The 58,615-nt window shown below is 53.4% G+C and overlaps 1 protein-coding gene across 1 annotated transcript; it reads left to right on the top strand.

Annotated features, from left to right (window-relative positions):
• Window positions 1–27,815: 27,815 nt before the first annotated feature.
• LOC133362609 (activin receptor type-2B-like) lies at window positions 27,816–58,097 on the top strand (the record flags this gene model as incomplete). Its single annotated transcript, XM_061581532.1, has 14 exons — window positions 27,816–27,884; window positions 28,009–28,133; window positions 28,345–28,445; window positions 30,781–30,938; window positions 32,876–33,007; window positions 34,281–34,424; window positions 36,831–36,964; window positions 37,529–37,640; window positions 38,013–38,151; window positions 42,505–42,635; window positions 45,934–46,053; window positions 55,153–55,207; window positions 55,985–56,093; window positions 57,965–58,097. Coding segments are annotated over exons 1-14 (1,662 nt in total), but the record flags the coding sequence as incomplete, so codon positions are not given.
• Between the last annotated feature and the right edge of the window lie 518 nt (window positions 58,098–58,615).

The following is a 58,615-nucleotide window of genomic DNA, read 5'->3' as shown; positions in this document are numbered from 1 at the left end:
GTGGCCCATAGGTCAAGACTGAATGGGTTATCTTATTTTAACAATTTTCAAACTGACTTCCATTAACATGAATGTACACATGAATTCTCTGTAGAAGTTATTTTTGGACTTTTTTTAGATTCACGTGTAATCTTTGACCATTCCTAAATTACGTTTTGTCTAAATTCATTCAGGGTTCTTGGTCGAATTTTGTAAACAACGGGATTGTGGTGAACCCACAGGAAGAATACAAATATATATGAATAATGATAATAGATAAATATTAACTTAAAGAATAAACTGTTTAAATGTTTTAATGCCAGTGCTAAAATAAATGAAATAACCCTATTTGTCCAGACTTTTTTGTCACCCTGTATAAAAAATGCCTTCCAGGTGGTTACATCAGGCAACAATACAAGATATATATGTTCCTGTGGTGATAATTAGTTCCAATCTACTCTACCGTTTTTCTCACCCTGTTGACAGCCCTGTTGCCACTTTTCACCGATGCTCACCCTAACCTAAGAAACACGGTCATAAACCTGTGCGAGTCTTGGTGGGAGAGACCTACCTGGGAAAGAGGAGCTTGGAAAGAATATGATCCTCACAATTCTGCGGTGCAATTTAATACAGCAGAGCAAAGCCTTGGTATGTAGCAATGCCTTAAATTGCAATTTATAATTTGTTGTTTTTCATGACAGTGACTTTCATTCTTGTGAATTTTTTTTACTGCAATCAGTGTGTTTCTAAAGATTATTACCTGCGCTGGTTAGGCATTGCCTCACCAACACTTATTTTACCTGGAATAGCACCTTCTACAAACAGAATGAGGGTACCCCTATGGGCTCCCCCTTGTCACCAGTTATAGCCAACATGTTCATGGAAAAGTTTGAATCAGACGCCATCCAGACAGCCACCCTGCGTCCTTCCTGTGGAAGAGGTATGTGGACGACACGTTTCGTCATCTGCCACAGTGGCCTCCCAGCATTGAACACTTCTTGGACCACATCAATTCTAGTACACCCATCCATCAGATTCACCATGGAAGTGGAGAAAGACGGTAAACTACCATTCTTGGATATTCTGTTTGAGAGGAGGCCCTGACGGATCCTTGGGACATTCTGTCTACAGGAAAGCCACCCACACAGATTCCTACTTGAAACCGGATTCCCACCTACCAACCATCTCAAAAGAATCTCTCATCAAAAACGCTATACCACAGAGCCCATGGCATTTCTGACCAACACCACCTGCCGGTGAATTAAGACATGTACATCGGCCCTCAGGATGAACGGATACTCTGATCGCACTATCCGCCAAGCTGTTTCCTCATATCAACGATTTTTGGGTTAGATCGCGTTTATTTATAAATGTGTCGTAACCCTCCACCACCCGACATGGCCAATCAGTAAAAAAATGTGTCACGTTGACAAAGACAAATAGTTCACTGCTTTAGCCCACCGGTGTGTTGAAGCAACAACATTCACAATTTGAGTACGACGTTTCGCTGTAATTACAACCAGCATCATCGGGCATTCGCCAGAATGGTGAGGCTCTCCTGTGTCTCCCGTTCTTATATAGAGCAGCAGCAGGATGACGTCATCATTAACTCATTAACTCATCAGGTGCAAAGATTCAAGGGGGGAGTGATTGTAATTATATACTAGATTAGTAATCAGGCTATTGTTACGATGCGAGTTGTAGATTAGTAATCATTTGGAATGTGTTTTATTGTGATTATGCTACATTAGTAATCAGTTAGTGGTTGTTTCCCTTATAAGTAATTGTAATGTATCTTATTTAATAATATGCTTCCAGGCCGCACTAAGCCTGTAGCTGTCTGAGCGATTAAAGTTATTTCTGTTTCTCTCAATTTCAATCGATTCTCTAATTAGTCTTTGCCAGTAGTAACTAGTTTTACACAACACTTCCACGTTGTCAAAATCAATTGAGTGTCCCTGTTGGCATGCATGTTCTGCTACTGCCGACAGTTGTGTTTGTGATAGTTTAATATTTCTCTGGTGTTCTTTTAGTCTTACACTAACGTTACGCCCTGTCTGTCCAATATAGCATCTGCCACATACACAATTAATCCGATATACACCTTCTGTTGATAATTTAGGTAATTCGTCTTTAGTGCACGTTACTAGTTGTTGAATTTTGTGTACTGTACCAAATCTTACTGTAATGAGAGAGATTAAACATGTTAAAGAAGCACTAAGACAGAATGGCTACAATAATGCTCAAATTAACAGAGCACTAAAAGCCAAATCACGATCGCAAAGCAACACTGCTGAAAGCGATCAGATTATTAAAACAATAAAAATACCATTTATCTCAGGAGTAACTGATAAATTAGCCCGTGTTTTGCAAAAGCAAAACATTACAGTAAGATTTGGTACAGTACACAAATTCAACAACTAGTAACGTGCACTAAAGACGAATTACCTAAATTATCAACAGAAGGTGTATATCGGATTAATTGTGTATGTGGCAGATGCTATATTGGACAGACAGGGCGTAACGTTAGTGTAAGACTAAAAGAACACCAGAGAAATATTAAACTATCACAAACACACTGTCGGCAGTAGCAGAACATGCATGCCAACAGGGACACTCATTGATTTTGACAACGTGGAAGTGTTGTGTAAAACTAGTTACTACTGGCAAAGACTAATTAGAGAATCGATTGAAATTGAGAGAAACAGAAATAACTTTAATCGCTCAGACAGCTACAGGCTTAGTGCGGCCTGGAAGCGTATTATTAAATAAGATACATTACAATTACTTATAAGGGAAACAACCACTAACTGATTACTAATGTAGCATAATCACAATAAAACACATTCCAAATGATTACTAATCTACAACTCGCATCGTAACAATAGCCTGATTACTAATCTAGTATATAATTACAATCACTCCCCCCTTGAATCTTTGCACCTGATGAGTTAATGAGTTAATGTTGACGTCATCCTGCTGCTGCTCTATATAAGAACGGGAGACACAGGAGAGCCTCACCATTCTGGCGAATTGCCCGATGATGCTGGTTGTAATTACCAGCGAAACGTCGTACTCAAATTGTGAATGTTGTTGCTTCAACACACCGGTGGGCTAAAGCAGTGAACTATTTGTCTTGTCAACGTGATACATTTTTTACTGATTGGCCGTGTCGGGTGGTGGAGGGTTACGACACATTTATAAATAAACGCGATCTAACCCAAAAATCGTTGATTATGCTTGTGTGTGTGTCTGCTTGTGTGTGTGTGTCTGCCTGTGTGTGTGTCTGCCTGTGTGGTGTGTCTGCTTGTGTGTCTGCCTGTGTGTGTCTGCCTGTGTGTGTGTGTGTGCCTGTGTGTGTCTGCTTGTGTGTGTGTCTGCCTGTGTGTGTCTGCTTGTGTGTGTGTCTGTGTAAGTGTGTCTGCGTGTGTGTGTCTGCTTGTGTGTGTCTGCCTGTGTGTGTGTGTGTGCGTCTGCTTGTGTGTGTGTGTCTGCCTGTGTGTGTGTCTGCCTGTGTGTGTGCCTGTGTGTGTGTCTGCCTGTGTGTCTGTCTGCGTGTGTGTGTGCCTGTGTGTGTCCTGCTTGTGTGTGTCTGTGTGTGTGTCTGCTTGTGTGTGTCTGTGTGTGTGTCTGCCTGTGTGTCTGCCTGTGTGTGTGTGTCTGCTTGTGTGTGTCTGCGTGTGTGTGTCTGCTTGCGTGTGTGTGTCTGCTTGTGTGTGTGTGTCTGCTTGTGTGTGTGTGTCTGCGTGTGTGTGTCTGCTTGTGTGTCTGTGTGTGTGTGTCTGCCTGTGTGTGTCTGCCTGTGTGTGTCTGCCTGTGTGTGTCTGCTTGCCTGTGTGTGTCTGTGTGAGTGTGTCTGCGTGTGTGTGTCTGCTTGTGTGTCTCTGTGTGTGTGTCTGCCTGTGTGTCTGCTTGTGTGTGTCTGCCTGTGTGTGTCTGCTTGTGTGTGTGTCTGTGTGTGTGTCTGCCTGTGTGTGTCTGCTTGTGTGTGTGTGTCTGCTTGTGTGTGTGTGTCTCTGTGTGTGTCTGTGTGTGCGCCTCTTTGTGTGTGTCTGCCTGTGTGTCTGTGTGTGTCTGCCTGTGTGTGTCTGCTTGTGTGTGTGTCTGCTTGTATGTGCGCCTCTGCTTGTGTGTGTGTCTGCCTGTGTGTGTCTGCTTGTGTGTGTGTCTGCGTGAGTGTGTCTGTGTGTGTGTCTGCCTGTGTGTATCTGCTTGTGTGTGTGTGTCTGCCTGTGTGTGTCTGCTTGTGTGTGTGTCTGGTGTGTGTGTGTCTGCCTGTGTGTGTCTGCGTGTGTGTGTCTGCCTGTGTGTGTCTGCTTGTGTGTGTGTCTGTGTGAGTGTGTCTGCCTGTGTGTGTCTGCTTGTGTGTGTGTCTGTGTGAGTGTGTCTGCCTGTGTGTGTCTGCTTGTGTGTGTGTGTGTGCGCCTATGTGTGTGTCTGCTTGTATGTCTGCTTGTGTGTGTATGCTTGTGTGTGTCTGTGTGTGTGTGTCTGCATGTGTGTGCGCCTCTGTGTGTGTCTCTGCGTGTGTGTGTCTGCTTGTGTGTGTGTGTCTGTGTGTGTGTGTCTGCGTGTGTGTCCGTGTGTGTGTCTGCTTGTGTGCAGTCTCGGCTCGAGTCATGATTCCCGTCGGAGCCCTGACCTCCTCCTTCTCATTGGAGGGTCACCCGGACCTCAAGATCCTTCAGCCCTGGTGGGACGTGTTGTGCGACATGCTCTCCGTGCCCATGTTCATGATCGGCATCTTTGCCGGGATGCTGCAGGTGCTTTGTTCCAACGCACCAGTCCCCACGCACATTCATCAATGTCGCCACCTTGCTATGGATAACATCGCTGAGATGTTGACGACCTCGCCTGGTACGCAGGAGGTCATAGGTTCCATCCCTACCCCTTCTGCATATTTGGACTTCGCGTGTGTCTCATCATCACGGTGGCCGGGAGATGTTAACTACCTTGCCTGGTACGCAGGAGGTCGCAGGTTCCAACTCGACGTGCGAGCTCACTCATAGCGCTGGCTAGAGAGCAAATCTTGGGTCTATGTGGGTTCCATCCCTACCCCTTCTGCATATTTGGACTTCGCGTGTGTCTCATCATCACGGTGGCTGGGAGATGTTAACTATCTCGCCTGGTACGCAGGAGGTCGTGGGTTCCAACGTGCGAGCTCACTCATAGCGCTGGCTAGAGAGCACATCTTGGGTCTATGTGGGTTCCATCCCGACCCCTTCTGCATATTTGTACTTCGCGTGTGTCTCATCATCACGGTGGCCGGGAGATGTTAACTACCTCGCCTGGTACGCAGGAGGTCGTGGGTTCCAACTCGACGTGCGAGCTCACTCATAGCGCTGGCTAGAGAGCACATCTTGGGTCTATGTGGGTTCCATCCCTACCCCTTCTGCATATTTGGACTTCGCGTGTGTCTCATCATCACGGTGGCCGGGAGATGTTAACTATCTCGCCTGGTACAGAGGGGGTCGTGGCTTCCAACTCGACGTGCGAGCTCACTCATAGCGCTGGCTAGAGAGCACATCTTGGGTCTATATGGGTTATCTCCCCCCGTACACCGGGAATCTCGCAAAGTGAACCTGAGTTAAGGAGACCACACGGCGTCACGTCATGGTCACGTGGTACCCACTTGCCCCACCTCCGCCCAGAACATGAACGAGCGCATTCTGTGCGTGCCGGTGCCGAGAGGCTTCGACGTGGATCTGAAGGAGTGGAACGAGACCGTCCTGAGGACGCTCGTGGCCAACCCCAGGGCTCACACGGTGAGGTTCCCCCTCGGGCCGGCTCGGCACCACCGGCAATTGCCCGAGGAATAGTGTAATGTATAGTGTAGTGTAGTGTATAGTGTAGTGTATAGTGTAGTGTATAGTGTAGTGTATAGTGTAGTGTAATTTATAGTGTAGTGTATAGTGTAGTGTATATTGTAATGTACATTATAGTGTAATGTATAGTGTAGTGTATAGTGTAATGTATAGTGTAGTGTATAGTGTAGTGTATAGTGTAATGTACATTATAGTGTAATGTATAGTGTAGTGTATAGTGTATATATTGTAATGTACATTATAGTGTAATGTATAGTGTAGTGTATAGTGTAATGTATAGTGTAATGTATAGTGTAGTGTATAGTGTAGTGTATAGTGTAATGTACATTATAGTGTAATGTATAGTGTAGTGTATAGTGTAGTGTATATTGTAATGTACATTATAGTGTAATGTATAGTGTAGTGTATAGTGTAGTGTATATTGTAATGTACATTATAGTGTAATGTATAGTGTAGTGTATATTGTAATGTACATTATAGTGTAGTGTATAGTGTAGTGTAGAGTGTAATATCCTAGTACAGCACACCGGTGTGTTGAAGAGCAAAGCCACAACGTTGACGATCTTGAGTACGGTGCTGTTCCGCCAGTAACTACAACCGGCATCATCAGGCCAAAGCCACATTTGAGCCAGCTCTGTCACCGCAAGGGAGGGGCATGCGACATCACCGCCACGCCAGTTCATTTTGCCCTTCCCACACTCGCCCAGGTTGGCTTCGACCAGTACCAGTACCGGTTGATCAACTAGTTCTGCTACGACAACGCGGTGCTGTGGATCAGCAAGTACTTCCCCGCATCTCGTGGTGCTGCACACACTCATCCTGACGGCCACCAGGAACTTCTGGTTCAGGTTCCCGGAGACGAGCTCCAAGATCGAGCACTTTGTGTGCGTGCTGGGTAAGTGCATGGACTCGCAGTGGACCACGCACGCCGTGCACGAAGCCGCACTGGACGGGTTGGCGTCAGCGGCGGCGCTGCAGCCGCCAGCGCCGCCCGCCACAGTGGGGAGCTGCAGGTTAGAAGGGGGCTGACTACGAAGAGACGGCCCACGCCTCCTTCCTGCCTTAGTCATCCCTTGCCCCCTTAAGTAACAAAACTAAAAAAGTTCCCCCTTTTGGGGGGAGACCCTGCGTGGGTTTGGGGTAGAGGTTGCAAACGGGTTTTGATTCCTTACCCGTACCCGTACCCGGCCGCACCAGGGTCGCAAATGGGTACCCGTACCCGGCCGGGGACGGGTACCCGTTCCCTACCCGTACCCTACCCGAAATGAGTGACAAACGGTTACTCATCAGTGACTCACGGCCTACCCGTACCCGTACCCGGCCGCACCAGGGTCGCAAACGGCTACCCGGCTACCCGTACCCGACCGGTACGGGTAGCCGGGTATCGGGTAGGGTACGGGTATCGGGTACCCGGTTGCGACCTCTGTTTTGGGACAGCGAGCCCGTTCACGCATCTTGCTATCCCTCTGCTTTTCATAACCAGTTTGGCTTACGGTTGGCGGTGTGTGGGGAGCGGTGGTGAAGCGGTTAGCGCTACGCTGCGCTATGAACCCGGCGACCCAGGTTCGATTTCCGCTCACGGCCAACACCAGCGACGATTATCTGAAACACGTTCCTTCGGAGTGGGCAGGTAGTAACTTGGTTGGACAGCGCATTCGTGCACGACAGACAAACAATCCCTGGTGGGCAGTGTGGAACCTGTTTCTACCTGTACCAGTTCTGGGCCTCCTCTAGGTCTTCTCAGCCTCAAATGAGTACCTGGTGCGGTGTGTAAACATCGCCACTGGGGAGACAAAGGCGGCCAGGCGTGGTACTGGCCACCCACCCCCTCGTGTACCGTTCCAGCACTTGCCCCTATAGTCTGTTAAGGCTATACGGGGGATCTTGGTGTGCGTGTGTATGTGCGTCACGATGTGGGTGTCTGAGTCTGTATGGGTCTCTGGGTCTCTGTGGGTCTCTGCGGGTCTGTGGGTCTCTATGGGTCTCTACGGGTCTCTGTGAGTCCTGATGGGTCTCTGCGGGTCTCTATGAGTCACTATGGGTCTCTGTGGGTCTTCGTGGATCTCTGTGGGTCTGTGGGTCTCAGAATGTCAATGGGTCTCTGCAGGTCTCTGTGAGTCTCTATGGGTTTCTGTGAGTCTCTAAGGGTTTCTGTGAGACTCTTATGTATCTTTGTGGGTCTCTGTAGGTGTCTACGGGTCTCTACGGTTCTCTGTGAGTCTCTGTGAGTCTCTATGGGTCTCTGTGTGTCTCTATGGGTCTCTATGGGTCTATGTGGGTCTCTACATTTCTCTGTGAGTCTCTGTGAGTCTCGATGGGTCTCTGTGGGGTCTCTGTGCGTCTCTGTGGGTCTCTATGGGTCTCTGTGCGTCTGTGCGTCATGACGCGTCGCCAAATGTCCACGCAATCCCACGCGCGCAGCGACCCGAGATCCGACGAACTCCCCGCCGTGGAGAAGCTGCCTTCGGAGTCTCCGCCGCCGCCGGCACCGCCGCGGCCCTCCGTCCGATTCGTCGACCCCGGCGAGGCCGCCACGCCCCCCGACCGGCCCCCCCCGGAGCAGAACGAGGGCCGGCGGACGCCGTCGGATGGTCGTGATGTGGATGGCCTACGCCACCACGATGTGCGTCTACGCGCTCACCTGTGCCCACATCTTCTACTGGGTGGTGACCGGCAGGTGAGATGGGGGGGGGGGGGCGGCGGGCTGCCGCGGAGCGGTGGCGTGGCACCGGATCGCCGTGCGGCTCCCTTCTGGCTTTGGTCTGCGGGCTTTTCGGCGATCGTGGAGATGCGGTTAGCGCGGGCGGCGACACCGCTACGTGTATCGTAACGTTTTACCGGTGGCTTCGTGGGAGATCTTCCGCGTTGGGACGAGGGTCGACGGGCGGGGCGCTGAGTTCTCTGTGCTGGGGGGGGGGGGTGGGGGGGGGCGCTGACACGGCAGGCTCAAGGAGTACAGCTTCGCGGAGGCGCGCCAGGAGACGGGGTGGAGGACATTCCGGACGTGCGCAACGACTTTGCCTTCCTCCTGCACCTGGTGGACAAGTACGACCCCTGCTACGCGTGCAAGTTCTCTGTCTTCCTGTCCGAGGTGAGGAGAAGCCGCTCGCAGAGCGCCGCACGTTCGACGGAGCCGACCGCGCCGATCGGACAAGGACAACAAACTGTGGGTCTCTGTGTGGTGAGCGTGGTGCTGGCCACCCACCCCCTCGTGTGCCGCCCTTCTGGCCTGCATAGAGGTGCTCGCTAACGGCACTTGCCCCAACAGTCCCGTCGAGGCTATACGGGGGATGTTGAGTCTTTGGGTCTCTGTCTGAGTCTATGGGCCGTGTTAGTCTATGTGCAAGTTATGTACTGACTAATTATAAGGGGGCCGTATCGGTGGTGAATGTCAAAGTCTGAGCGAGACCTCAAGCCGCATCATCTCTACATAACAAAAAGGCTCAGTCCCTTTTACACGCACCTTTACATCATCCGCACCTAGTTTACACAACAAAGGCTCATTCCTAACAGCGTGCTTCAGCCGCACCGAACCTCACAAAAACAATATCCAGGGCCTACCTTGGCTCCTCCCACCTTCAACCAGTATATATACAAATACTGTGTTCTTGGAATTTCTCTCACCTGATACAGCTGTCGTGGCTGTGACGGTTCCACCTGAAGACGGAAGCTTGTGTTGCCTCCAAAACGTCGTGATTTTATTTTATTTTAATTTTACTTTTATTAATTTTAATTTTTTACCTACGTGACTTTACCGAAAAAACCTAAGAATATGAGACCTCAAGCTCCGGGAACCTGCTTGAAGATTCTGGAAGGGGGCGTGGGCCACACCGGGGTGTATACAGTGATACCTCGGTTCACGAACGCTTCGGTTCACGAACAACTCGGTTCACGACCAGAAAAATTTCATAAAAATATGCTTCGGTTCACGAACTCCGCTTCGGTTCACGAACAGGAGCCGCGCCCATTTTTATGCTAATTCCAGGCTGTCACATGGTCGTGATTTATTGTAACGGGAGCGAGCAATGCAAAATCAGCCGAGGGAGTACCCGCCTCCTCCTCCTCGGGGGCTCGCGACACGTGGTGCGCCCGCCTATTCTGCCCTTCACGCGCAGGCTACACGCCGCGCGGCGCACGCACGCGCGCGGACGCACGCACGCGCGCGCGCACACACGCGCGCGCGGACGCACGCACGCGCACGCGCATGCACGCGCGCGCACCCCGGAATGAGCGGAGAGGCACACATGCGCCAGCTGTGACAGTCATCCCTCTTCACCTAAAAATAAAAAAAACCCCGAGCGATGGAGAGAGGAAACCCCTGAAGGAGATCCCCCTGATGTCCTTATGGAGGGGGACTCTCCCTCCAAACAATAACCGCCTCCCACCCGCCTCCCACCTGCCTTCCTCCATGCCAGAGGTCATCTCAAGCAAGGTTAGTGTTCTCTCTTTATACATTACTATACTGTACAGTACTACAGTAATGTGTATTGTCATTTGTTTCATATTTTGTGCTTCAAAAACCAAAAAAAAAGGTCAGAACGGATTAACCAAATTTACATTGAACCCTATGGGAAAATGTGCCTCGGTTCACGACCAATTCGGTTCACGACCAGAGTCATTTCACGAATTAAGTTCGTGAACCGAGGTATCACTGTATAAGGGGGACCGAACCAGAGAAGGTTCGCTGCTGTTGCGGGTCCTGGGTCCTGGCTGCGTCGCCGCTCGCCGTCATCTCTCTTCGTCGTGGCCGATCTCCTGCAGGGCGCTCACCGTCGCTGTCGCTGCGCTAGTCAAATAACCGTGCAGTTGGACGCCGGCGATGGGGTTGTGTAGAAGGGTCGGCTATGTGTAGCTACGTGGAGACGCTGATATTTCTGCATCGTCCAGTGTGAGAATAAATAAGAAGGCCTCTACACGATGTGTCTCGGAAGTCGCTCACTACATGCGTATAATGGGTTCCGGAGACACTTGTAGAGGTAACTTCTTTATTACAATACAACACTCCAACAGTCCTGATACTCTGTTACAGCCTAGATACACAGCCTAGGTACACAGCCTAGATACACTACTCTGGCTACGCTCTGGGGTCCTCCGGCTACAACTACCCTAGGGGAGGCTATCTGACCCGACCGAGCCAAGGTGCGGGTCTGGACTCTGGCTTCCTCGGAACTCGCCCTTACAAGGACGTAGAGCCGGGAGTCCCAGAGTCCCACCACTGGCCCGCACAGCGTCCCGGCCCTTACAAGGAGAAGCGGGACGAGGGGGTCCAGGGTCCTAACTGGCTGGCTGGCGGGTCTCGGGTCTTGAGCTGCGACTGGCCTTGATCGGCCAGGGAGCTGCCCTTTTATGACTCGTCCCCAGCGAGGGGTGGGGCTGTGTGCGCCCCCAGATATCCCACAGAGCACACACAGCCCCCCCGTTGGTGGCGCCAAAGGGCTTAGCTGTCTGGGGTGCCTGGGATCCCAGCGCCTGGCGCCAAGGGCTTATTTGCCTAGGATCCCAGAGCCCCCAGCAGCCCCTCCCCTCTTATGTCACTACATATATAAGGGGGACCGAACCAGAGAAGGTTCGCTGCTGTTGCGGGTCTTGGGTCCTGGCTGCGTCGCCGCTCGCCGTCATCTCTCTTCGTCGTGGCCGATCTCCTGCAGGGCTCTCACCGTCGCTGTCGCTGCGCTAGTCAAATAACCGTGCAGTTGGACGCCGACGATGGGGTTGTGTAGAAGGGTAGGCTATGTGTAGCTACGTGGAGACGTTGATATTTCTGCATCGTCCAGTGTGAGAATAAATAAGAAGGCCTCTACACGATGTGTCTCGGAAGTCGCTCACTACATGCGTATAACGTCTTTACCGTCATGGGCCCTCGCTGCTGAAACAAATCAAATCCATCCGCGCTTGGCTGCTGGTGCTGTTCCTGCTGCTGCTGTTGCTGCTGCTGCTGCTGCTGCTCCAGGTGAGTGAAAATAAGCTGAGGCAGGTGAACGTGGACCAAGCGTGGACCCTGTCGCATCTGACGGGGCTGCTGGCGATCAATGCGCAGGGCGAAAGCGAGCTGCATCTCTCCAAGCTGGCAGCGGTGCCAGTGGACACATACCAGCTCACTCAGATACAGGTGCCCGTGGACACAGCCACTCACCCACCCATCCACCCACCAACTCACACAGCCACTCACCCACCTACTCACTCACCCTCATACCCACTGACCCACACACCCACTCACCCACCAGTGGACACATACCGGCTCACTCAGATACAGGTGCCCGTGGACACAGCCACTCACCCACCCATCCACCCACCAACTCACACAGCCACTCACCCACCTACTCACTCACCCTCATACCCACTGACCCACACACCCACTCACCCACCAGTGGACACATACTGGCTCACTCAGATACAGGTGCCCGTGGACACAGCCACTCACCCACCCATCCACCCACCAACTCACACAGCCACTCACCCACCTACTCACTCACCATCATACCCACTGACCCACACACCCACTCACCCACCAGTGGACACATACCGGCTCACTCAGATACAGGTGCCCGTGGACACAGCCACTCACCCACCCATCCACCCACCAACTCACACAGCCACTCACCCACCTACTCACTCACCCTCATACCCACTGACCCACACACCCACTTACCCACCAACTCACCCGCACACCCACTCACCCACCAATTCACCCACCCACTCACCCAGACACCCACTTACCCACCAACTCACCCGCACACCCACCCAACCACTCGCGCACACACACACTCACTCACTGACCAACCCACTCACTCACCAACCCACCCACCCACACACCCATGCACCCACCAACTCACACAGCCACTCAGCCACTAACTCACTCACCCCACTGACCCACACACCCACTCGCCCACCAACTCACTCACCCTCATACCCACTGACTCACACACCCACTCACCCACCAACTCACTCACCCACTGACCCACACACCCACTCACCCACCAACTCACTCACCCACTGACCCACACACCCACTCACCCACCAACTCACTCACCCTCATACCCACTGACCCACACACCCACTCGCCCACCAACTCACTCACCCACTGACCCACACACCCACTCACCCACCAACTCACTCACCCTCATACCCACTGACCCACACACCCACTCACCTACCAACTCACTCACCCACTGACCCACACACCCACCAACTCACTCACCCTCATACCCACTGACCCACACACCCACTCACCCACCAACTCACTCATCCACTGACCCACACACCCACTCACCCACCAACTCACTCACCCACTGACCCACACACCCACTCACCCACCAACTCACTCACCCTCATACCCACTGACCCACACACCCACTCGCCCACCAACTCACTCACCCACTGACCCACACACCCACTCACCCACCAACTCACTCACCCTCATACCCACTGACCCACACACCCACTCACCTACCAACTCACTCACCCACTGACCCACACACCCACCAACTCACTCACCCTCATACCCACTGACCCACACACCCACTCACCCACCAACTCACTCACCCACTGACCCACACACCCACTCACCCACCAACTCACTCACCCACTGACCCACACACCCACTCACCCACCAACTCACTCACCCTCATACCCACTGACCCCACACACCCACTCGCCCACCAACTCACTCACCCACTGACCCACACACCCACTCACCCACCAACTCACTCACCCTCATATCCACTGACCCACACACCCACTCACCTACCAACTCACTCACCCACTGACCCACACACCCACCAACTCACTCACCCTCATACCCACTGACCCATACACCCACTCACCTACCAACTCACTCACCCACTGACCCACACACCCACCAACTCACTCACCCTCATACCCACTGACCCACACACCCACTCACCCACCCACTCACCCTCGTACCCACTGACCCACACACCCACTCGCCCACCAACTCACTCACCCTCATACCCACTGACCCACACACCCACTCACCCACCCACTCACTCACCCTCATACCCACTGACCCACACACCCACTCACGCACCAACTCACTCACCCACTGACCCACACACCCACCAACTCACTCACCCTCATACCCACTGACCCACACACCCACTCACCTACCAACTCATTCACCCACTGACCCACACACCCACCAACTCACTCACCCTCATACCCACTGACCCACACACCCACTCACCCACCCACTCACCCTCGTACCCACTGACCCACACACCCACTCGCCCACCAACTCACTCACCCTCATACCCACTGACCCACACACCCACTCGCCCACCAACTCACTCACGCACTGACCCACACACCCACTCACCCACCCACTCACCCTCGTACCCACTGACCCACACACCCACTCGCCCACCAACTCACTCACCCACTGACCCACACACCCACTCGCCCACCAGTGGACACATACCGGCTCACTCAGATACAGGTGCCCGTGGACACAGCCACTCACCCACCCATCCACCCACCAACTCACACAGCCACTCACCCACCTACTCACTCACCCTCATACCCACTGACCCACACACCCACTTACCCACCAACTCACCCGCACACCCACTCACCCACCAATTCACCCACCCACTCACCCAGACACCCACTTACCCACCAACTCACCCGCACACCCACCCAACCACTCGCGCACACACACACTCACTCACTGACCAACCCACTCACTCACCAACCCACCCACCCACACACCCATGCACCCACCAACTCACACAGCCACTCAGCCACTAACTCACTCACCCCACTGACCCACACACCCACTCGCCCACCAACTCACTCACCCTCATATCCACTGACCCACACACCCACTCACCCACCAACTCACTCACCCACTGACCCACACACCCACTCACCCACCAACTCACTCACCCACTGACCCACACACCCACTCACCCACCAACTCACTCACCCTCATACCCACTAACCCACACACCCACTCGCCCACCAACTCACTCACCCACTGACCCACACACCCACTCACCCACCAACTCACTCACCCTCATACCCACTGACCCACACACCCACTCACCTACCAACTCACTCACCCACTGACCCACACACCCACCAACTCACTCACCCTCATACCCACTGACCCACACACCCACTCACCCACCAACTCACTCATCCACTGACCCACACACCCACTCACCCACCAACTCACTCACCCACTGACCCACACACCCACTCACCCACCAACTCACTCACCCTCATACCCACTGACCCACACACCCACTCGCCCACCAACTCACTCACCCACTGACCCACACACCCACTCACCCACCAACTCACTCACCCTCATACCCACTGACCCACACACCCACTCACCCACCCACTCACTCACCCTCATACCCACTGACCCACACACCCACTCACGCACCAACTCACTCACCCACTGACCCACACACCCACCAACTCACTCACCCTCATACCCACTGACCCACACACCCACTCACCTACCAACTCATTCACCCACTGACCCACACACCCACCAACTCACTCACCCTCATACCCACTGACCCACACACCCACTCACCCACCCACTCACCCTCGTACCCACTGACCCACACACCCACTCGCCCACCAACTCACTCACCCTCATACCCACTGACCCACACACCCACTCGCCCACCAACTCACTCATGCACTGACCCACACACCCACTCACCCACCCACTCACCCTCGTACCCACTGACCCACACACCCACTCGCCCACCAACTCACTCACCCACTGACCCACACACCCACTCGCCCACCAACTCACTCACCCTCGTACCCACTGACCCACACACCCACTCACCCACCCACCCACTCACCCTCATACCCACTGACCCACACACCCACTCACCCACCAACTCACTCACCCTCATACCCACTGACCCACACACCCACTCGCCCACCAACTCACTCACCCTCATACCCACTGACCCACACACCCACTCGCCCACCAACTCACTCACCCTCATACCCACTGACCCACACACCCACTCACCCACCCACTCACTCACCCTCATACCCACTGACCCACACACCCACTCATGCACCAACTCACTCACCCACTGACCCACACACCCACCAACTCACTCACCCTCATACCCACTGACCCACACACCCACTCACCTACCAACTCATTCACCCACTGACCCACACACCAACCAACTCACTCACCCTCATACCCACTGACCCACACACCCACTCACCCACCCACTCACCCTCGTACCCACTGACCCACACACCCACTCGCCCACCAACTCACTCACCCTCATACCCACTGACCCACACACCCACTCGCCCACCAACTCACTCACGCACTGACCCACACACCCACTCACCCACCCACTCACCCTCGTACCCACTGACCCACACACCCACTCGCCCACCAACTCACTCACCCACTGACCCACACACCCACTCGCCCACCAGTGGACACATACCGGCTCACTCAGATACAGGTGCCCGTGGACACAGCCACTCACCCACCCATCCACCCACCAACTCACACAGCCACTCACCCACCTACTCACTCACCCTCATACCCACTGACCCACACACCCACTTACCCACCAACTCACCCGCACACCCACTAACCCACCAATTCACCCACCCACTCACCCAGACACCCACTTACCCACCAACTCACCCGCACACCCACCCAACCACTCGCGCACACACACACTCACTCACTGACCAACCCACTCACTCACCAACCCACCCACCCACACACCCATGCACCCACCAACTCACACAGCCACTCAGCCACTAACTCACTCACCCACTGACCCACACACCCACTCGCCCACCAACTCACTCACCCTCACACCCACTGACTCACACACCCACTCACCCACCAACTCACTCACCCACTGACCCACACACCCACTCACCACCAACTCACTCACCCACTGACCCACACACCCACTCACCCACCAACTCACTCACCCTCATACCCACTGACCCACACACCCCACTCGCCCACCAACTCACTCACCCACTGACCCACACACCCACTCACCCACCAACTCACTCACCCTCATACCCACTGACCCACACCCCCACTCACCTACCAACTCACTCACCCACTGACCCACACACCCACTCACCCACCAACTCACTCACCCACTGACCCACACACCCACTCACCCACCAACTCACTCACCCTCATACCCACTGACCCACACACCCACTCGCCCACCAACTCACTCACCCACTGACCCACACACCCACTCACCCACCAACTCACTCACCCTCATACCCACTGACCCACACACCCACTCACCTACCAACTCACTCACCCACTGACCCACACACCCACCAACTCACTCACCCTCATACCCACTGACCCATACACCCACTCACCTACCAACTCACTCACCCACTGACCCACACACCCACCAACTCACTCACCCTCATACCCACTGACCCACACACCCACTCACCCACCCACTCACCCTCGTACCCACTGACCCACACACCCACTCGCCCACCAACTCACTCACCCTCATACCCACTGACCCACACACCCACTCACCCACCCACTCACTCACCCTCATACCCACTGACCCACACACCCACTCACGCACCAACTCACTCACCCACTGACCCACACACCCACCAACTCACTCACCCTCGTACCCACTGACCCACACACCCACTCGCCCACCAACTCACTCACCCACTGACCCACACACCCACTCGCCCACCAGTGGACACATACCGGCTCACTCAGATACAGGTGCCCGTGGACACAGCCACTCACCCACCCATCCACCCACCAACTCACACAGCCACTCACCCACCTACTCACTCACCCTCATACCCACTGACCCACACACCCACTTACCCACCAACTCACCCGCACACCCACTCACCCACCAATTCACCCACCCACTCACCCAGACACCCACTTACCCACCAACTCACCCGCACACCCACCCAACCACTCGCGCACACACATACTCACTCACTGACCAACCCACTCACTCACCAACTCACCCACCCACACACCCATGCACCCACCAACTCACACAGCCACTCAGCCACTAACTCACTCACCCACTGACCCACACACCCACTCGCCCACCAACTCACTCACCCTCATACCCACTGACCCACACACCCACTCACCCACCAACTCACTCACCCACTGACCCACACACCCACTCACCCACCAACTCACTCACCCACTGACCCACACACCCACTCACCCACCAACTCACTCACCCTCATACCCACTGACCCACACACCCACTCGCCCACCAACTCACTCACCCACTGACCCACACACCCACTCACCCACCAACTCACTCACCCTCATACCCACTGACCCACACACCCACTCACCTACCAACTCACTCACCCACTGACCCACACACCCACCAACTCACTCACCCTCATACCCACTGACCCACACACCCACTCACCCACCAACTCACTCATCCACTGACCCACACACCCACTCACCCACCAACTCACTCACCCACTGACCCACACACCCACTCACCCACCAACTCACTCACCCTCATACCCACTGACCCACACACCCACTCGCCCACCAACTCACTCACCCACTGACCCACACACCCACACACCCACCAACTCACTCACCCTCATACCCACTGACCCATACACCCACTCACCTACCAACTCACTCACCCACTGACCCACACACCCACCAACTCACTCACCCTCGTACCCACTGACCCACACACCCACTCGCCCACCAACTCACTCACCCTCATACCCACTGACCCACACACCCACTCACCCACCCACTCACTCACCCTCATACCCACTGACCCACACACCCACTCACGCACCAACTCACTCACCCACTGACCCACACACCCACCAACTCACTCACCCTCATACCCACTGACCCACACACCCACTCACCTACCAACTCATTCACCCACTGACCCACACACCCACCAACTCACTCACCCTCATACCCACTGACCCACACACCCACTCACCCTCGTACCCACTGACCCACACACCCACTCGCCCACCAACTCACTCACCCTCATACCCACTGACCCACACACCCACTCGCCCACCAACTCACTCACGCACTGACCCACACACCCACTCACCCACCCACTCACCCTCGTACCCACTGACCCACACACCCACTCGCCCACCAACTCACTCACCCACTGACCCACACACCCACTCGCCCACCAACTCACTCACCCTCGTACCCACTGACCCACACACCCACTCACCCACCCACCCACTCACCCTCATACCCACTGACCCACACACCCACTCACCCACCAACTCACTCACCCTCATACCCACTGACCCACACACCCACTCGCCCACCAACTCACTCACCCTCATACCCACTGACCCACACACCCACTCACTCACCAACTCACTCACCCTCATACCCACTGACCCACACACCCACTCGCCCACCAACTCACTCACCCACTGACCCACACACCGACTCGCCCACCAACTCACTCACCCTCGTACCCACTGACCCACACACCCACTCGCCCACCCACCCACTCACCCTCATACCCACTGACCCACACACCCACTCGCCCACCAACTCACTCACCCTCATACCCACTGACCCACACACCCACTCGCCCACCAACTCACTCACCCACTGACCCACACACCGACTCGCCCACCAACTCACTCACCCTCGTACCCACTGACCCACACACCCACTCGCCCACCCACCCACTCACCCTCATACCCACTGACCCACACACCCACTCACCCACCAACTCACTCACCCTCATACCCACTGACCCACACACCCACTCGCCCACCAACTCACTCACCCTCATACCCACTGACCCATACACCCACTCGCCCACCAACTCACTCACCCTCATACCCACTGACCCACACACCCACTCGCCCACCAACTCACTCACCCACTGACCCACACACCGACTCGCCCACCAACTCACTCACCCTCGTACCCAATCCCCCACCGAAGGTGCTGACGCTGGACTCGATGCACGGGGTGACGCTGGGGGCGGCGGTGGTGCAGATGGTGAATCTGCACAAGCTGCGGCTGCTGAACTGCACCGTGGGCGTCGACAATCGCGCACTCGCCTTCCTCAGCGAGGATCTGCACCAGCTGGAGGTGCGTGGGTGGACGGACGGGCGGGCGGGCGCGAGGGTGGGTGGGTGGCTCGGTCTGAGCGGTCCATTCGGCTCCACTGATCCCGGCCGTGACATCGCCAAAAACTCACCTCCCCCACCAAATGTATGAGTCACAATGTCGGGGACCGACATTCACCGTGCGCCCCCCCCCCCTCCGGTCCGGCGCCCGCTCGCAGGTGAAGTTTGCAATCAAGGCGGAGGTCCCGGGCTGGCTGCGTGAAATGCGCCACCTGGAGGAGCTGTCCCTGGAGGGGCCCCTGACGCCGGCGCTCCTCAAGCCGCTGGGCGACCTCAGGCGCCTGCAGGGCCTGCGCCTGACCACCAGCGTCGCCCGCCTCCCGCCCGGCCTGGCCTCCGGCGCCGCCGGCGGCCTGCGCTCGTTCGCCCTCGACAACGGCGGCGCGCGCCTCGAGTCGCTGGCGCCCCTGAGCAAGCTGTGCGGCTTGGAGACGCTGCGGCTGACGCGCTGCGGCCTGGAGCCCGCCGAGCTCGCGCGGCCCCTGCTGGCGCTGGGACGCCTCAGCGAACTCGACCTCTCCCGCAACGGCCTCCGCTCGCCGGGAGACGGCGACGACGACGCGGCGATGTTGCCGGCGGCCGCCTGCAAGCGCCTCGCCATCCTGCGTCTCTCGGACAACGCCCTCGCGAGCGTCCCGCGCTTGGCGGCCGCGGCGGCGCTGCGCTCGCTCTTCCTCGACGGGAACCTCATCGGGGGCGAGCTGCCCGCCGGGCTGTTCCGCCTGCACGGCCTGCAGGTGCTAGACCTGAGCAGCAACACCATCGTCACCCTGCCGCCCGAGGTGCGCCAGCTGACTCGGCTGAGCACCCTCCGCCTGTCGGGCAACGCCCTGCAGAGTCTGCCCGACGAGTTGTTCGGCTGCGAGGGGCTGCGGACGCTGGCGCTCGCCAACAACGAGCTGCGCGAGTTGAGCGGCCTGGTGGGGAGGCTGTCGAGGCTGCGCCGCTTGGAGCTGGCCGGGAACCGGCTGACGGAGCTGCCGGCCGAGCTGGGGGAGTGCGCGGAGCTGAGGCGCGGGGGGCTGCTGGTGGAGGCGGAGCTGTTCGAGTCGCTGCCGGCGCAGGTGAAGGAGGCGATGCGGGGCGAGCACAGCGGCGCGGCGACGCAGAGCCCCCCTGGGAGCCGGGAGAGAAGCACAAGGAACTGAGAGAGAAACCCAAGAAAGTGAGAACCCCCAAGACACCGAGAGACTTTCACCGGTAATTACAACCGGCATTGGCAACTCCAGCTATACAGCAGTAGGCAGCGTCAGGGTCGGGGTCGAAGCCACGGCCTCCTGTATAACAGGTGAGGTAGTTAACATCTGAATCAACAAGGCCTGTATAACAGGTGAGGTAGTTAACATCTCAATTACCAAGGCCTGTATAACAGGTGAGGTAGTTAACATCTGAATTAACAAGGCCTGTATAACAGGTGAGGTAGTCAACATCTGAATTACCAAGGCCTGTGTAACAGGTGAGGTAGTCAACATCTGAATTACCAAGGCCTGTGTAACAGGTGAGGTAGTCAACATCTGAATTACCAAGGCTGTATAACAGGTGAGGTAGTTAACATCTCAATTACTAAGGCGTGGACACCAATGAAGGTGCAGACGATCACCAGACTGAGTTTCACGTGAAGTAGCTTGCCTGATAACAGTGAGTGGAGTTAGTACGATTAGGGGTTGACAGGTCTGGGTGTAGACACTGATAAGGGGTCTAACACCTAAATAAATAAAAACTTGTATTAGGAGAAGCCACCGTTGGACAATTTGGACCCCCGTTTTTGTTTGTTTTTCCCCGTTGGCTCCAAGCACTTGATCATAGCCCCCAGCTTTTAAGGGCGGTCCGTGAATCGCCACTTCTCACCCCTTTCGCCGCGATGCCCGAGAGCGTGAATGCAAACATTAAAACGTTTCCCCGTCTTGACCGGGCCGTCTTTGTTTCTTACGTCCCGTTGATTGCGTTGCCTCGGGCGGTCTGTTTGTCCCTCCTTGAAGAGACACACGCGCGGCCAAAGGAGATGCTGCTTGTACACATTGTCCCAGGGCTGGAAACCCAGGATCTCGGATGTCTCCATCTTAACCATTGTGAATCCCCCGAGAGACACGGCCATTATGAATCCACTGAGAGAGAGACTGCCTTTGTGAACCCTCTGAGAGACACGGCCATTATGAATCCACTGTGTGTGTCAGTGTGTGTCAGAGTTGTGGGGAGCGGTGGTGTAGCGGTTATCGCTACGCTGCGCTACGAACCCGGCGACCCGGGTTCAATTCCCACTCACTGCTAATACCAGTGACGATTATCTGAACCGGTCCTGGGCCTCCCCTAAGTCGACTCGGTCTCAAATAAGTACCTGGTGCGATGTGTGAACATCGCCACTGGGGAGACAAAGGCGGTCGGACGTGGTGTTGGCCGCACACCCCCTCGTGTACCGTTCCAGCCTTTATAGGTTTTGCTGCTACTCGCTAACAGCGCTTGCCCCTACAGTCTGTCAGGGTCGTTTGTCAGCCCACGAACCCATAATGAAGGGGGCCATTTTGGGTTCGAACGCATAACCCAGGAAATAACCTTGATGGATTGGTATAGTGAAAACCTACTTGGTAAACGAAGGGGCCGTCCATAAATGACGTCACGCACCTGGGGGGGGGGTCAGACATTTGTGACTATGTGTGACAAGGGGGGGGGGGGGTTGAGAAATGTGACGTCACATCCAAATGCGCAACTTTGAATTAATATAGACGACACGTTCTACTGAATTAAATAGACTTTTTAATAAATGTTTTCTCCTACGACATCAGAGTGCAGCGCCACATTAAATACGCACTGCAATGACAACACTGGTCAACACACTTTTTCTGGCATGAGGTATTCCAACGGTTTTAATGTAATTGTGGGGTGCTGCTGATTCCAAATCTGGCATCAGTTTTTGTCTATCATGTCAGGTTTTTGAGATATCAAAGATTGCATTTTCAATAAAAACTGCGGAAGAAAAATATTAAATAAATGTGGATATCTACATAAAATGATATTATAAACGCACTATCCTAAAATACAGCACCATACACCATATTTTAACACTAAAGCAGTCACTGACTCGCAACAACTTGCAATCATAAGTGACGGAGTTAATTTCGGGTAAAATCAATGAAAATGGGGTATGCCGATAGCATAAAAATTAGATGTGATAGAGCAAATCTGAGATCAGATTTGGAATCAGCACCCTGAAATTAGTCTAGAACAGCTGCAAAAGTCCAGGCCAGAATTTTAGTTTTTTTGTTGTTGACCAGTGCAATAGAAGACAGATCATATTCTTAGGTTTTTTCCGGTAAAGTCACGTAGGTAAAAAATTAAAATTAATAAAAGTAAATAAAATAAAAGCTTGTGTTGCCTCCGAAACGTCGTGATTTTTATTTTATTTTGCAGAGGCGGCACGGGGGATCTGTCTTCTAGATTTGAAGCATTCGTGACTGCAAGGATTCATATTCTTAGGTTTTTTCGGTAAAGTCACGTAGGTAAAAAAAAAAGTTAAATTAATAAAAGAAAATAAAATAAAAATCACGACGTTTCGGAGGCAACACAAGCTTTTATTTTATTTTTATTAATTTTAATTTTTTACCTACGTGACTTTACCGGAAAAAACCTAAGAATATGAATCCTTGCAGTCACGAAAGCTTCAAATCTAGAAGACAGATCCCCCGTGCCGCCTCTGCAGACTCTAAGGGCAAGTGCCTTGAGCCCTTTTGAAGGGCGGCACTGTGGCACGCGGGGGCGCGGTGTGCCCACAACCACTCCCGGCCGCCTTTGTCTCTCCCACTGCTGATGGTGACTGCCACTGCACCACATGCTCTCTTGAGTGTGCGGGTTGAGAAGCGGGTGAATGTGCGGTTGAATGATTGAGTGTGCGGTTGAGTGAGCGGGTGAGCGGATGAGCGGTGTGAGCGTGCGGGTGAGCGGATGAGTGAGCGGATGAGGAGTGGGTGAGTGTGTGGGTGAGCGGATGAGTGGGTGAGTGTGCGGGTGAGCGGGTGAGTGAGCGGATGAGGAGTGGGTGAGTGTGCGGGTGAGCGGATGAGGAGTGGGTGAGTGTGCGGGTGAGCGGATGAGTGAGCGGATGAGGAGTGGGTGAGTGTGTGGGTGAGCGGATGAGTGGGTGAGTGTGCGGGTGAGCGGGTGAGTGAGCGGATGAGGAGTGAGTGTGCGGGTGAGCGGATGAGTGAGCGGATGAGTGAGTGGGTGAGCGTGCGGGTGAGTGGATTAGGAGTGGGTGAGGAGTGGGTGAGCGTGCGGGTGAGCGGATGAGTGGGTGAGCGTGCGGGTGAGTGGATGAGTGAGCGGATGAGGAGTGGGTGAGCGTGCGGGTGAGTGGATGAGGAGTGGGTGAGCGTGCGGGTGAGTGGATGAGTGGGTGAGCGTGCGGGTGAGCGGATGAGTGAGCGGATGAGTGAGCGGATGAGGAGTGGGTGAGCGTGCGGGTGAGTGGATGAGTGGGTGAGCGTGCGGGTGAGCGGATGAGTGGGTGAGTGTGCGGGTAAGCGGAAGAGTGAGCGGATGAGGAGTGGGTGAGCGTGCGGGTGAGTGGATGAGTGGGTGAGCGTGCGGGTGAGCAGATGAGTGGGTGAGTGTGCGGGTGAGCGGATGAGTGAGCGGGTGAGAAGTGGGTGAGTGTGCGGGTGAGCGGATGAGTGAGCGGGTGAGAAGTGGGTGAGTGTGCGGGTGAGCGGATGAGTGAGCGGATGAGGAGTGGGTGAGCGTGCGGGTGAGCGGATGAAGTGAGCGGATGATTGAGCGGGTGAGCGGATGAGGAGCGGGTGAGCGGATGAGTGAGTGAGCGTGTGGTGAGTGTGACTGAGACCCACTCAGTGAGTCTCTGAGACTCACTCTGAGATTCACTCAGAGACTCAGACTCACTCAGAGACTCAGAGACGCATCCAAAGACCCACAGACGACCACAATCGATTCCCATGTTGTCCCAATGGGATTCGATTCCATCCACTCTAATCACTAGCAAGATCGATTCCCATGTTATCCCAATGGGATTCGATTCCATCCACTCTAATCACTAGCAAGATCGATTCCCATGTTATCCCCATGGGATTCGATTTCATCAACAAATCACCACAGTAGATTCCCATGTTGTCGAAAAGGTATTCGATTCCATTATACTACCGTACTCGCTACCACTGGATTCCAATGCAATTCCAATCGGAATTGATTGACTTCGTCCAATTCTCTGCAAGAATCAATTCTCAACGTCCCAATCGATTTTCTCTCCACGTCACTCGGGAAGCTACAACACGTGGGTCTGTGTGGTCGTTCATGACGATGCACAAACTCTGCACACTTGGCCTACTCTTCCACTTCGTGCTGCCTCTCCACCACCACCTCGTCACATGTAACCACGGTGAGCCGAACCGGTCGATAAATCGGGTACCAGGTTGACTGGGGAGCGGTGGCGCAGTGGTTAGGTCACTGTGTGTGGATGCTCATGCTGCTGTGGAGTGGCTCATGCAGCCAGCTATGGCTGCAAAGTTTTGGTAGTACGTGTTGTTTATGCTATTGTGAAAATTCCGTCACAGTTCCTATGATTGCTTTTTCATTGCTTTCATGGCTTTATTTTGGTGATTTCGAAAAGTGTATTGGTTTAGCCATGTTTGTTTGTTGTAGTACAGAGTTAGACTGATGGCCTTAATCTAAGTTGTCTTGTGGTTGTTGTTTGACTTGCATCCTACTGGGATGTTTGCACACAGCGTTGGGGTACTGTGATTTTTTTCTTGCAATATTTTGCTGTCTTTTCTTGGATTTTCTGTTTGCACTTAGTCACATAGTCACTTTAAGATGTTTTCTTGTTCATGTTTTTTTGTTGTTGCGGTTGCACCCGATTCAAGAGCCGAATGGCTCACAGGGCTACACCTAATACATGAACTTGAAATAAATTAACTTGAACTGTGTGTGGAGTGGTTACAAATACAGGTAAGTCCCCGGCTTACGATGATCCGATATCGATATGGCAAAATGGTTAAATGTTTTACATTTCGCGTTACTGAACGCATCTCCCGCCTTGTGTGGCAATGCCTCTCACTCTCGGCAGCGGTAGACGGAGTTCAGTTGTCTCTGTGTTTGTGTGTTTCATGAATCTTGGTGAGTACAGTAGAATATGATACGTTATGATACGTTCAATGCATGTATACACTACACTATACACTACACTATATACTATATTACACTATACACTACATTATACACTACTATACACTATACACGACACTATACACTACATGATTACTATACACTACTATAAACTACACTATTACACTACACTATACACTACTATACACGACACTATACACTACTATACACTACACTATACACTACACTATACGCTACTACACTATACACTACACTATACACTACACTATACACTACACTATACACTACACTATACACTACACTATGATACGTAGCTTTAGCGATTTCATTTTAGGGTTACCACGATACGTTAAGATACGTTCAATGAATGTTAGAAGTTTTTATAGCAGATAGGATTGTTTCCTGCAAAAACTTTCTATGAAATTGCAGTTCATATAGGTAGACTAAGAATTTAGCTTGTTTTTTTACTTTACATTTTACCGTACAATACAGTATTGTAAGTAATAAGCACACACAGTATATAGTTTATACAGTACGCTACTGTAAATTGCTCTGTTTTGCTAAATTATCACCGTTCTTCGATGGGGTCGTCGTAACACATCTCCATCGTAAGTCGGGGACTGTCTGTACATGCTGTAGTGAGAGTCGTAAGTCGGGGACTGCATGTACATATTGAAGTGGGAGTCGTAAGTCGGGGACTGTCTGTACATGTCGCTGTAGTTAAGAGTCGTAAGTCGGGGACTGTATGTTCATGCTGTAGTTAAGAGTCGTAAGTCGGGGACTGTATGTACATACTGTAGTGAGAGTCGTAAGTCGGGGACTATCTGCATATGGCGTTGTGGTGAGTCGTAAGTCGGGGACTATCTGTACAAGATGTGGTGAGAGTCATAAGTCGGGGACTGCCTGCATATAGTGGTTATTGTCGTAAGTCGGGGACTATCTGTACATGGCGTTGTGGTGAGAGTCGTAAGTCGGGGACTGTCTGTACAATACATTGTGGTGAGGGTCGTAAGTCGGGGACTGTCTGCACAATGCAACACCCGTGGGATAGCAACAAAAATCTAACCAGAAAACTTTAGACAGACATATAAGCAGACAGATATCACCAAGATACATAGAGAGAGAGAGTAACACAGGTACAGAGAGGGAGATCGTCTCTGTGGCGAGGCCTTAAATAGACAGAGGGGGCGGAGAGAGGGAGGGGGTAGAGAAAACATTTACATGTCAATGAGTACGAAGAGACGCGTGGTAAAGTACACACTAAATTAAATAACCTAGCAAAATATCGAAATGTTATGTAATACAACACAGAGAGTCAATCAACACACAACGCATAGCCTGGTCGATTACGTATTTCAAAGATTGCTAAGTTAGAATTTAAGTGTGAAAATTCCAAAGAGAGACAAAACATACAACAAGAGGAACGGAGACACACAGACAGAGCAGAACATAAGAACGACAAAAAACGAGTGGAGACAGAAAAAGGACACTAAATACACAGGGAGAGAGAGAAAACAAAAAACCCAAATTTAAGATCGAACCACTTCTACGGGGAAGTTTCAAGTTTATCTTTTTCTCTCTCTCTGGGTTTTTTGTTTTCTCTCTCTGCCTGTGTATTTAGTGTCCTCCTCCTCCCCCTCCTCCTCCCCCTCCTCCCCTTCCTCCTCCTCGTCGCTGGCGCTCACCTGGCCGCCCGTGGAGATGCAGCGCCGCCACCGCCGCCGCTGCGTCTCTTTCAGCCGCTACGGAGACGCGGAGGAGGAGGAGGCGGTGGGGGGGGGGGGCGGTCGGAGGCCGGAGGCACCGTGCTTTGTGACGCTGCCGGCGGCGGCGGCGGGGAGCAGGAGGGGAGGGAGGAGAAGAGGAAGGAGGAGAAGGGGGGGAGCAGGAGGGGAGGGTGGAGGAGAGGAAGGAGGAGGAGGGGGGGGAGGGTGGCTTCTGCTACGCGGCGTGGCGCAACGTGTCGGGCGACATCTTGCTGGAGCGCCAGGGCTGCTGGGTGCACGACTGCCGTGGGAGGTGAGGAGGCAGACCAGCAGCCCGCCCACCGGATCCCCCCCCACCACCTCCTCCCCCCCCCCCCCCCCCCCACCTCCTCCTCCCCCCACACCTCCTCCCCCTCACGACCTCCTCTCTCTTCCTCCCCCCCACACCACCTCCCCACCTCCTCCCACCTCCCCCCCCCTCCTGCTCCCTCCCCCCCACCCTCTGGGTGTCCCACTGTGATCAGGAGCAAGTGCGTGGAGTCGAGTAGCAACCCGTTTGTCTACTTCTGCTGCTGTGACAGGGACCTCTGTAACGTCGACTTCGCCCGACGGCCCCGGCCACACGGTCAGTCTTGAGCCGCGAGAGACGCCGGAGATGGTTCACGAGGCGGGAAGAATCGATGCCGTTCCAGCTCTCTCTCGTTGTCGTCACGGCCCGGCCAGGCCTGGCTGGTGTTGGCCAACGGCAAAGAAACGATTTTTTTTACGACCGAGAAAGGTGGATCATTTAAAAGGATGATCATAATTAATATTGCAATGTATGAAGAGCTACAATCGTGCTCTGTGGCGCGACGCGTGGTTGATGTCAAATAAATAAAATATTTTATTTTCTACCTACGTGAGTAGAAAATAAAATATATTATTTTATTTTATACCTACGTAACTTTACCGAAATAACCAAAGAGTGTGTATGGGAGCCTTTAACATTAAAGTCTATGGGAGCCTTTAACATTGAAGTCTATGGGAGAATTTAACATTGAAGTCTATGGGAGCCTTTAACATTGAAGTCTAAAGGAGAATTTAACATTGAAGTCTATGGGAGCCTTTAACATTGAAGTCTATAGGGGAATTTAACATTGAAGTCTATGGGAGCCTTTAACATTGAAGTATATGGGCGACTTTAAAATTGAAGTCTATGGCAGCCTTTAACATTGAAGTCTATGGGAGACTTTAACATCTATATATATAAAATCGCAAATTTGTCTGTCTGTCTGTGTGTCGCCGGACCATACGCAGTTTCATTGGACGAAATGTGAGGGATTTGCGAGACACGATTGGTCCGTTTGGTTTTCCACGGCGGTTGCCCCTGGCAACGGGTAGCGACGCATTCGCTGCGGGGTGGACGCCATTTTTAATTCCCGTTAAAAATATGTGCACGCATTAACACGCGACTCTGAGGTAAATTCATCAAAGTTTCACGTCCTCTTCACTCCCCCCCCACCCCAATGTGTGCAATTACTATTATAGGGTCGGTACATAATAAAATTATAGCGATTAGACAGTATTATTGTAGCGCGGGGGGGGGGGGTAACGACCCCAGTACCCAGCCTCAGCCGGGTGGGCAATTTAGGCGAGGCCGGAGGCTCTGCACGGTACTAGGCCTCGACACCCCACCACACTATAGGCCGTACATATTACTGCACAGCGGCCGAGGAGATCGTGGCTGGGGGGGGGTGGGGGGGCAGGGGTAGCAGCCCATCTGTGTATATATGTAAGGTTATTAAGAAATATATTTTTCACCCGGGCAACGCCGGGTACTTCTGCTAGTTGAAGTATATTGGAGCCTTTAACATTGAAGTCTATGGGAGAATTTAACATTGAAGTCTATGGGAGCCTTTAACATTGAAGTCTATGGGAGCCTTTAACGTTGAAGTCTATGGGAGAATTTAACATTGAAGTCTATGGGAGAATTTAACATTGAAGTCTATGGGAACCTTTAACATTGAAGTCTATGGGAGACTTTAACATTGAAGTCTATGGGAGGATTTAACATTGAAGTCTATGGGAGCCTTTAACATTGAAGTCTATGGGAGCCTTTAACATTGCAGTCTATGGGAGACATTACCATTAAAGTATATGGGAGACTTTAACATTGAAGTCTATGGGAGACTTTAACATTGAAGTCTATGGGAGAATTTAACATTGAAGTATATGGGAGCCTTTAACATTGCAGTCTATGGGAGCCTTTAACATTGCAGTCTATGGGAGACATTACCATTAAAGTCTATGGGAGACTTTAACATTGAAGTCTATGGGAGACTTTAACATTGAAGTCTATGGGAGAATTTAACATTGAAGTATATGGGAGCCTTTAACATTGCAGTCTATGGGAGACATTAACATTAAAGTCTATGGGAGACTTTAACATTAAAGTATATGGGAGACTTTAACATTGAAGTCTATGGGAGACTTTAACATTTAAGTCTATGGGAGAATTTAACATTGAAGTCTATGGGAGCATTTAACATTGAAGTCTATGGGAGCCTTTAACATTGCAGTCTATGGGAGACATTACCATTAAAGTCTATGGGAGACTTTAACATTGAAGTCTATGGGAGACTTTAACATTGAAGTCTATGGGAGAATTTAACATTGAAGTATATGGGAGCCTTTAACATTGCAGTCTATGGGAGACATTAACATTAAAGTCTATGGGAGACTTTAACATTAAAGTCTATGGGAGACTTTAACATTGAAGTCTATGGGAGACTTTAACATTTAAGTCTATGGGAGAATTTAACATTGAAGTCTATAGGAGAATTTAACATTGAAGTCTATGGGAGCCTTTAACATTGAAGTCTATGGGAGCCTTTAACATTGCAGTATATGGGAGACATTAACATTGAAGTCTATGTGAGCAGCCCCTGTGAGTGCCTTCACAGCTGAGCCTCCTGTTGCAGAGGTCACTCAGCAGCCTACGCCGGTGGCCAGGCCGGTGCCCACGCCAGTGACCCTGCTGTCCGTCACGACGCCGCTGCTTCTGCTGCTGCTGCTGCCGCTCTCCGTGTGGACGTACCGGCGATGCCGCAAGCTGACGCACGCCACAACGCCTCCGCAGGTGGTGGTGGTGCTGTGTGTGTGTCTGTGTGTGTGTGTCTGTGTGTGTGTGTGTCTGTGTCTGTGTGTGTGTGTCTGTGTGTGTCTCTGTGTGTATCTCTGTGTGTGTGTGTCTGTGTGTGGCCTCAAGGTGCACTTGGCCTGGCACAAGCGTCGTGGTGACGTCACCGCCACTTAGTGGCGAATGGCGGTTGTTGTTGTTGTGTCTGTGTGTGTGTGTGTCTGTGTGTGTGTGTCTGGTGGGGAGCGGTAGTGTAGTGGTTAGCGCGCTGCACTATGAACCTGGCGATCCGGGTTCGATTCTCGCTCACGGCGAACACCAGTGACGATTATCTGAACCGGTCCTGGGCCTCCCCTAGTTCGACTCAGCCTCAAATGAGTACCTGGTGCGGTGTGTAAACATCGCCACTATTGAGACACGTGGAATGTTCGAACGCTCACTGCGGAGGAGAGGCTGCCACACCTCTGTCGGGAGCTGGACCGGTACCGTCTGGATCTTTGTGGCATTCAGGAGGTCCGGTGGACCAGCTCTGGATGCTGCCACTATGAGGGGTGGACAGTCCTCTACTCGGGGCAGAAGACTACTAAACAATAGGGAGTGGCTCTTGTTTTGAAAAAAAGAATGAAGGGGGTGTGGGAGCGTGGCAGTGAGGTGTGGGAAGCTGTAAGCCCCAGGCTATTTTGGGCTTGCCTTCCCATCAACCGGAGGTGAGGACTGGTGGTCGTGGTTACTTATGCCCCCACCGAAGACGAACATCCGTGGAGGGATACAGGCAAGGCCAATGAGTCAGATGCCTTCTATGACCTGTCACAGGTGCTGGCTAAAGTGGCCCCTCGGGATAGAGTCATCTTGTTGGGTGACTTCAATGCCAGAGTTGGCCATGATGCTGGCACCTGGTCTGGAGTGATTGGAAGGCATGGGCCAGATCAGCTCAATAACAATGGTAGGAGGCTGCTAGATTTTTGTGCAGCCCATGGGCTTGTAATTACCAACACGCTGTTCAGGCATCGGCACATCCACACTACATCATGGATGCATGCCGGGTCCAAGTAAGAACATCTGCTGGGCTACATAGTGACGGATCAGCGGATGCGGGCCCATGTCCTTGACACCAAGACCTACTGTGGAGCTGATCTGCCCCCTGACCATCGACTAGTCATCTGTAAGATGCGCCTGCCATTCTTCCATTCCGGTGGTGGGTGGACACCCAGGACCCCATTCCAACCTAAGGTGGCTTGGACTCAGCTTGTAGGCAGGGCAGCCTAAATGTTTCTAACCGGCGAAGATGCTTCGTTTTGGTCGGGTTTAAGCAGGCTGGATTGTGTGAGGAGCTCACAAATCCTTGAAAGATCTGGACAAAGACCCATGGGTGAGCTCCTCCGGCAGACAACGCTGCGTTGGCTGGGCCATGTAGCCCGCATGCCAAGTCGTCGCATGCCTAAACAGCTTTTGTTCGGCTGGATCCAGGGGGCTAAATGGGCACGGCACGGGCTAGAGAAGAGATGGAGTGATGTGGTACAGGAGGACGTGGAGCTGAGTGGGCTTGCCTGACTAGTACCAGCGGTGTCAAGATCGGCCTCTGTGGAGGAGGCTCGTGAAGGATGCTACTGGGCAGTTGGAGGCAGTCGCCCTCCAACAACAATGGAGGGCGGAGGAGCGACGCTCACAACAACGAGCGGAGCGCCTGGTGGCTAAAGCATAGCAAGTCGGCACAGTAGGGGGCACAGGTGGTGCATCAGCCACTCATCTCAGTCAGTCGACCAGTGGCACCTGGGTCTGCCCCGTGACCTCCTGCCAGCGGGCGTTCTTGTGTATAGTGTAGTGTATAATAAGTGTATGGTGTAGTCACTTGCCCTGCCGGTCTGTCCAGGCTACGCGGCGGGGGGTCTCTGCTGTTGACGGCAGCGAGGCTGCCCGACGCTCCATTCCGCCAACAGGAGGCGGTGAGCCTGACGGCGCTGCTGCCGCCGCTGCTGCTGCTGGACTTACGAGCCGGCGGTCGCTTCGGCTGCGTCTGGCGCGCTCAGCTCCTGTCCGAAGTCGTCGCGGTGAAGATTGTCCAGACCGTGGTGAGACCCTGCACACACACACACACGCACACACGCATACACACTCACACACGCACACACACACACTGACCCTGCGCGACACGTGTTTCTACAGACTCACGGAGGCCCACAGAGACCCACAGCGACCCACAGTGACCCATAGAGACCCACATCAACCAACAGAGACCCATAGAGACCCACACAGAGCCATAGAGACCCACAGCAACCCACAGAGACCCATACTCATAGAGACCCACAGCAACCCACAGAGACACACGGAGGCCCACAGAGACCCACAGTGACCCATAGAGACCCATAGCAACCCACAGAGACCCACAGCAACCCAAAGAGACCCACAGAGACCCACATCAACCAACATAGACCCATAGAGACCCACACAGACCCATAGAGACCCATTAGAGACCCATACTCGCAGAGACCCACAGCGACCCACAGAGACCCACAGCAACCCACAGAGACCCACAGTGACCCATAGAGACCCATTGAGACTCACAGCAACCCACAGAGACTTTTAGAGACCCACAGAGACCCATAGAGACCCACATCAACCACCAGAGACCCACAGCAACCCACAGAGACCCACAGTGACCCACATCAACCAACATAGACCCATAGAGACCCACAGTGACCCATAGAGACCCACAGAGACCCATACTCAGAGATTCACAGCAACCCAGAGACCCACAGCAACCCACTGCGTGTGTCTCCGTGTGTCTGCGTGTGTCTCCGTGTGTCTCTGTGTGTCTCTGTGTATCTGCGTGTGTCTCCATGTGTCTGCGTGTGTCTGCATGTGTCTGCGTGTGTCTCTGTGTGTCTCTGTGTGTCTCCGTGTGTCTGCGTGTGTCTCCGTGTGTTTGCGTGTGTCTGCGTGTGTCTCCGTGTGTCTGCGTGTGTTTCCGTGTGTTTCGTGTGTCTGCGTGTGTCTCCGTGTGTCTCTGTGTGTTTGCGTGTGTCTCCGTGTGTCTGCGTGTGTCTCCATGTGTCTCATATGTCTCCGTGTGTCTCCGTGTGTCTGCGTGTGTCTCCGTGTGTCTGCGTGTGTCTCCGTGTGTCTCCGTGTGTCTGCGCGTGTCTGCGTGTGTCTCCGTGTGTCTCCGTGTGTCTGCGTGTGTCTGCGGATCTCGCCGCGTGTTTCTCGCGGGACCACGGCTTCACCCCCGCGAGACTTCTGCTCCTCTGGACGCGACCTCAGCCTGAGCAACTTCACACGTTTGTCTTCTCCTCCTCTCCCCGCCATCGTCGTCGGCGCTGTCTTCGTCCGGGACGCTCGCAGAACCAACGGCTGTGGCAGAACGAGGTGGACATTTTCGTCACACCCGGCCTGAGTCACCACAACCTGCTGCAATTCATCGGCGCGGAGAGGCGGGAAGGGAACGCCGAACCCGAGATGTGGATCATCACCACCTTCCACGAGCGGGTTCATAGACTCACTCACCGTGCAGAGACTCACAGACTACTCACATAGAGACTCACAGACTACTCACATAGAGACTCACCGACTACTCACACAGAGACTCACAGACTACTCACACAGAGACCCACAGACTACTCATGTAGAGACCCATAGACTACTCACACAGTAGAGACCCATAGACTACTCACGTAGAGACCCATAGACTACTCACACAGAGACCCATAGCCTACTCACATAGAGACCCATAGACTACTCACATAGAGACCCATAGACTACTCACATAGAGACCCATAGACTACTCACATAGAGACCCATAGACTACTCACACAGTAGAGACCCATAGACTACTCACGTAGAGACCCACAGACTACTCACACAGAGACCCACAGACTACTCACACAGAGACCCATAGACTACTCACACAGTAGAGACCCATAGACTACTCACACAGAGACCCACAGACTACTCACACAGAGACCCATAGACTACTCACACAGAGACCCATAGACTACTCACACAGAGACCCATAGACTACTCACACAGAGACCCATAGACTACTCACATAGAGACCCATAGACTACTCACACAGTAGAGACCCATAGACTACTCACGTAGAGACCCATAGACTACTCACACAAACACACACACACAGAGACGCACATGTAATGGGTTCAATTGAAGCGCACACTTGAACTTGGAGGCAACCATCCCGGAGGGCTGCTACAAGCAACACCTCCCCTGCCTCCCTAAAGAAGCCTCAACACTAAATAAACTTACGAAATACTCTGAGGACTGAAAATCCTACATCGCCACAAATCCCAGCCTTCAATATTGAAATCAAAAAGCTAATCAATCAAGCCAAAACAGAACGCAGACACGAGTTTGTTGAATCTTTTGACCATCGCCAAAACTCATCAAAACTTTGGAAGATCATCGAAGCCTTAAACGGACACTCCAAACCCACCACCCAATTGTGCAATCAATTTCAACAACAAATCCGTCATAAACAACAACAACATCACCAAACAGAGGTGAAACTCGCTATCAAAAAAGCCAAAAATTATTCCGCAATTGGTCCGGATGGCATAGCTATGCCCGATCTCAAACACCTCGGCCCCCCTTGGCATCGAGTTTCTCGCCTACACCATTAACGCCTCGCTCCCAGTGCAACCTCATTCCGGCCATCTGGGAATCATCGACAATCATCCCACTTCCAAAACCCAGCAAAGACCTCAATCAAGCGACGTCCCACAGGCCGATTTCCCTACTTTACTTGAAACGCTCTTCAACCAAATAGCGCCACCACATCGAAGTTGAACCACTTGCACACCGCTGCCACCATGCACCATCACCACCACCACTACTACCACCACTACCACTACTACCACCACCATCACCACTACCACCACCATCACCACTACCACCATTATCACTACCACGACTACCACCACCACTACCACGACTACCACCACTACTATCACCACCACCACTACCACCACTACCACCACCACCACTACCACCACCACTATCACCACTACCACCACCACTACCACTACTATCACCACTACTATCACCACTACTACCACCATTACTACTACCACCACTACAACCACCATTGCCACTACCACCACTACAACCACTACCACCACCACCACCACTACCACCACTACCACCACCACTACCACCGCTACTACCACCACCACTACCACCACCACTACTACCACCACCATCACCACCACTACTACTACCAACACTACCACTACTACCACCACCACTACCACCACCATCACCACTACTACCACCACCACTACTACCACCACCACCACTACCACCACTACCACCACTACCACCACCACTACTACCACTACCACCACCATCACCACTACTACCACCACCACTACTACCACCACCACCACTACTACCACCATCACCACTACCACCATTACCACCACCACTACTACCACCATCACCACCACCACTACCACGACTACCATCACCACTACCACGACTACCACCACTACTATCACCACCACCACTACCACCATTACCACCACGACTACCACCACCACTACCACCATTACCACTACCACGACTACCACCACCACGACCACGACTACCACCACTACTATCACCACCCCCACTACCACCATTACCACCACCACTACTACCACCATCACCACCACCACTACCACGACTACCATCACCACTACCACGACTACCACCACTACTATCACCACCACCACTACCACCATTACCACCACCACTACTACCACCACCACCACTACCACGACTACCATCACCACTACCACGACTACCACCACTACTATCACCACCACCACTACCACCATTACCACTACCACCACCATTACCACCACCACCACTGCCGCTGCTCCCCTCTGACCGCCGCAGGGCTCGCTGTGCGACCACCTCAAGGGCTCCACGCTGTCGTGGCACGAGCTCTGCCACGTGGGCGAGACGTTGGCACGCGGCCTCGCCCACCTCCACCGCCACGTGCACGGAGGCAAGCCGGCCATCGCCCACCGGTACGTCGCTAGCAGGCCGCCCACGGATCACCGGGGGTGGCGGCGGTGCGGGTGGCGGAGTGGGTGGGGGGTCCCTGCCGACCTCGGGTTCGGACTCCGCCAGAGGTCGCAACCGGGTACCCGATACCCGTACCCTACCCGATACCCAGCTACCCGTACCTGGCCGGGTACGGGTACCCGTTTGCGACCCTGGTGCGGTCGGGTACGGGTAGGCCGTGAGTCACCGGTGAGTCACCGTTTGTCACTCGTTTCGGGTAGGGTACAGGTAGGGAACGGGTACCCGTACCCGGCCGGGTACCCATTCCCTACCCGTACCCTACCCGAAATGAGTGACAAACGGTTACTCACCAGTGACTCACGGCCTACCCGTGGGTACGGGTACACATTTGCGACCTTGGTGCGGCCGGTTACGGTTACGGGTAAGGAATCAAAACCCGTTTGCGACCTCTGGACTCCGCTTGCTCCTCACGCAGCCCCCTCTCACCCTTCGACCGCTTGAACGCGTCACCGTGCCCCCCCCGCCCCCCCCCCCCCCCCCCCCCCCCCCCCCCGTCTCTCCCGCAGCGACTTGAAGAGTAAGAACGTGCTGCTGAGGAGCGACCTGTCGGCCGTCGTCGCCGACTTTGGCTTGGCGCTCAAACTCCAGCCGGATTGCCCACCCGTCGACATCCCGCGGGTGAACACCGACGCCGGGGCCAAGAGGCGGAGACGCCAAGAGGCGGGAGGGTGCCGATAGAACCTCGTTTGCCGGAAGAAAAAATTTGATAGTTGTTTTTTTTTTACCCTTTTATCTGTGCAACAAGACTAGGCTCTCTGGAAAGCTGTCTCGGGTGTGGACCAATAAACTTCAAGGACAGTGCATACATTATCAGAGTTATGTTTTTTGTTTGCATTCCGACCGCAGGTATTGTGGTCAATGCAAACACGACTCCTCGTAAAAAGGTGTCAGTTTCGTTGCCAGATTGAAGGGTTAAAAAAACAACGATCAGACTGGAGAGCGTCGTGCCGAGCGTGACGTCTCCGCCACCACCGTTGCACCCCGCCGCAGGTCGGCACTCTCCGCTACATGGCCCCCGAGCTGCTGGAGGGCGCCATCTGCTTGCAGTCCGACGCCTTCCTTCACATCGACGTCTACGCGCTGGGCCTGGTGCTGTGGGAGATCGCCACGCGCTGCATGTCCAGTGGCGGTGAGCGGAGGTGGCGGTGGTGGTGTGGCCCCAGGGGCGTGGTGCTGGCCGGCCCTGGTCACCTCTTGTCACACGGTGCCGCCCCACGTGATGTGGGTGGGGGGGTCTTTCTGTGCGTGTGTCTGTGTGTGTGTCTGTGTGTGTGTCTGTGTGTGTGTCTGTGCGTGTGTGACTGTGTGTCTGTGCGTGTGTCTGTGCGTGTGTGTGTGCGCGTGTTTGTGTGCGTGTGTGTGTGTGCGTGTGTCTATGCGTGTGTCTGTACGTGTTACTGTGTGCGTGTGTCTGTGCATGTGTCTGTGTGTCTGTGCGTGTGTCTGTGCGTGTGTGTGTGTGTGTCTGTGCGTGTGTCTGTATGTGTTACTGTGTGCGTGTGTCTGTGCGTGTGTCTGGTCTGTGTGTCTGTGCGTGTGTGTGTGCCTGTGTCTGTGCGTGTGTCTGTGCGTGTGTCTGTGCGTGTGTCTGTGCGTGTGTCTGTGTGTCTGTGCGTGTGTCTGTGCGTGTGTGTGTGCGTGTGTCTGTGCGTGTGTCTGTACGTGTTACTGTGTGCATGTGTCTGTGCGTGTGTCTGGTCTGTGCGTGTGTCTGTGTGTGTGTCTGTGTGTCTGTGTGTCTGTGCGTGTGTGTGTGCGTGTGTGTGTGCGTGTGTGTGTGCGTGTGTCTGTGCGTGTGTCTGTGCGTGTGTCTGTGCGTGTGTGTGTGCGTGTGTCTGTGCGTGTGTCTGTACGTGTTACTGTGCGTGTGTCTGTGCGTGTGTCTGGTCTGTGCGTGTGTCTGTGTGTGTGTCTGGTCTGTGCGTGTGTCTGTGGTCTCAGTTAGCTGATGAAAGTTCTCGACCGTCCAACTTTCAAAATGCATCATGGATGCATGCCGGGTCCAAGCAAGAACATCTGCTGGGCTACATAGTGATGGATCAGCGGATGCGGGCCCATGTCCTTGACACCAGGACCTACCGTGGAGCTGATATGCCCTCTGACCATCGACTAGTCATCTGTAAGATGTGCCTGCCATTCTTCCATTCCGGTGGTGGGTGGACACCCAGGACCCCATTCCAGCCTAAGGTGGCCTGGTCTCAGTTAGCTGATGAAAGTTGCAAGCGAGAATTTCATCATCGCTTGCGGCTGGGGTTGGCATCGTCCCCCACTCCTCCTGATGTCGAGGGTAAATGGGCGAGGTTTGGGACTGTGACTCGTGCAGCTGCAATGGCTGCTTTGGGTACACGGTCAAGACCTCCCCAGAGACCCTGTCTGACAGAGGAGGTGTTCAGGCTGGTTGAGAAAAAGCGACAGGCCCACTCTTATCGTCTACAGCATCCCATGTCAGAGAATGAGGAGGCTTACCGCAGCCTTTGCTCGGAGGTTCGGACAGCCGTGAGGCACTGCAAGGATGGGTGGTGGTTGCGGGTTGCTGAGGAGATGGAGTCTGCCTCAGTGGCCCGCGATCACAAATCACTATTTAACTCCATCAAAAAAGTAACCTGCAGCGCCACACCTATTACCATCACTAGGGGAAAGAACGGTGATCCAATCTCCGACCCCCAGAAACAGGTTTGCAGATTTGCTGAGCATTTCTGTGAGGTCCTGGCGGAGGGGAAATCCCTCAACATGGAAAACATCATGGCACAAAGTGGGGATGACCCTGCTGAGGCTGCGGTGCCTCATATATTGGAAGAAGAAGTCACCCCCTGTGAGTGGCTGGCTGAGGTGCCATCTGTTGAGGAAGTACTGAATGCGATCCAGAGTCTGAGACCAGGAAAGGCACCAGGCAGAGATGATCTCCCAAGCGAAATGCTGAGGGAGGGTGGCGTTTGTGCACAGACTGTCCTACATTAAGTCATAACAACAGTCTGGGCCACTGGACGGGTTCCGCAGGATTGGAAGGATGCCCTGGTGGTCCCCCTCTTTAAGAAGGGGGACCGCACAGACTGTAACAACTACAGGGGCATCTCACTCCTCAGTGTGCCGGGAAAGGTCCTGACATGGATTTTTCAACATCGCCTTGCTAGGCACGCTGAGGAGAGGCTTGCGGAGCCTCAATGCGGTTTCAGGAAAGGGCAGTCCTGCACAGATACCATATTTTCAGTCTGTCTGCTACAGCAGATGTGTAGGGAATTCCAACAAGACCTACATCTCTGCTTTATTGACCTGGTCAAGGCCTATGATACCATCAGTAGGCCTGGGCTCTGGGTTGTTCTTCGTGCTTTTGGAGTCCCTGACCCTCTGCTCACGCTCATTAAGGACCTTCATGATGGTGAGTGGGCCCGGGTAAAACTACGTGGCCGGGAGTCAAAACCATTCCCTGTACACCTTGGGGTGTGACAGGGATGTCCTCTGGCTCCCACATTATTTAACATCTATTTTGACCACGTCATTCGTGAAGCCTTCAATAGCTGTACCGGGGGAATTTCCGTTTGGTACAGATATAATGAGAGGCTGATCAATGCCCGGGTGCGGTCAAGGGATGGCTCCCTATTGCTCAACCACGTTATGTATGCCGATGATCTGCTAATTGCTGCTCACTCGGAGGAGGTGGAGACGCTGCTGGTGAAACTGGAGCGTGCCACTAAAACTAAGCACCTGCCTGGGTATTTTGTACCATCAGACACTCCACCCCCATAACTCCCAATCAGTTGTGGAGAGAATGGAGAGTTTCCCATACCTGGGCAGTGTGCTCATGACCGGTTCCGGTTTTAACAGCAGAGGTCTCACTCCGAATCAGTCGAGCAGCAATATCTTTTCATCGGTTGCGTAACGCTGTGTGGAAGCTACCTGGTCTGTCGCTCCGCACAAAGCTTCAGGTCTTCTCAGCCACGGTCATTCCCTCCCTTCTCTACGCTTGCGAAACGTGGACCCCCTAATGGAGCATCTTCACCGGTTAGAAACATTTAGGCTGGCCTGCCTACGATCCATCCTGGGTTTAACCAGGCTGGATTGTGTGAGGAGCTCACAAATCCTTGAAAGATCTGGGCAAAGTCCCATCGGTGAGCTCCTCCGGCAGGCAAGGCTGCGTTGGCTGGGTCATGTAGCCTGCATGCCCAGCCACCATATGCCTAAACAGCCTTTGTTCGGCCGGATCGAGGGGGCTAAACGGGTGCGGCACGGGCTAGAGAAGAGATGGAGTGATGTGGTACAGGAGGACGTGGAGCTGAGTGGACTTGCCGATGCCTGGTACCAGCGGTGTCAAGATCGGCCTCCGTGGAGGAGGCTCGTGAAGGACGCTACTGGGCAGTTGGAGGCAGTCGCCCTCCAACAACAACGGAGGGCGGAGGGGCGACGCTCACAACAACGAGCGGAGCGCCGAGTGGCTAAAGCACAGCAAGTTGGCACAGTAGGGGCACAGGTGGTGCATTAGCCAGTCATCTCAATCATCTCAGTCAGTCGACCCGTGGCACCTGGATCTGCCTCCTTGACCTCCTGCCAGCGGGCGTTCGACAATTCACGTGGCCTCAAGGTGCACATGGCCTGGCACAAGCGTCGTGGTGACATCACCGCCACTTAGTGGCGAATGGCGGTTGTTGTTGTCTGTGTGTGTGTTTCTGTGTGTGTGTGTCTCTGTGTGTGTGTGTGTGTGTCTCTGTGTGTGTGTGTTTCTGTGTGTGTCTGTGTGTGTGTGTGTCTGTGTGTGTGTGTGTCTGTGTGTGTCTGTGTGTGTGTGTGTGTCTCTGTGTGTTTCTGTGTGTCTGTGTATGTGTCTCTGTGTGTGTGTCTGTGTGTGTGTGTCTGTGTGTGTGTGTCTGTGTGTGTGTGTCTGTGTGTGTCTGTGTGTGTGTCTGTGTCTGTGTGTGTGTCTGTGTGTTTGTCTGTGTCTGTGTGTGTCTGTGTGTGTGTGTGCTGTGTGTGTGTCTGTGTGTGTGTGTGTGTGTGTGTCTGTGTGTGTGTGTGACTGTGTGTGTGTCTGTGTGTGTCTGTGTGTGTGTGTCTGTGTGTGTCTGTGTGTGTGTGTCTGTGTGTGTGTGTCTGTGTGTGTGTGTCTGTGTGTGTGTGTGTGTGTCTGTGTGTGTGTGTGTGTCTGTGTGTGTGTGTGTGTCTGTGTGTGTGTCTGTGTGTGGTCTGTGTGTGTGTGTCTGTGTGTATCTCTGTGTGTGTGTCTGTGTGTGTGTGTCTGTGTGTGTGTCTGTGTGTGTGTATGTGTCTGTGTGTGTGTCTGTGTGTGTGTCTGTGTGTGTCTGTGTGTATCTGTGTGTGTGTCTGTGTGTGTGTGTCTGTGTGTGTGTGTCTGTGTGTGTGTGTGTCTGTGTGTATCTGTGTGTGTTTCTGTGTGTGTGTGTCTGTGTGTGTGTCTGTGTGTGTGTGTGTCTGTGTGTCTGTGTGTATCTGTGTGTGTGTCTGTGTGTGTGTGTCTGTGTGTGTGTGCCAGGCATGCTGGGTGAGCACCGCGCTCCCTTGGTGGACGAGGTGGGTGAGCGCCCCACGCTGGATGAGCTCCGGCACTTCGTGGTGGACGGCAATGGCCGCCCAGCGATCCGGGAGGCCTGGCTCAAGCACCCGGTCGACGTCTCACTCACTCACTCAGTCACTCACTCAGTCACTCAGTCACTCACTCAGTCACTCACTCAGTCACTCACTCACTCACTCACACACTCACACACTCAGTCACACACTCAGTCACTCACTCAGTCACTCAGTCACTCACTCAGTCACTCACTCAGTCACTCACTCACTCAGTCACTCACTCAGTCACTCACTCAGTCACTCACTCAGTCACTCAGTCACTCAGTCACTCACTCAGTCACTCAGTCACTCACTCACTCAGTCACTCATTCAGTCACTCACTCACTCAGTCACTCACTCAGTCACTCACTCAGTCACTCAGTCACTCACTCAGTCACTCATTCAGTCACTCACACACTCACACACTCAGTCACTCACTCAGTCACTCACTCAGTCATTCAGTCACTCACACAATCAGTCACTCACTCACTCACTCAGTCACTCACTCACTCAGTCACTCACACACTCAGTCACTCACTCAGTCACTCACTCAGTCACTCAGTCACTCACACAATCAGTCACTCACTCACTCAGTCACTCACTCACTCAGTCACTCACACACTCAGTCACACACTCACTCACTCAGTCACTCACTCACTCAGTCACTCACTCAATCAGTCACTCACTCAGTCACTCACTCAGTCACTCACTCAGTCACTCAGTCAATCAGTCACTCAGTCACTCACTCAGTCACTCACTCAGTCACTCATTCAGTCACTCACACACTCACACACTCAGTCACTCACTCAGTCACTCACTCAGTCACTCAGTCACTCACTCAGTCACTCACTCAGTCACTCATTCAGTCACCCACACACTCACTCATTCACTCAGTCACTCACTCAGTCACTCACTCAGTTACTCACACAATCAGTCACTCACTCACTCACTCAGTCACTCACACAATTAGTCACTCACTCAGTCATTCACTCAGTCACTCACTCAGTCACTCACTCAGTCACTCAGTCAATCACTCACTCACTCAGTCACTCACTCACTCACTAACTCGCTCACTCTCACAGACTCACTCAGTCACTCACTCAGTCACTCACTCAGTCACTCATGCACTCACTCACTCAGTCAGTCACTCTCTCTCACTCACTCTCTCTTTCTCACTCACTAACTCGCTCACTCTCTCATGCTCGCTCACTCACTCAGTGACTCACTCATTCAGTGACTCACTCACTCACTAACTCTCTCACTCACTAACTCTCTCACTCACTAACTCGCTCACTCACTCAGCCACTCTCTCTCTCGCTCACTCACTCAGTTAGTCACTAACTCTCTCACTAACTCGCCCTCTCACACACTCACCCACTCACTCACTAACTCTCTCTCTCTAACTCTCTCACTCACTCTCCCACTCTCTCTTTCTCACTCACTCGCTCGCTCACTCACTAACTCGCTCACTCGCTCGCTCGCTCACTTGCTCACTCAGTCAGTTACTCACTCAGTCACTCCTTCATTCACCCACCCTCTCACTCAGTCACTTACTCAGTAACTCACTCATTAACTCACTCATTAACTCGCTCACTCCCTCACCCACTCACTCACTGACTCACTGTCTCACTCACTCACTGACTCACTCACTGACTCACTCACTGGCTCACTCACTCACCCACTGACTCACTTACTCTCCCACTCACCCACTTACTCATTCAGTCACTCACTCACTTTCTCGCTCACTCGCTCACTCACTCAGTCAGTAACACACACACTCACTCCCTCACTCACAAACTCTCTCACTCACTCACTCTCTCTTTCTCACTCGCTCGCTCACTACTCACTCGCTCACTCACTCACTCGCTCACTCACTCGCTCACTCACTCAGTCAGTAACACACACACTCACTCCCTCACTCACAAACTCGCTCACTCACTCAGTCTCTCTTTCTCACTCGCTCGCTCACTCACTCACTTACTCACTCACTAGCACTCTCACTCAGTCACTCGCTCGCTCACTCACTCACTCGCTCACTCACTCACTCATTAACTCGCTCGCTCACTCGCTCACTCACTCACCCACTCATTAACTCGCTCGCTCACTCGCTCACTCACTCAGTCAGTCACTAACTCTCTCACTAACTCGCCCTCTCACACACTCACCCACTCACTAACTCTCTCTCTCACTCACTCTCCCACTCTCTCTTTCTCACTCACTCGCTCGCTCACTCACTAACTCGCTCACTCGCTCACTCACTCACTCACTCCTAGCACTCTCACTCAGTCACTCGCTCGCTCACTCACTCACTAACTTACTCGCTCACTCAGTCAGTTACTCACTCAGTCACTCCCTCACTCATCCACACACTCACTCAGTCACTTACTCGCTCACTCACTCACGAACTCGCTCACTCGCTCACTCACTCAGTCAGTCAGTCACTCACTAACTCGCTCACTCGCTCACTCACTCACTCAGTCAGTCAGTCACTCACTAACTTGCTCACTCACTCTCATAGACTCACTAACTCACTCTTTCCCTCACTCACTCGCTCGCTCACTCACTGGCTCACTCACTCACTCACTGGCTCATTCACTCACTGGCTCACTCACTCACCCACTCACTCACTCACTCTCTCACCCACTTACTCGCTCACTCACTCACTGGCTCATTCACTCACTGGCTCACTCACTCACCCACTCAATCACTCACTCTCTCACCCACTAACTCACTCGCTCACTCACTCGCTCGCTCGCTCACTCACTCTCTCACTCACTGGCTCACTCACTCGCTCGCTCACTCACTGGCTCACTCACTCACTGGCTCACTCACTCCCTCACTCACCTACTCACTCACTCTCTCACCCACTCACTCACTCACTAACTCACCCTCTCCCTCACTCGCTCGCTCACTCACTGGCTAACTCACTCACTCACCCAATCACTCACTTACCCTCTCACCCACTCACTCACTCACTCTCTCACCCACTCGCTCACTCACTCACTGGCTCACTCACTCTTTCCCTCCCCTCCTCCCTCCCTCCTCTGTCATCCCTCCTGGTCAATGTTACTAGGGCGCAGATGTTGACTACCTCACCTGGTCTACAGGAGGACGTGGGTTCCATCCCGACCCTGACGATGTCTGCCGCTGTATTTGAAGTTGCGTTTTAACCTCGGCTGATGGTCACTCATCCAGCAGCGGATTGACCTCGTGGTGGCTTGGTGTTGGTGGTGGTGGCGGTGTCTTGGTGGTGGCGGTGGTGATGGCTTGGTGGTGGTGGCTTGGTGTTGGTGGTGGTGGTGGTGTCTTGGTGGTGGTGGCGGTGGTGGTGACGATGTTGGTGCGTGACTCCCAGGGACTGTCCCAGCTGTGTGTCACCATGGAGGAGTGCTGGGACCAGGATGCGGAGGCTCGCCTCTCGGCGCACTGTGTGGAGGAGCGTCTGGCGCAGCTGCGGACCGACCCGGGGCTGCCTGCTGGCAGCGGTGGTGGTGGTGGTGGCAGCGGTGGCACCACAGCCGCCCCTCCACCCACCACCACCACCGTCACCGCCCCTCCACCCACCACCGTCACCGCCCCTCCACCCACCACCACCGCTATCGTCACCGCCCCTCCACCCACCACCACCACCACTATGGTCACCGCCCCTCCACCCACCACCACCACCACCGTCACCGCCCCTCCACCCACCGCCAACGTCACCGCCCCTCCACCCACCGCCACCACAGCCATCATCACCGCCCCTCCACCCACCGCTATCATCACCGCCCCTCCACCCACCACCACCACCGCTATTGTCACCGCCCCTCCAACCACCACCACCACCGCTATCATCACCGCCCCTCCACCCACCACCACAATCGTCACCGCCCCTCCACCCACCACCACCACCGCTATCATCACCACCCCTCCACCTACCACCACCACTGCTATGGTCACCGCCTCTCCACCCACCACCACCACTATCATCACCACCTCTCCCCCCACCACCACCACTACCAGGCCCCTCCGCTCCGACCCCATCGTCCGTCTCTCCAACGCGACACCCCCGTCACTCATCGTCACCCCCATCGAGGAGTCAAGCCTCTAGGCCGGGGTGGGCGCGGTGGGTAGGGGTGGGGGCTCCGGGGGGGTGGGGGCGCTGGGGGGGGGGCAGCACGCAAGGCCCCCCACGGCGTGAACGTGGCACGGCCTGACTGCAGAGGCTTTTTCACTGGGCCTGCTTAAACAGGCTTCACTAGGCCTGACTGGACAGGCTTTACTAGGCCTGACTGAACAGCCTCCACTAGGCCTCACTGGTCAATCCACAGCTGGATGAGTGACCATCAACATTTCCTATACTGTTGAAGTCCTATCGTGTTTGTGTCTTATGTTGTTTTTGTCTTAACGTTCTGACACCGTGCCCCCTACTGGACATCTGTGACACACCAAGAGCTTTACAGCTCTTCTGATTCCTCCGGTGTTAATAAAGACTCTGACATCACTCTCAAATGTTTGTCGTTTGTAAAGCTTCCGCCCCATTACGCTCCCAATGACTACGACGCATTAGCAAATCGTAGCCCGTTTAGGATCAGTAAGATCACACCCGCAACAGGAGTTGTGTATGGGTTAGTGTAAAGGGTAGTGCATAGTAGTGTAGTGCAGTGGTGTCACTAGGGGGGTGCGGACCGCACAGGGTGACACCATCAGAGGAGGTGACACCAAAATGACCGTCTGTACAATTTGTGTGCAGTGTTTCAGTATAAATTTATTATTTTAAGAAAAAATATATTCCTGTAGTTCTAACAACAAACAACTTTGTTGTTGTCATAACTAAGCGCAGTTTGCATGTGTAGTGGGTTGTATGGAAGTCGGAGACGAATCTTGGAGGCGACACTTTTATACAGGTAGGAACAACAGGTTCCACACTGCCCACCAGGGATTATCTGTCTGTCGTGCACACTACAAACGCCAACACGACTACGGTATCCAACACGGATCGCTCGAATGCGCTGTCCAACCAAGTTCCTACCTGCCCACTCCGAAGGAACGTGCTTCAACATAAACACCCGGCAGTACAGTCCGAGTCTCGCACAGGGCAACTGTTGCACACTCGAAATTAAGGATGTTGGGCAGGTGCTCCAAATCGAGAGCAATCTGTAAAATGCAACAGCACGTGTGTCACACACAGCAATTCTTCTGAGTCGCCATTAACCACGTGGATGGTGTACACCATCCATCTCGTAAACCCACTTCTCCTACTCATAAACAAGCGTTGTCTTTGACGATAACATTTGCACTTCACTATTCGAATATTACTTTAATCCTGAGCTGTATGTCTATCTATACCATCCACTTATATCGGTATTTTACACCCATTATCTGTACTGTATGTGTACAGTATATGTACTGTATTTGTCACCATTGTACAACTTACTACTTTACATGTGTTCTATTCTCAATAGCATTGCAAGTGGTCATACTCTGGGTGCATGGACATGGTTATAGAACAAACAGTATTAGGGTTAGAGAATTAAGAATTGCAAGTATTAACTACAGTACGTCATCCTTTACAATGCACAGTGCAAAAACTCCTCCAATTGAATATATCACAAACTAACAATTCAAAGTCAAGCTTGGAGTCTAAAACAAGTCTAGAACAAGTCTAGAACAGTTCTATAACGATCAAAAACAACCTTTGGGTCCTTTACCTGTAGAATGCAACAGTACGTGTGTCACACACAGCAATCTTCACCGAGTCGCCATTAGCCACGTGACTGGTGTACACGTGCGGTTGATCACTAACCCCGCCAGCCCCCCCCACAGGCCCAACTCAGTCATCACATGCTGGTGTACACACGTGCATTGATGTACTGCGCAGCACATGAGGACTTATTAAAAGAGTGGTCCATTCCTAATGTATACTCTTTGGCTTTTTCGGGAAAGTCACGTAGGTAAAACAAAAACTTTATATCGAAGTAATAATAGAAATAAAATCAATCACGACGTTTCGGAGGCAACACAAGCTTCCGTCTTCAGGTGTGATTTATTATTTTACTTCTATTATTACTTCAACAATTGTTTTGTTTTACCTACGTGACTTTACCGATAAAGCCTAAGCGTATCAATCCTTGCAGTCACGAAAGCTTCAAATCTAGAATTCATTCCTAATGTGCCACACAACGGCCCTTCTCTATCGCCACCGCCTGGGGAGGTGCTGCCTCCGGCTACGGGTGCCCGAGAGGAGGCTGCTCTGACCCGACCCAGCCAAGGTTGGGGGTTCCGACCACCGGCCCGCTCGGACCCGGCCCTTACAAGGAACTCACGACCTCCTGTATACCAGGGTCTCACCGCTTGCCCACAGAGTCCCGGCCCTGGCAAGGGCAGCGTGGCTAGGGGTCCCAGGGTTTCTGGCTGGCCGGTCTTCTGGCTTCTTCCTGGACTGGCCCCGGACCCTTCCCGGGGTCCGGCTTGTATACCCAGCACCGGTGCGTCAGCCCCTGGCCCCGCCCACCTTCCAGAGAGTTCCAGAGGGGGCTCCGGGGGATCCCAGGACAGCCTGCAGCCCCCTCCTGCCTTGGGGCTGGGGAATGTGGCGACTGCCCCAGTTGGACCCTGACTGCCCCTGCAGCAGAGGTCGCAAACAGGTTTTGGTTCCTTACCCGTACCCGACCACACCAGGGTCGCAAACGGGTACCCGTACCCGTACCCGGCCGTACCCGTACCCTACCCGTATCCGGCCGGGTACGGGTAGGGTACGGGTATCGGGTACCTGATTGTGACCTCTGGGATGAAGCCATGTTGCAGGCACGGGAGGGTTGATTCTAGGAACTTGAATTGTGAGAAGAGACAAGACGTTGGGAAATGAGTGACAAACGGTTACTCACCAGTGACTCACGGTCTACCCGTACCCGTACCCGGCCGCACCAGGGTCGCAAACGGGTACCCGTACCCGTACCCGGCTGTACCCGTACCCGGCTGTACCCGTACCCTACGGGTACCTGATTGCAACCTCTGGGATGAAGCCATGTTACAGGCGCGGGTGGGTTGATTCTAGGAACTTGAATTGTGAGAAGAGACAAGACGTTGGGAAATGAGTGACAAACGGTGACTCACCAGTGACTCACGGCCTACCCGTACCCGGCCGCACCAGGGTCGCAAACGGGTACCCGTACCCGTACCCGGCCGGGTAGCCGGGTATCGGGTAGGGTACGGGTATCGGGTACCCGGTTGCGACCTCTGCCCTGCAGTTAAGTATACGCAGCCCATTGACATCGCTACACACGTGTTGAGGAGTGGAATGCTGACGTCAGGTCACGCTCGCCTCGGGGGAATGCCGTCAGGGTAAAGTGACGTCATGCCCCCCGGGGTATTTGAGGGGAGACCCGTGACGTGGACGGGCTCTTCGATGTGGGTCAGAGGAGTGAGCGTTAAGGGAGTAGGGGGCTCCGGGATAGAGAGTAGAGAGTCAGGCTAAAGGGGGCTGCTTTACCCGGCTGGCCGAGTTGGCTGAACCCTCGGCCAGTGCTGTGGGAAGAGCCTGATAGCCTGGTAGGGTGTAGGGAACTCCCAGTACCCTTCCCCTGGGGAGGTTAGTTAATTACACTGTGTTAACCCCTTCCCCTGAGGAGATTAGTTACTAACTCTGTGTTAATCCCTTCCCCTGGGGAGATTAGTTAATTACACTGTGTTAACCCCTTCCCCTGGGGAGATTAGTTACTAACTCTGTGTTAACCCCTTCCCCTGGGGAGATTAGTTACTAACTCTGTGTTAACCCCTTCCCCTGGGGAGATTAGTTAATAACTCTGTGTTAACCCCTTCCCCTGGGGAGATTAGTTAATAACTCTGTGTTAACCCCTTCCCCTGGGGAGATTAGTTAATAACTCTGTGTTAACCCCTTCCCCTGGGGAGATTAGTTAATAACTCTGTGTTAACCCCTTCCCCTGGGGAGATTAGTTAATAATTCTGTGTTAACCCCTTCCCCTGGGGAGATTAGTTAATAACTCTGTGTTACCCCCTTCCCCCGAGTTAGGCGTAAGCCCTTAATAAACAGTCCCTACACGACCGGCTTCAGCGTCCTTTTCTACCACACAGCACATGTACAATACACCCACAAGGCTAAAACTCTATGCTAATTCACTTTTTAAATCCTTTATATTAAGTTTGCTTGCTTGCTTGCGTGCTTGCGTGCTTGCTTGCTTGCTTACGACCGTGCAAATCTTTCGGTCGTTTTTTAACCCACTTCCCGTGATCTAATCGAGCTGACATTTTGCACACAGACTCGTTGTGCGAGACAATTAATGTTCGTGAACATTAATTTTACACTGTTTAGGGAAAACAAATTAAATATTTAATTACCAATTGCTTAATACTGGCAGACAATCATCTGACCCATAGGTGGCAGCCATCTCAAGCCAGAGGACGAGAGGACTCTAGCAGCCACGCATATAAAGGATTTATAGTGAAAAACTTTGTTTTTACGGCTTATACTTGTTAACCCTAATGCGCTCCGTTCAGAGCTGTCATTATTACCCAATAACAGTGACGCTTCGAGTCACGTGGTTTCGTCTGCACGTGCTATACCAGCACGTGCTGTTGTGTTCGTCGCTGCTGGTGTTTTTATAGTTGCTGATTTTATACAATTTTCTGGTGTTTTAGCTACAATGTTGTGGCATTTCGTTTTTGTGAACCTATGTCAATAACTTTTTTGAGAATAAAGTAGTAATTGAAGGATATGTGTAGTGTATAGTGTCGTGTATACTACACACTACTTGATATGTACACTACACTATACACTATAGTGTATAGTGCAGTGTATAGTGTCGTGTATACTATACACTACTTGATATGTACACTACACTATACACTCTAGTGTATAGTGTAGTGTATAGTGTCGTGTACACTATACACTACTTGATATGTACACTACACATATACACTGTAGTGTATATGTGTAGTGTATAGTGTCGTGTATACTACACACTACTTGATATGTACACTACACTATACACTATAGTGTATAGTGTAGTGTATAGTGTCGTGTATACTATACACTACTTGATATGTACACTACACACTATACACTCTAGTGTACACACACTATACACTCTAGTGTATAGTGTAGTGTATAGTGTCGTGTATACTATACACTATACAGTGTATAGTATGCACTACACTATACACTGTAGTGTATAGTGTAATGTATAGTGTCGTGTATACTATACACTACACTATACACTGTAGTGTATACACTGTAGTGTATAGTGTCACTATACACTACACTGTAGTGTATAGTGTAGTGTATACTACACACGACACTATACACTACTTGATATGTACACTACACTATACACTCATAGAAATACACTATACACTCCCACAAAAACTCTAAATATACAGCAGCAGATATTGTCAAGGTCGGCATGGAACCCACGACCTCCCGTATACCAGGCGAGATAACACTGGTTAACACACTTTGTCTGGCATAAGGTATTGCAACGGTTGTAAGGTCATTTTGGGGTGCTGATTCCAAATCTGGCATCAGTTTTTGTCTATCACATGAGGTATTTGAGATATCAAATATTGCATTTCCAATAAAAACTGCGGAAGAAAAATATTAAATAAACGTAGATGTCTACATAAAATGATATTATAAACACACTATCCTAAAAATACAGCACCATATTTTAACACTAAAGAAGTCACTAACTCGCAACAACTTGCAATCATAAGTGACAGAGTTAATTTCGGGTAAAATCAATGAAAATGGGGTATGCCGATAACATAAAAATGTGATAGAGCAAATCTGAGATCAGATTTGGAATCAGCACCCTGAAATTAGTCTACAACAGCTGCAAAAGTCCAGGCCAGAATTTTTTGTTGTTGACCAGTGTAATTAATCTCCAAGTCACCGTGATGATGATGATGATGAGAGAGAGAAATTAATGATTCCAAATGTACAGCAGGCATCCTCAGGGTCTGGAATGAGCACACGACCTCCCGTATACCAGGAGGCGAGATAGTTAATCTGCAAGTCACCGTAATGATGATGATGATGAGGCAGAATCTCAGGCGATGATGTCACAGCTCCTCTGGTGACCCCCTGATCGATCATCTCAGATGAAATGAGTGTCATGCAACGCCACTCCCCCTCCCCCCGCCTTGTTCGCAGCTGTTGAAGCTTCACGGGTCAGCACCACACCTGGCTGAAGCAATCAAGTTAATTGAGGTTAAGGGTCAGGAGTGGGAGCTAAAGCAATTGACCACTCAGTAAATGCAGGTGATGGGATGGGGGTTGGGCACATCTTGCACAACACGTGGCTGGGCCAACTCAATTAAGACCCAATACCAGCTTGCTTCAAATGCTGATGTCATATCCCTGCACCACCACAATCACCGCCATCATCACCATCAGCACGTGTGGAGAGGCAGACGAGGGGTGGCGGTGGTGCAGAGAGGAGCTTCCTGGAAAGACGGGAGGTGTGGAGGAGGAAGGTGAAGTGAGGAGGAGGAAAGTGAAGTGTGGAGGAGGAAGGTCAAGTGTGGAGGAGGAGGAAGGTGAGAAGGAGGAAGAGGAGGAGGAAGAGGAGGAGAAGGAGGAGGAGAAGGAGGAGGAGAGAGGAGGAGGAGAGAAGGAGGAGGAGAGAGGAGGAGGAGGAGCAGCATGGGCGAACTGCATCTTGCTGCGGCCTCACGCAGGGAACTTTGTCCGCTACCTCCTCCTGCTGCTGCTGCCGCTATGCGGGGTTCGTACTGCACCAGCCTCCTGCTCCTGCTGCTGCTACACCAGGAGACAGTCACGTCTCTTAGTCGCTGTGGCGTTGAAAGGTGGAGAGATTTTTTGCTCTCCTTACAATGTGTCACCCTCCCTCCCCTCTCCCCTTTCTCTCTCCCCTCATCCCCTCCCTCCCCCTCACCCCGTTCCTCTCCTACTCTCCCTCTCCCCTCCTCCGTTCCCCCCTCCCTGTTCGCATCCCTCCCTCCCTCCCCTCCCCCACCCTAATCTCCCTCCTTCCCTTCCCCACCCTAATCTCCCTCCTTCCCTTCCCTCCCTCCCCCCTCCCTTCCCTCCCCCTCCTCCCCTCCCCCCTCCCCTCCTCCCCTCCCTCCCTTCCCTCCCCCCTCCCCTCTCCCCCATCAGTGCCACGCCTCGGGCGACTTCTCCTTGCAGTTGACGTCTCTCCAGGCCCTGCCCAGCAGCAGCACCATCAGCGGCAGCAGCAGCAGCGGCGGCGCTCTCCGTGGTGCCTCCTCCTCCTCCTCGTTCTTGGTGCTCCGCGTCTGCCTCGGGGAGCCGGCGCCGGGCCGCCCGTGCCCCTTGGGCTCGGCCACCACTCGCGGCGGCGTCCCCGCTGCCGCCGGGCTCCTCGTCACCAGCAGCAGCACCAGCAGCACCAGCAGCAGCAGCACCAGCAGCACCAGCAGCACCAACAGTAGCGGTAGCAGCAGTACCAGCAGCAGCAGCACCCTCGTGGTGGTGCTGGTGGTGGTGCCCTTCGACTTCGCGTGGCCCGTGAGACGCTCGCCGCGGCGGCGGTGGGGGTGGTGGTGTTGGGGGTTGTGGTTGTGGGGGTGGTGGGGGTGGTGGGGGTTGTGGTTGTGGGGGTGGTGGAGGTGGTGGGGTTGTGGGGTGGTGGGGGTGGTGGGGGTTGTGGTGGGGGTGGTGGGGGTGTTGGGGGTTGTGGTTGTGGGGGTGGTGGGGGTGGTGGGGGTTGTGGTTGTGGGGGTGGTGGGGGTGGTGGGGGTTGTGGGGTGGTGGGGGGTGGTGGGGGTTGTGGTGGGGGTGGTGGGGGTTGTGGTGAGGGTTGTGGTTCTGGGGGTGGTGGGGGTTGTGGTTGTGGGGGTGGTGGGGGTTGTGCTGGGGGTTGTAGTTGTGGGGGTGGTGGTGGTGGTGGGGGTTGTGGTGGTGGGGGTGGTGGGGGTTGTGGTGGGGGTGGTGGTGTTGGGGGTGGTGGGGGTTGTGGTTGTGGGGGTGGTGGGGGTTGTGGGGGTGGTGGGGGTTGTGGTGAGGGTTGTGGTTGTGGGGGTGGTGGGGGTGGTGGGGGTGGTGGGGGGGGTTGTGGTTGTGGGGGTGGTGGGGGTTGTGGTGGGGGTTGTGGTTGTGGGGGTGGTGGTGGGTGGTGGGGGTGGTGGGGTGGTGGGGGTTGTGGTGGGTGGTGGGGGTGGTGGTGGTGGTGGGGGTTGTGGTGGGTGGTGGGGGTGGTGGTGGTGGTGGGGGTTGTGGTGGTGGGGGTGGTGGGGGTGGTGGGGGTGGTGGTTGTGGTGGGGGGTAGTGGTGGTGGTGGGGGTTGTGGTGGGGGTTGTGGTGGTGGGGGTGGTGGGGGGGTGGTGGTTGTGGTGGGGGTTGTGGTTGTGGTGGGGGTTGTGGTTGTCATCTGCTGTTGTGAGCTATCACCTGTGGAGGGTAACCTCCTTTGTTTACCAATTCAGCTTTCTCCAAGTAAGAGAGGCAGAGGGGGGGGAGGAGGGAGAGAGGGGAGGGAGTGCTGTGACCTCGCCGTGACTCGTCTTGACCTCGTCTTGACCTCGCCGTGACCTCGCCGTGACCTCGTCTGTGTTGTGGCTTCGAGTGGCTCATTGATGGTGACCTTTGCAGCTGTGGTGCTCGCTGGCTGTGGATGTGTGGTACCAGCACAACGGCACCACGCCAGGTACGTGCGGTGGGTGTGTGTGTACGTGTGTGTGTGTACGTGTGTGTGTGTGTACGTGTGTGTGTGTGTACGTGTGTGTGTGTGTACGTGTGTGTAGGTGTGTGTAGGTGTATGTGTGTGTGAACGTGTGTGTGTACGTGTGTATAGGTGTGTACGTGTGTGTACGTGTGTACGTGTCTGTGTGTGAACGTGTGTGTGTACGTGTGTGTGTGAACGTGTGTGTGTGTGTACGTGTGTGTAGGTGTGTACGCGTGTGTGTGCGTGTGTGTGTACGTGTGTGTAGGTGTGTACGTGTGTGTGTACGTGTGTGTGTGTGTACGCGTGTGTGTGCGTGTGTGTGAACGTGTGTGTGTGTACGTGTGTGTAGGTGTGTACGTGTGTGTGTGTTTACGTGTGTGTGCGTGTGTGTACGCGTGTGTGTGTGTGTGTACGCGTGTGTGTGTACGTGCATATTGCTCGTGTATGGTGAGCGGGGTTGCAGTGGTCAGCGCACCGCGCTAATTAAATTTAGTAGCCAATATTTAAATATATATTTTTCATAAATATTGCTTAAATATTTATGAAGATGTTTCTTGAAATCTCTATATAACACTATATATCGTTCATAATTTTTTTAGCTGTGCAATTTAAATAGTTAATAATACAGACTTTTTTTTTTACTTTAAATATTCATGTAAACATTGAAAGAAATATTTCAATGACATTTGTCAACATTTTGGTTCCGCTATTTATTTCAATCTTCGCGCGACATCTTCCTCCTCCACCCGCACACACGAGGCGGAGGAGGAGATCTCCGGCTGGTGACGCGAGCCGTCCACAGGATCAGCGAGCGCCCCGGCGGGCCGTGGCGCTCGCTGCGCCACGTGTCCCCAAGCGCGAGCGTGGGGTACCGTGTCCGCGTGCGTTGCCACCCGAATACTACGGCGGGGACTGCAAGCGCTGGTGCCGTCGCGCGGACGACCACTTTGGCCACTAGCGAGTGCGACGCTGGCGGACTAGCAAGAGTGCATGCCGGGCTGGGCGGGAGAATATTGTGACAGAGGTGCGGTGGTGGCGGTGGCGGCGGTGGTGGCGGCGGTTGGTGGCGGTGGTGGCGATGGCGGCGGTGGTGGTGGCGTTAGGCCATGATGAAGCACGAACCAATCTTGGCAAAAATAAACTCCCGAAAACCCCTCGCTGCTGCTGATTTCGTCACGGAGCATAAACCTCATCGCCACCACGCCAACTCCGCTCATTCTCGCAGCAGCAGCGGCAGCAGCGGCAGTGCGCGGAACTTTCCGACGCGCTTCTGCGGCCTTCTGGAACGTTCTCTCTCTTCCGATATATTGGGAAGCCGCTGGGATTGACGACCTCATTTCTTTAGAACCTGATTCTCTCTCGGCTTGACGCGTAGGCAGGCTTTCGCGAACGATGATTGATCGTGACGAAGGTTTGTTGGGATTAGATCGCGTAAGTATAGACGTTGTGTCGTAACCCTCCACCGCCCGACACAGCCAATCGGTAAGGGGATCTGTGACGTAAACAAAATGAATAATTGTTACTATTAGAATGTAAAGTAGTTTATAGTGTGTTGTAGTGTATAGTGTAGTGTATAGTGTAGTGTATAGTGTAGTGTAGTGTATAGTAGTGTAGTGTATAGTGTAGTGTGTGGTGTATAGTAGTGTATAGTAGTGTATATTGTAGTGTACAGTAGTGTATAGTGTAGTGTATAGTGTAGTGTATAGTGTAGTGTATAGTGCAGTGTATAGTGTTGTGTATAGTGTAGTGTCCAGTAATGTATAGTGTAGTGTACAGTAGTGTATAGTGTAGTATATAGTGTAGTGTATAGTGTAGTGATGTAGTGTATAGTGTAGTGTAGTAGTGTAGTGTATAGTGTAGTGTATAGTGTAGTGTATAGTAGTAGTGTACAGTGTAGTGTATAGTAGTGTGTAGTGTAGTAGTGTAGTATAGTGTAGCGTATAGTGTAGTGTATAGTAGTGAACAGTAGTGTATAGCCGTGACGCTTCGCCGGCGATTGCAATCGACCAGCATAATCGTCGCCGTGTGGCGATTTGCCAGAATGTCTCTGTCGCTTCCTGTCTCAGCAATCTGCAGGCCGGGCTGCGATTCGCTGCATGGCTACTGCAACGTCCCCGGGCAGTGCACGTGAGTAACACTTTGACGCAAACAACCACTCGGTCCATTACCAGCGAGGCCTTTGACGACCTGCCGCTGTCGTCGTCGTGTGTCGAGTAGTGTAGTGTATAGTGTAGTGTATAGTGTAGTGTATAGTGTAGTGTAGTAGTGTATAGAGTATAGTGTAGTGTAGTAGTGTAGTGTGTAGTGTATAGTGGTAATGTATAGTGTAGTGTAGTGTAGTATGTGTATGTAGTGTATAGTGTAGTGTATAGTGTAGTAGTGTGTAGTGTAGTAGTGTGTAGTGTAGTAGTGTGTAGTGTAGTAGTGTGTAGTGTATAGTGTAGTAGTGTATAGTGTGTAGTGTAGTGTATAGTGTAGTAGTGTGTAGTGTAGTGTGTAGTGTAATGTGAGACCCACGGTTGTGCCGGCCACGCGACGGAGTTTGCACCGTGTCTGTACGAGGCGTCCGCTTGTGCACGTGTCTGCGTGTCTGCGTGTCTACGTGTCTGCGTGTCTGCGTGTCTGCGTGTCTACGTGTCTGCGTGTGTGCGTGTCTGCGTGTCTGCGTGTCTACGTGTGAGCGTGTCTGTGTGTCTGTGTGTCTGCGTGTCTGCGTGTCTACGTGTGCGCATGCCGCAGGTGCCGCTACGGGTGGCAGGGCTCGCTTTGCCAGCGCTGCATGCCCTACCCCGGCTGCGCCCACGGCACCTGCAGCAGTCACCCTGGCGCTGCAGCTGCCAGCCTGGCTGGGGAGGCCTCCTCTGTGACAAAGGTGCCACTACCCCCCCACTACACTCACCCCCCCTCCCTCCTACACTCACCCCCCCCTGCACCCCCCCCCCTCCATTCACCCCCCCTCCACTCACCCCCCCCTCCACTCACCCCCCCTCCACTCACCCCCCTCCACTCACCCCCCCCTCCACTCACCCCCCCTCCACTCACCCCCCCCTCCACTCACCCCCCCCTCCACTCACCCCCCTCCACTCACCCCCCCTCCACTCACCCCCCCCCTCCTCACCCCCCTCCACTCACCCCCCTCCTCCACTCACCCCCCCCTCCTCACCCCCTCCTCACCCCTGCTCCTCACCCCCCCCTCCACTCACCCCCCTCCACTCACCCCCCCTCCACTCACCCCCCTCCACTCACCCCTCCACTCACCACCCCCCCCCCCCCCTCCACTCACCCCCCCCTCCACTCACCCCCCTCCTCCACTCACCCCCCTCCTCCACTCACCCCCCCTCCTCCACTCACCCCCCCTCCTCACCCCCTGCTCCTCACCCCCCCCTCCTC

This window comes from Lethenteron reissneri, unplaced genomic scaffold, assembly GCF_015708825.2.
Source record: "Lethenteron reissneri isolate LAM-NWPU_2019-01 unplaced genomic scaffold, ASM1570882v1 scaffold_1546, whole genome shotgun sequence".
NCBI lineage: Eukaryota > Metazoa > Chordata > Hyperoartia > Petromyzontiformes > Petromyzontidae > Lethenteron > Lethenteron reissneri.
This window is presented reverse-complemented; position numbering and strand designations above follow the sequence as displayed.